General features: G+C 45.4%; 3 protein-coding genes across 4 annotated transcripts in view; all 3 read right to left on the bottom strand.

Annotated features, from left to right (window-relative positions):
* Positions 1-392, bottom strand: part of LOC309382207 (putative RNA-binding protein 23) — a 20,675-nt gene extending 20,283 nt beyond the window's left edge. The window contains exon 1 of one of the 2 annotated variants that reach the window (XM_081933790.1): positions 169-392. The gene's annotated coding sequence lies outside the window, so the exon portion shown is untranslated. The remainder of the gene's footprint in view (positions 1-168) is intronic. The other variant, XM_081933789.1, reaches the window with a different exon arrangement.
* A 6,946-nt stretch (positions 393-7,338) lies between these two features.
* On the bottom strand, positions 7,339-45,236 carry LOC309401953 (protein arginine N-methyltransferase 5). The gene is made up of 17 exons (XM_081971340.1): positions 45,034-45,236; positions 36,406-36,524; positions 31,931-32,016; positions 30,643-30,777; positions 29,105-29,220; positions 27,647-27,696; positions 27,403-27,566; positions 25,056-25,217; positions 22,942-23,019; positions 20,209-20,267; positions 15,177-15,299; positions 13,321-13,496; positions 12,650-12,759; positions 11,694-11,787; positions 10,662-10,778; positions 9,921-9,985; positions 7,339-7,716 (listed from the first exon to the last, which is right to left on the bottom strand). The coding sequence occupies exons 1-17, from the start codon at positions 45,180-45,182 to the stop codon at positions 7,564-7,566; spliced, it is 1,956 nt and encodes a 651-aa protein (XP_081827466.1). The 5' UTR covers positions 45,183-45,236; the 3' UTR covers positions 7,339-7,563.
* Positions 45,237-54,643: 9,407 nt separating this feature from the next.
* LOC309381624 (HAUS augmin-like complex subunit 4) overlaps positions 54,644-65,933 on the bottom strand; it is a 21,987-nt gene continuing 10,697 nt past the window's right edge. The window contains exons 4-8 of the mRNA XM_081932821.1: positions 64,262-64,358; positions 62,305-62,450; positions 59,015-59,145; positions 58,702-58,770; positions 54,644-54,897 (exon numbers count right to left, since the gene is read on the bottom strand). Coding sequence (XP_081788947.1) covers positions 54,720-54,897; positions 58,702-58,770; positions 59,015-59,145; positions 62,305-62,450; positions 64,262-64,358 — 621 coding nt within the window. The 3' untranslated portion in view covers positions 54,644-54,719. The remainder of the gene's footprint in view (positions 54,898-58,701; positions 58,771-59,014; positions 59,146-62,304; positions 62,451-64,261; positions 64,359-65,933) is intronic.

Raw genomic sequence — 65,933 nt, 5'->3', positions numbered from 1 at the left:
TGGGCCTCTTATCTCCTTTCGGAGCCCCCGTGGGGATTCTAAACCCCCCTCCCGTGTGACGTCACCGCCCGCAGCGTGGCGTGACGTCACCGCCGCTACCCGTTCGGCGCTTTGGCCGCCTCAGGCCTGGTTGTTTTGTTTTTCTTTCTCGTCCTCTCAGTCACTCACCCGCCTCCCCCTCCCCTTTGGCCGCTAGACCCCCGGCGGGGTGTTGTTGTTTTTCCCGGTCCGAAGCGCTTCGGCTCCCTTCCTCAGACGCGGCCGCGGCGAGCAGGAGGAGCGGCGATTCTAAGATGGCGTCGGACGCTGTTTCCCTCCAGGAGCGTACCCCTCCCTTCTCCTTCGGCTCGCGAAGGGGAGGGCGGCGGGCGGCGCAGCACGCCTGCGCGGGAGCGTCGGCGCCGCGGATTGGCTGAAAGGGGTGAGAGATGCAAAATGGAGCGTGTCAAAAATAAGGGGGTGGGTCCCGATGGGGGAAAAAGCCGCGCGGCGATTGGGTGGGCTTAGTCGGGGGGGGACTTCTGTGGTGAGGGTCCCTCTGATTCGCTAAGGGGCTCCGAAAGGCGTATTGAGGTCGATTTTTTTTCTTTCCCTTTACTTCCCTCGCACGCAAGACAACCAATGGTTGTGAAGCCTGGGGCGGGGTTTCGCAGTAGCCAATTGGGAAAAAATAATAAACCGTCGGGGCGGTTTATTGGCTGGATGAGCGGATAAACGCCAAAGTGTATTCAGTACAGCAAACATCATTGGTGTATAGCGGGGAACGGGAATGAAGCGAAGGCGTCCTCCCCATCTGAGTCTTGCCCTGATTGGATAAAACCATTCACGTTACAAACAAAGCCCTGATTGGTGCTTTAGTCACCGGGGCCGTAGGGGAAGCCACTTTCAGGGCAGGTCAGAGGCCGCGAAGCTCCTGGGCTAAAGGGAGAAAAGGGGAGGAGCCACGCAGTTACCACGGCAACAGCGGCCTAGTCTCCGTGCTGATCCCTGAGGAGTTGCTCGCCTCGCCTAGTTTCCCAGCAGAGAGCCGAAATAGGCGTCCTTTGTCCCGCCACTGGAGGGTTTTCGTGGACTTCGACTCATTAAGCCTGGGAGCTGAGCCCAATTCCTGAGGCAGCCCGTTATTTGGCGAAAGAAAGGCGGCCGCCAACAGGGAAATTGGGAGCCGGGACCCTCACGTAGCCAGCCCTCCGACTTTTAGGGGTGATGAAAGTAAAAGCACCCCTTTGTTTGTGCCCAGAATACAGTTGAAGGACATTTTTCGCTTAATTCCAGGCCGGTTAACAGCCTTGGCTGCCTCCATTTTGCACCTCCTGGAATACTCTTCAAGGGAAGCCCCTGCATGCAGCCCACTGTAGCAGTCAAGCTCTGAGGCAACTCCTGAAAGGACTCAAGATTGCAATTAGGAAAGTTTGTTAAAAGCCTATACAGATTCTCAGTCATTCCAGGTTGTCCCAAAGGTGCTTTTTCAGGAGGCAATTCAGCTTTTTTTTTTTTTTGTCTTTGAAGACATTTCGCTTCTCCTCCAAGAAGCTTCTTCAGCTCTCCCCGCCATCCGGTCAGAGCTGAAGAAGCTTCTTGGAGGAGAAGCGAAACGTCTTCAAAAGAAAAGAAAAGAAAAAAGGCCAGCTGCCTCCTGAAAAAAAGCACCTTTGGGACAACCGTGACTGTGGATGACTGAGAATCCCTACAAATGTTTAGCCCTACGATTTGGGAGGAACATCTTTTGAATGGTGTGAGAGCAGGAATGGATTCCCAGAAGGGGAGAAAATGGCAGACTACAGGAACCAGGAGCACCATTCAGTCACCATTTATCTGTGACCCTGAGGACATTGATAAACCTCCAAGCGTTTCAACGACCCTCTAAAAGGCTGCAAACGACCAGCTGTCTGCAAGGAATAGAAATCCTCCCATTTTCCATTATCCTTTCAGAGCTGAAGAAGCTCTTTGGATGAGAAGCGAAACGTCTTCCAAGGGAAAAAAAAAAGTCCAATTGCCTCCTGAAAAAGCACCTTTGGGACAACCGTGACCTGGATGACAGAGAATCTCTCCAAATGTTTAGCCATACAATTTGGGATGAACATCCTTTTGAATGGTGTGGAAGCAGGAATGGATTACCAGAAGAAAAAATTGCAGACTACAGGAATTATTAGCATCACTCAGGTGACCCTGAGGACATAGAGAAACCTCCAAGCGCTTCAGCGACCCTCTAAAAGGCTGCAAATACAATACAATACAATAGCAGAGTTGGAAGGGACCTTGGAGGTCTTCTAGTCCAACCCCCTGCCTAGGCAGGAAACCCTATACCGTTCCAGACAAATGGCTATCCAACATCTTAAAGACTTCCAGTGTTGGGGCATTCACAACTTCTGGAGGCAACTTCTGTTCCACTGATTAATTGTTCTAACCATCAGGACATTCTTTAGTTTCCACCCATTGCTTCTTGTTCTACCCCTAGGTGCCTTGGAGAATAGTTTGACTCCCTCTTCTTTGGGGCAACCCCTGAGATATTGGAAGACTGCTATCATGTCTCCCCTAGTCCTTCTTTTCATTAAACTACCCAGTTCCTGCAACCATTCTACCTATGTTTTAGACTCCAGTCCCCTCATCTTTGTTGCTCTTCTCTGCACTCTTTCTAGAGTCTCCACATCTTTTCTACATCGTGGCCACCAAAACTGAATGCCGTATTCCAAGTGTGGCCTTACCAAGGCATGAATGGCCAGCTGTCTGCAAGGAATATAAATCCTTCCATTTCCCACTATCGCGTCAGAGCTGAAGAAGCTTCATGGATGAGAAGCAAAACGTCTTCAAAAGAAAACTATAGAATTTGGGATAAACACTCTTTTCAATGATTTGGGAGCAGGAATGGATTTCCAGAAGAAAAAAATTGCAGACTCCAGTGAGTCTGGTGACCTTGAGGACACAGATAAACCTCCAAGTGCTTCAACAACCCTCTAAAAGGCTGCAAATGACCAGCTGTCTGCAAGGAATAGAAATCCTTCCATTTTCCCATGATCCTATCAGAGCTGAAGAAGCTTCTTGGATGAGAAGCGAAACGTCTTCGAAAGAAAAAAACAGGGAAGTCCAGTTGCCTTCTGAAAAAAGCACCTCTGAGAGAACAGCCATGACCTGTCTGACTCTACAGACTTTTACTGAACGGATTCAAGATTGGCATTAGGAAAGTTTGTTAAATGTTCACCGTGGGTTCGCCAGATTGTCATTGCTTTCTATACATAAATAAAAAAGCAGTCTTGGGATAACAAAACAAAGTCCTTGGGAGAGCGCCTTTTTTTATATATTTAGTCCAAACTCTTAGAATGACGTGCTTAACAACAACAAAAGATTCTCGGTGTGTGCATTCCCCTCAGCTTGATCGTACCCCAAAATATTATCAATTCACAGCCTTCCAAATTCTTATTCTTCAAGGTCATACGGACCTTCATCCAAACCAGACAAAAAGCCATCAAAATATAATTTTAAATCTGGTTTGATTTGATTGCTTTGATTGCTCATTAGTAACCTGTGACTATCACTAAGCGATGTATCTTATGATTCTTGATGAATGTATTTTTCCCTTTTATGCACACTGAAAGCATATTCTATTCCTATTTCTATTCGTATTCCTATTTTTATTCGAATTCTTATTCTTATCTGGTAGGTAGGCCAAATCCTCCTCTCTCTTTTTCATCCCATAACTTACGAAGGACTCAGGTTGGAATTCGGAATGTTTCAGGGGTGAAATGCTACTGGTTTGGGCCAGTTCGCCCGAATCAGTAGTAAAGACGCTACTGGTTTGCCCAAACCAGTAGTAAAAAAAATGCTTTAGAAAGTTTTTTTAAAAAGTTCAGACGATCAGCTGTGCCAAACAGCTGTGCTGTGATCATCGGATCCTTTTTGTGTGTGAAGTCCCGCTGCTTTTGCGGTGTGTGTGAGTCCGTTGTGTAGCTTTTGTGTCATTTTTGTGTCAAGTGTGATAGTTGGTTTTTGAGCTGTTGACTCTGTGAGGTTCCTGCTTGTTGTCCGCCAGGTGACATGACCCCCAAGCCATGCCCACAGAACTGGTAGGGAAACTTTTTGCATTTCACCACTGGAAAGCTAAAGGAATTGCTGACAACAGAAAATTGCAGTTGTGGTGAGTGTGACAAATGGTGGGGCACGACTCCCTAGCAACAGGAAAGTGACATGCCGGAAGGACACACTAGAAGGATGTAGACATATCCTACAGCCTAAGCAGTGGTAGGTTTCAAAAATTTTTAGAACCTCTTCTGTAGGTGTGGCCTGCTTTGTGGGAGTGGCTTGGCAGTCATGTGACTGGGTGGGCATGGCCAACTTGTAAAATGGGGTGAAACTCACTTAACAACGCTCTTGCTCAGCAATCAAGATGTTGGCTCAGAAACTCTGGCATTTGAAGCACAAGCAGTCTTAAAGCTGTCAATTTACAAGACCTTTGCACCCCTAACCCTTTAGGGAAAAAAAAACCCCAAGGGTGTTCAAACTTGACAGCTTTAAGTCTTGTGGACTTCAACTCCCAGAATTCCTCCTCCAGTCATGTTGGCTCAGGAACTCTGGCTTTGAAGCGTGCAAGTCTTAAAGCTGTCAAATTACAAGACCTTTGCATCCCTAACCCTTTAGGAAAAAATAAACCCAGGGGTGTTCAAAGTTGACAGCTTTAAGACTTGTGGGCTTCAACTCCCAGAATTCCTCCTCCAGTCATGTTGGCTCAGAAACTCTGGCATTTGAAGCATGCAAGTCTCAAAGCTGTCAAGTTACAAGACCCTGGCACCCCTAACCCTTTAGGAAAAAACAAACCCCAGGGGTGTTCAAAGTTGACAGCTTTAAGACTTATGGACTTCAACTCCCAGAATTCCTCCTCCAGTCATGTTGGCTCAGAAACTCTGGCATTTGAAGCACGCAAGTCTTAAAGCTGTCAAGTTACAAGACCCTCGCACCCCTAACCCTTTAGGAAAAAAAAAAACCCAGGGGTGTTCAAAGTTGACAGCTTTAAGACTTGTGGACTTCAACCTGGCCTGTTAATTTTATCTCATTTTTTAAATGTATTGTCCTATAAATTGGGTTTGTTTTTTGGATATGTATTTAATTTCTTTTTAACTTTCGGGATGTGTGTTTTTTAATGTTGTACGCCGCCCTGAGTCCTTTGGGAGAAGGGCGGCATATAAATCCAATAAAACAAACTCCCAGAATTCCTCCTCTGATGATGTGTGGACAGGCGGGGGGAGGGAGCTGGAACCGGTTCTAAACGGCACAGTAGATTTGTGGAACCTCTTCTATAGAAGAGGTGAGGACTGGCAGGAACCCACCCCTGATCCTAAGGGACATATAGATATATAAACTTTGGTAACCTCTAAACTTATGAAAATAGTAAAAGACGCACCTCTTTTGAGAAAGCTTCTTAACCTAAACCTGTGATGTATGAAGGAGAGTAAAGTAGAAGACTCCAGTCAAAAGAAACGTGTTGGGAGGAATCAATATATGACTGTTAGGATATTAATTTCCTTAATCACAACTCTTATCAAATTTGTGCTTGCGCCTTGTTTGAAGTCTTTAGCTGCCGAGAGACCCTGGGAGGCTGGAGCACTCCAATAAAAGAAGCTGGAAAACTCATTCTTCATGTCTTGCATTGGCTTTGGTGCCAGACTGGGAGCCAACATACTGGCAAGATATACAGGTAGTCCTCAACTTAACAGCAGCTCATTTAGTGACTGTTCAAAGTTACGACGTCACTGGAAAAAGTGACTTGCGATTGCTTTTCAGAGTTACGACACATTGCAGCATCTGCATGGGATGCGGCTTCAGATGCTTGGCAATTGGCTCGTATTTATAACAGTTGCAGGGTCCTGGGCTCACCTTTTGTGACCTTTCGACGAGTGGAGTAGCTAGATTCATTTAACAACCAGGTCAATGACTTATCCACTGCAGGGATTCACTTAAGAACTGTGGCAAGAAAAGTCATAAAGTGGGACAAAACTCGCTGAACAAATGTTTCCCTTCACCACAGAAATGTTGAGCTCAACCTTGGTTGTAAACCGAGGAGTACTTGTACGCATTCCGCTGAATGGGGGGGGGGGCTCTACCGAATAGGCCTATCCTGTATGGATAGTCCTTGAGTTACAACCACAGTTGGGACTGGGGCTTAGGTTGCTAAGTAATGCAGTCATTGAGTTGCATCCAGTTTTGTGACCTTTTGTGGCACGTCATTAAGCGAGTCCAGCTTCCCGCATTGACTTTGCTTGTTGGTTGGTTGGAAACAGCAATCATGGGGACCCAGGATGCTGCAATTGTCAAATACCGTATTTTTCGGTGTATAAGACGCTCCAAAATATAAGACACATCTAGCTTTTGGGGAGGAAAATAAGGGGGAAAAAATTCTGCTTCTGCCTCCCAGCAATTTGCCTCCCTGCAACGAACAGTCTAGACAATATACATTGATGGTAGTGGAACATTTCAGACTAAACTTGTACAGATGCTGTTAAAATTGATGTGGCTTTCCTGAAGTCTAGTTATTCTCTGCTATTTATTATTATTATTATTATTTGTTGTATTTATAGACCGCCCCCTCTCCCCGAAGGGACTTTAAAAGAAGAGACCATAGCACTGGGTCTCTTCGGATCAAGCATTTATTTTAAAAAGCTTCTTCATTTTGTTAAGCTGTCTAGAACAATAATAAAGCAGTCTTTAAAAAATTAAGTCTAATATTTTGAACATTCTATAGGAATTTATAGTTATTACTTTCTTGCAGCAAACAGCCTGATTAGCAGAAGAAAAAAATCTGCTTCGCCTCCCAGCCTCAGCTTAAGCGCCTCCCAATGATCAGCTGTTTCAGGCTGCAGGGATTGCTATAGCCTATTGCAGCCTCCGCAAGCCCCATTTTCCCATTTGTAAATTGCTGGTAGGCAGAGGCCAAAGGGGGGGGGCGGGCGGTGAGTAGGTGGCTGGGGCTACATTCAATGTGTAAGACGCACCCAAATTTTCACCCTCTTTTAGGGTGGGAAAAAGGTGCGTCTTATACGCCGAAAAATACGGTGCATACTGGTTTGCCAAGTGCCCAAATTTTGATCCCATGACCACCACGAGGACCCAGCGACAGTCATAAGTGCGAGGACCGTTCGTCGCTTTTTTCATCACCATCGTAACTTAGAACGGTGGGTAAACACGTGGTAGCAAGTGAAGGACTACTTATACGGAAGAGTTTAATAAAAACACCCAAATGGATATCTGGGAACCGCAGCATCTGTCAGAGAATTTGTACAATTTTCTTTTTCTTTTGAAAAGGAAACGCTTTTCCGGGTCCTTATTTGTCCGGGGGAACAGCGACCGAGACACATTTCAGCAATTTTATTGAAATTTCACTGACCGAAAAACAATTGAGGCGGGTAGAAGCAGCCAAAGCCAAAGACTTTGCCCCAAACTGCACCCAGCAAATGTTGAAGACCTTATGACTGCGTAGAAAAACCAAGTCTCTTCTCTTGTCCGAGGGCAACGCGGAAGAAGCTTCCTCGCGTCTCGGGGACGGAGCGATGGGGGAGGAACCGCGGGAACTCCTGCTCACAGTCCAATGGTGTAGGAACGTCCCGTGGGGTTGTGGATGACCGAACACGTCGGGGAAACCACAGCCCACTCGTACCACACTTTCTTAGGGTTGCTGCAACGCCAGAAGGCCACTCGGATTTTCTCGCCCGCCTGCACGCTCATGGGTTGCTGGGGGGAGGGCGAAACAGGACACCATTAATAGGAACAGAATCATTCTGGGCCGAAGAAATATTAACTCCCCCCACAAAGTCAGTCCTGCCAGCGTGTTTCCGTACAGGAGTAAAGATATCGTTGGAACACAGATATGTTTAAATTATCTGCTGAACACCTAATTTTCAGTGCCGTCTAATGTCTATGTATATTTATCCGCATAGTATTATTATTTATTGCTCTTATTATCTTCTTTACTAGACCATTATTGGTGATATTATATTATTATTACGTGCTGGATACCTGTGCTCTACTACGGAACTATGTGATTGGGCTTGATAAATCGACATAGCTTGAAAATTAATGAGTAGTTCCAATCGCTCTCCTCTCCCTTTCTCTCCCTCAGGCGTGCCCCACAGAGGCCTCTCCTATCCTATCCCCTTCTCTCCCTCAATCTAACTCCTTAGCATCAGATCGTTTTTCAGGTGGGGAAGGGAGTAGAATGTCTAAACTCCCAGCCCGCAGGCTGGATGAGTCACGCGCTGGCCACGCCCAAGTGGCAGTTGGAACAGAATTCTTTTCAGGTGGGGAGGGGAAGTAGAACATCTAACTCGGTGATGGTGAATCTTTTTTTGGCTCGTGTGCCAAAAGCGGGGGGCAGCGCAGGGGGGGCGTGCGTGGGCATGCCACACCCGTAATGCTATGCACACAACCCCAGCAGGCATGCGTGCACAACCAGCCCTCCCCCATTTTTGGCATGCTTTTTTTGCCCTCCCCAGCCTCCAGAGGCTTTATAGGAGCCTCGGGAGGGCGTAAACAGCCCCCGCCCCGCCCCCCGGGAGGCCCTCTAGAGGCTTCAGGAGCTTCCCTGACGCCCCCCGAGTGAAAAGAAATGGCCCTACGGGCAAACTGGAAGTTTGGGAACAGATTTCTGATTTGCTTGTAGGGCCGATTTTAGCCCTATGGAGCCTTCAGGGGTCTTTAGGAGGCTTCCCTGAAGGCTCCGGAAGGCAAAAAATGACCTCAAAAGGCCAGCTGACCGGGCAACGCCTCGCGTGCCCTGACAAATGGCTCTGCATGCCAGCTGTGGCACGGGTGCCATAGGTTCGCATCACGGGTCTAACTCCTTAGCATCAGAGCATGTCAATATGAAATACTAATGATCTGATGGTCATTTTGAACAATCTGTTCTTACTGAGTCCCTGGAAGCCAAGAGGAACATAAGGGCCAAATTTCAAGTTTGTAATCTTGACGGTTCTGGAGATTTCATGATGATGCGCGAGTGGTATTTCGCTTTTATATAGAGAGAGATTAACACCTCTTATTCATTAAACATGAAACTCAAAGTCAACTGAACGTTTAAAAATGTATCACAAATAATGACTGGCGCTGATGTTTGATACGGATTGCTGCCAGCATTATCTCTTTTATTCATTAAACATGAAACTCAAGTCAACTGGACATTCAACAATGCATCACAAGTATCATTGGCTGGCGTTGATGGTTGATACGGGTTGCTGCCAGCGTCCTAGGTATCAACCAAGTACCTTCTTAAAATATAAGATGTTCTGAGTAGCGCGGTTTTTAGCAGTTCCGCTGGAGTTATTGCAGGACGCTGCAATTTCTTGATGTGTTTTGTAAAATTCTTGGACATGGTGCCTAGTGCCTAGTGCCCCCGATTATTATTGTTATTATCTCTTTTATTCATTAACTCAGTCAACTGAACAATCCTCAAATACTTCCATGTTCTCACGGAGGGAAGTTTTGGTTTTTAAACCAAGATTTACTGTTAGGGATGTAACCCTAGGCTTGGCTTGACAATGTATATAAGCTATTATTACTTTACTGTTACTTTAAATGCTTAAGAGATGTAATTGGTTTGTTATCTCAAGCAGCCATAAGAGGGAGCCAGAATGGCTGTTAGATCTCTCTGTTTTGTTAGACATTGATCGGTGTATTTTGAGGTATTGTGGTTTGCTACTGTTTAACTATACTTTGTGTGTTAGACTGACTATTTTGATAACTGAATTACTGAACCGTGTATGACTTGGACTGTTAACCGGACTCTGAATACTTCTATATTTCTACATAGTAAACTACTATATTTTTATACTATTCAGTGTCTCTGTATGCTGGTTTGTGCGTGTTATTCCATATCACTCTCATTACGCTTCTCTGCATACTCGCTCTTCTAACGGGGAGCTTAATTACTTAACACTTACCTTAATGGGGAAAAAAATAGGAAACCACGAAAACATGCCAGGTGAATGAGTCTCAGGCCGAATACCTATAAAGATGAACGAGGAAGGGGGTTGGGGGGGGGAGAAAGAGAATTATTATTATCATTATTGTATTCAGCAGCATCATGGCAAACTATAATGAGGGGTTTAAAAGAAGAGCTTTTTCTCCCATGGGCCCCTTTGGTATATTTTCCAGCTGCTCCCAAGTTCTTGGCCTTCCGGATAAGCTTTGACAATTGCGACCCTAACAGAAACGAATAAGGCAGGTAGTGGTTGGTGCAGTGTCAGAGAAGGCACATAAACACACACACACCCCACATTTTTTTTTGTTTAATAACCCCCATCATCCCTTGCGGGGTGGAGTCGGGGCAACTGAATGGAGCTAAGTGTTTACTGGCTGGATGCCGTACTTGTCGCCAAAGCGGAGTTTTGTTCAGCAGATCCATATTCTCAACGTGCCCAGAGAGAGAGAAATATCTCCCTCTACCTAGGATCCAATTCACAGCCTCCTGATTTTCAGGCGAGAGCTCTACCTCTAGGCCACCGTAACCCGAACCCGAACCGTACCACGTGGTTTTTAGCCTGCATTGAATCCCTCTTAATTTTAATCGTTTTATGTTTCTGCTTTTATTACACCGTAAACCACCAAGAGTCACTTTTAGGCGTCTAAATTTAATAAATCACGAAGGGGAAGGGCACACTCCGAGGCTTCCCTCCACGTACTGAGTGTGATGTCCCCGTAGAGGGTGGTCTCAAAGTAACCGGCGAAGCCGTGAAGCACCGTATTCACGTCCACCTGGAATTCCAGCGTTTGGTAACGGTTGTTGTCCTTGAGAGGATCTGAGGGAGAGGAAAGACAAAAACCAAAGATAAGAGCCCCGAAGCATGAAAGAAAACAAGGATAAAAATATTCACGTTGGACAGCCGTCGGTCTGAAGCGGCGTTGGGGTTTCCTGCCTATGCAGGGGGTTGGACTAGAAGACCTCCAAGGTCCCTTCCAACTCTGTGATTCTAGATCCAAGCCCCAAATCCGGCTGTTTTGAACAGAGTGGGAGACGGCTTGCTGTGGGTTTTGCAGAAGTGTTCTGACTGACCCAGGCTTCCTTAGAAAGCGTGAAGCAGAGTCTTGGTCCCGACAAAATCTCTCTTATTTACAGGTCAATTCCTTTCATTCACAGTCAGCAAGTAAACAGCCTTTCAAAGGAATGTTTATCCACATGCACCTTATCTCGCTCGGAGAGCTGCCAAATCACGAGTTTCCCCAAAACGTGGCAAAGTCACACACAGAACTTTCCACACTCGAACCGACCGAAGGAACGAATTGTTTCCTGCAAAAGCCCACTCCCCGTTTGCTCCTCTTTTGTTTCCTCGGGGAGGGGCCAATCACCTCCAAGGTCTGGCTTTCCCCTTAAGTCGACCCTGCTTTCTTAGTTGTTCTTGCCTTCTCGCAGCTGTACGCATGCGCACACGGGGAACAGGCTCCAGCTGTTCCTCTGCCTCACTGCTGTCTAATTCCCTCCTTGCCTCCAACAGAGAGCCCTCGCCGGAGCTTTCCTCAGCCCCCAGGACTGGCCCATGTTCCTCCCCAACCTTTTCATTGTTCCGAGGCTGCCGGCAGGCCACAGTAAGTACAAATTTTTATGAAAAAAAAAAGAGAGGCAGATAAGATGTCTCATCTGGACAACTAACAATGTAGTTTCGCTTCCTTTCCGTATCATCAAGCGGGGTCTTTTGCTCTCCGAAATGTGTTCCTACCTGGATTGGGGTGTTTGAAGGAGAAGCAGGCTTTCGGAGGCGCTAGCTGGTGGAAGTTGTGAAGACGGACAACGTAGGGCATTTCGAATTGAGCCTGGGAGGGGAGAAAAAAAACACCACCACCAAAATAAAACAGAATAAAATTAGATTTAAAAAGGCCACGTTTGATCCCTGGTGCTCTCTGAGCGTGGCTGTTTTTTTGTTTTTTTGCAGATGTTTCACGACCCGTCTAGGGAACATCGTCAGTGCTATTCCCAATTATTTTTTTTTAAAGAAAAATCCCCATGTCTCTTTCTCTCCGAGAATCAAAAGTTCGATTACAGGTCCGTAATTTAAAAAAAACACGAGATCCTTCATTGTTTTAAGCCCGTGATAGCAAACCTATGGCCCATGTGCCGCGGGTGGCAAGCAGAGACCTCTCAGCGGGCATGCAAGCTGTCGCCCCCAGCTTAGCTCCACCTCCTATGCGCCCGCCTCCCACCGGCCAGCTGGTTTTCAGGTCTCTATACTGTGCATGCGTGGGGGTGGGGGGAGGCAGGGCGCATGTGGGAGATGTGCAGACATGCATGGGGGCAGATCACACATGCAAGGGCGCACTTGCATGCACGGGGGGCAGGAAGCATGGGGGAGTCATGCAGTTTTGGCATGCGACGAGAAAAAGGTTAGCCATCCCTGTTTGAAGCAAACATTGTTTTAACTCAAATAACTTGATTCTTTCTATATATATACATAGTATTTGACATTAAATAATTGTTGTCATTTGAACCTGATCCACATTTCCGTACTTGTCTTTTTGTTGTTGCCGGGAAAAGCTCTTTTTTCTTTTTTCTTTTTTTCCCCCCAAGAGATCCAAGAGTTCTACTTTTTTCCTCTGCTCATTTCTTTTCTTTTCTTTTTCTTTTTGTTTTGCAAAGAAAACTTTTTTAGGAGGGCGGAGAGAACACAGGAGACCTCACCTCCGGATCACGATCCTTCTCACGACAGGCCCGGACTTCGTTGTAGAGCTTGGAGGACGAGATGGGACCCAAGAAGGAGGTGTAGTGGTGGGGGATGCTCACCCCTCCCTCTGTGCAAGAGGACAAATCAAAGGAACATCCGTCACTCCCAATTATTAGCGGGACTTTGAACCTGTCTATTCGGCTCCCCAACAGGTCAGGCCCTCCGTCAGCCTGAATCTGAGGACGACGAGGACGAGCTGGGACCAACGGAGGTCGAGCGGGGGGGGGGGGGGGGGGGGGGGGCTCGTTGGCTTCGGAGGAACATGGAGAGAAGCAGGCCGAGACAGCCCCAGGTCTCTCTGGCTTCAGACCGCTTGGCAGCAGGGAGGAACAGGGTAGGATGACCGAGAGAGGGCAAGCAGCGGACGTGAGGAGCAACGGAAAGGTGATGAGCAAGGACTGCCCGCTCCTGATCCCCGAGCACGGAGAGTGGAGAGAAGTCGGGAACTGAAGATAACAAATCCAATCAAAATAAAGTAACATTGGGCATGATTCCCTTAACAACTGCCTTGCTCAGCAGTGGAAATTCGGCCCCCAACTGTGGGCGGAGGATTACCCTGTATACAAATATTCTAAAAAATTTTGAATACAACCGTCATTTTTCAGAGGTTTTGTCCCTTATTACTCGCCTTTCAGGCAATGTTCCGCCCCATCCAGACATTCTGGGGACAGCTCATTGTCGGCGAAGGAGCCCAGCAGTTCCGACACCATCAGATCCGCTTTCTCGGGGGCCTCCCACTCGCGCATGTCACTGGAGACGACCGTCACCTGGGATCCCCATTCCTCGTACTGCCAGCTCTCCAGCCTGAAAAGAAGAGGAGGGAGAGTTAGACCTGGAAGCCATCTTTCACATTGGGGCCTTCAGGCCTGCCACAATTTCGACTGTGGGAAAATGGGAGGAGGGATTATACGGAGTATGGGTGAGAGGTACTCAAAATAACATTCCTTTCCCAGAGAGTCAAGGACATCTTGCCCTGCAGCTGCGATGGTGTGACTGGGAGGCATCTCCAGTTTTGGATGGTGCCTGATTGGACCGTGTGAGGGACCTGTGGTTGCTGGGCAGGGACTTGAACTTTCATTTGGGTGGGGAAAACCTGGAAACTTTCAGATTCGGGTTTTCCCCAGATGTGCCAATATGACTCTCCGGTGGAAAACTGCCCCGCATAGCGGACTAATATTAAATATGATCAAATATTAAAAATATCTTCCATCTTGGGGACCTTCAGATATGTGGACTTCAACTCCCAGAATCCCCCAGCCAGCTTTGCTCCTGTTTTGCCCATAACAACAACCCAGTGAGGTGGGTGGGTTACATTGAGAAAGAGTGATTGGTCAAAAGTCACCAGCTAGCTTTCCTACCTAAGGTGGGACTAGAACTCCCAATCTCTCGGCGTTTGGCCCCAAAGTCACCCAGTGTCTTTCCTGCCTACGGTGAGACTAGAACTCCCAGTTTCCTGGTGATTGGCCCCAAATAACCCAGCAGCTTTACTGCCTAAGGTGGAACTAGAACTCCCGGTCTCCTGGTGATTGACTCAAAATCACCCAGCAGATTTCCTGCCTAAGGTGGGACTAGAACGCCCAGTTTTCTGGTGATTGCCCCCAAATAACCCAGCAGCTTTCCTGCCTAAGGTGGGACTAGAACTCCCAGTCTCCTGGTGATTGCCCCCAAATCACCCAGCAGCTTTCCTGCCTAAGGCAGGACTAGAACTCCTAGTCTCCTGGTAATTGGCCCCAAATCATCCAGTGACTTTCCTGCCAAAGGCGGGACTAGAACTCCCAGTCTCCTGGAAATTGGCCCCAAATAACCCAGCAGCTTTACTGCCTAAGGTGGGACTACAACTCCTAGTCTCCTGGTAATTGGCCCGAAATCACCCAGTGGCCTTCTTGCCTAAGGCAAGATTAGAACTGCCAGTCTCCTGGAAATTGGTCCCAAATAGCCCAGCAGCTTTCCTGCCTAAGGTGGGACTAGAACTCCCAGTTTCCTGGTAATTGGCCCAAAATCACCCAGTGGCTTTCCTGCCTAAGGCAAGATTAGAACTCCCAGTCTCCTGGAAATTGGTCCCAAATAACCCAGCAGCTTTCCTACCTAAGGTGGGACTAGAACTCCCAGTTTCCTGGTAATTGGCCCCAAATCACCCAGCAGCTTTCCTACCTAAGGTGGGACTAGAACTCCCAGTTTCCTGGTAATTGGCCCCAAATCACCCAGTGGCTTTCCTGCCTAAAGCGGGACTAGAACTCCCAGTCTCCTGGTAATTGGCCCAAAGTCACCTAGCTAGCATTTGTGACTAAGGTGGGACCAGAACTCCCAGTCTCCTGGCTCCTAGCATGGTGCTTTCACCACTAAACCGATCTGGCTCTCCCCAAAACAATTCTTCAACGCACAATGACATCCGTAGGGTGATTCCTCCTCCCCGAACCCCAGCCGTCCATGGGGGGCGGAGCTCCATACCAAGGACGAGTCCCCAGCACGTGAGAACCAACTTACGTCACTACGGCGTTGGGGTTCTTCTCCACCGCGTAAATCTTGATGCGCCGCTTGGCCTGGCAGGCCGCTCGGAGGGAGGCGTTGACAAGAGGACCCCGGCCAGCCCCCAACACCATCACCACTCTGCAGGTTGTGTTTTTTTGGGGGGGGGGAAACAAAAGAGGAGAAGTGAAGAACGCAACCCAGAGACAACAAAAGCATTCAGAGCCATTGTTTATCATTCTCGGTGGCGCAGTGGTTAGAGCGCCGTGCTACATGGCCGCTTCTGCTGGCGATCGACTGCCTACAATTTGCCAGTTCAAATACCAGCAGGCTGATGGTTGACTCAGCCTTCCCTCCGTCCGAGGTGGGTAAAATGAGGCCCCAGATTGTTGGGGGCAATAGGCTGACCCTGTAAGACCGCTTAGAGAGGGGCTGTGAAATAAAGCGGTATATACCATATTGTCCGGAGTATAAGACGCACCTTTTTTCCTCAAAAAAGAGGCTGAAAATCTGGGGGCGTCTTATACACCGAATACAGCATTTTTTTGCCTCCCGAAGCCCCCCCCCTTCACCAAAATGGCCGTGTATACCCTTATGGAGGCTTTCAGAGCGCTCCTGGGGACTGGGGAGGGCAGAAATGAACAAAAAAACAGGCCGTTTTTTGCCCCCCCAAGCAGCACTCTATAAGCCTCCATAAGGCTATGCATGCAATTTTTTTGACAAAAAAGTTTTTGCAAAAAGCGGGCCGTTTTTTGCTAGTTTTTGCCCCCCCCCCAGGAGCACTCTGCAACCCCCCACCCCCCACCCCCAGGCTAGTCATGCCTTTTTTTGAAGAAAAAAAAACGGGCCCATTTTCGTGAAAAACAGGGCATTTTGGGGAGGTTTGCAGAGTGTCAAAACCTTTTTTTTCCTTTTGGAAAGCTCTTTAACTGGTTGACGAGAATTACATTGATCAAGTGCTTTGCCAGCAGAAACACCTCCCTCCCTCCCGTATTTCTCTCTCTCTCTATTTCTCTCTCTCTATCCCTCTATCTATTTACCTACCTATTTATACACTCCCTCTTCCCCCCTACCTACTGTATTTCTCTCTCTCTATTTCTCTCTCTATATATCCCTCTATCTATCTATCTATCTATCTATCTATCTATCTATCTATCTATCTATCTATCTATCTATCTATCATCTATCTACCTACCTACCTACCTACCTACCTCTATCCATATCTGTCTGTCTGTCTGTCTGTCTGTCTACCTACCTCTATCCGTATCTATCTATCTATCTATCTATCTATCTATCTATCTATCTATCTATCTATCTATCTATCTATCTATCATCTATCTATCTATCTACCTACCTACCTACCTACCTACCTACCTACCTACCTACCTACCTACCTCTATCCATATCTGTCTGTCTATCTGTCTGTCTACCTACCTCTATCCGTATCTATCTATCTATCTATCTATCTATCTATCTATCTATCTATCTATCTATCTATCATCTATCTATCTACCTACCTACCTACCTACCTACCTACCTACCTATATACTCCCTCTTCCCCTACCTACTGTATTTCTCTCTCTCTATTTCTCTCTCTATTTCTCTCTCTATATATCCCTCTATCTATCTATCTATCTATCTATCTATCTATCTATCTATCTATCTATCTATCTATCTATCTATCTATCTACCTACCTACCTACCTACCTACCTACCTACCTATACACTCCCTCTTCCCCTACCTACTGTATTTCTCTCTCTCTATTTCTCTCTCTCTCTATCCCTTTATCTATCTATCTATCTATCTATCTATCTATCTATCTATCTATCTCTCTACCTACCTACCTACCTACCTACCTACCTATACACTCCCTCTTCCCCCTACCTACTGTATTTCTCTCTCTCTATTTCTCTCTCTCTCTATCCCTTTATCTATCTATCTATCTATCTATCTATCTATCTATCTATCTATCATCTATCTATCTATCTATCTATCTATCTATCTATCTATCTATCTATCTATCTACCTACCTACCTACCTATACACTCCCTCTCCCCCTACCTACTGTATTTCTCTCTCTCTATTTCTCTCTCTATCCCTCTATCTATCTACCTACCTACCTAACTACTCTCTCCCTCTCCCTATCTACCTACTGTATTTCCCTCTTTCTCTCCCTCTATCTACCTACCCTTTAAAAAAAAATGTGCCTCTTCAAAACCTCGGAGCATCTTATACTCCGATGCATCTTATACTCCGAAAAATACGGTAAGTCTAAGTGCTATTACCTTAATTAAGGTAAAGGTTCCCCTCGCACATATGTGCCAGTCGTTCCTGACTCTAGGGGGCGGTGCTCATCTCCGTTTCAAAGCCAAAGAGCCAGCGCTGTCCGAAGACGTCTCCGTGGTCATGTGGCTGGCGTGACTCAATGCCGAAGGGGCACGGAACGCTGTTTCCCCTCCCACCAAAGGTGGTTCCTATTTTTCAACTTGCATTTCTTACGTGCTTTCGAACTGCTAGGTTGGCAGAAGCTGGGACAAGTCACGGGAGCTCACTCCGTTACACGGCACTAGGGATTCGAACGGCCAACCTTCTGATCGACAAGCTCAGTGTCTTAGCCGCTGAGCCTTTTATTGCTATAATTAGCGCCTGGCTAAGCTGGGGCCTGCTGGGAGGAATCCAGATTTTTAAAAAAACACCCGTAGAACCCAGCTGGAGAGCGCTCTATTGTCGCGCCTCCAGAAAGTGTGTCTCCGCTCACAATCAAAGAAAGCCCGCCCACCAGCCGTGCGACAAGCACCGACAGCCGAACGAGGGGCTGGTTTCACATCATGCAAAGGACCCTTTTGTTCTGACTTCCTAAGAGCATGAAGCAAACTCCTGGTCCCGATAAAAAACCCCTTTTATTCATTGACTGTGAATTCTGCTCATTTATATCCAGCAAAGTCTTTCGAGGGAGGATTTACGGTCACAGACCTTAGCTGGCTTGGAGAGCTGCCAGGCCGATCTCTGCAAAACTTGACCAGGAGTCTCGGAGAGTCACGAACCAATGAAGGGAACTAATGGACTCCTGCAAACTCCACTCCCCTGGCGCTCCTCTTTTATTTCCTCTGGGAGGGGCCATTCATCGTCCACCTGCGGCCTTACTCCCAAGTCGACCCCTGTTCTTTATCTATTCCCTTCGTCTGGCAACTCTGCGCATGATCACACTGGGAACAGTCTCCAGCTGTTCTTCTGCCTTACTGATGTCCGATTCCGAAGGCAGCTGATAACTGTCAGACGGCCTTGACCCACTGTCTGCCTCCGACACAGAGCCCTCATCAGAGCCTTCCCCAGCCTCCAGGACTGGCCCAGGTTCCTCCCCAACCCTCCTCACTCTCCGAATCTGCTGCCAGCTCCACTGGCGGGCCAGAACACTAGGGGAAAGCCAGGTTCACTTAACGAGGGCAGGATTCACTTAACAACCATAGCTCCCTCTTTTATTTCCTCTGGGAGGGGCCATTCATTGTCCACCTGCGGCCTTACTCCCAAGTCAATCCCTGTTCCTTAGCTGCTCCCTTCGTCTGGCCACTCTGCGCATGCGCACACTGGGAACAGGCTCCAGCTGTTCTTCTGCCTCACTGATGTCCGATTCCGAAGGCAGCTGATAACTGTCGGACGGCCTTGACCCACTGTCTGCCTCCGACACAGAGCCCTCATCAGAGCCTTCCCCAGCCTCCAGGACTGGCCCAGGTTCCTCCCCAACCCTCCTCACTCTCCGAATCTGCTGCCAGCTCCACTGGCGGGCCAGAACACTAGGGGAAAGCCAGGTTCACTTAACGAGGGCAGGATTCACTTAACAACCATAGCTCCCTCTTTTATTTCCTCTGGGAGGGGCCATTCATTGTCCACCTGCGGCCTTACTCCCAAGTCAATCCCTGTTCCTTAGCTGCTCCCTTCGTCTGGCCACTCTGCGCATGCGCACACTGGGAACAGGCTCCAGCTGTTCTTCTGCCTCACTGATGTCCGATTCCGAAGGCAGCTGATAACTGTTGGACGGCCTTGACCCCCTCTCTGCCTCCAACACAGAGCCCTCATCAGAGCCTTCCCCAGACTCCAGGCCTGGCCCATGTTCCTCCCCAACCTCCTCACTGTCCGAATCTGCTGCCAGCTCCACTGGCGGGCCAGAACACTGGGGGAAAGCCAGATTCACTTAACGAGGGCAGGATTCACTTAACAACCATAGCCATTCACTTAACAACAGTGGCCAAAACAGGTTGTAAAATGGAGCAGGGCCCACTGAGCTACTGCCTGGCTTGGCAGCCGAGATTTTTGGACTTTCCAATGTGGTGGGTAAGTCAAGAACTTCCTGTATTCCTTGATATTGTTGAATGAAAAGGAACCTAGGATGATTGACAGGTACCCTTACATCCCTGATACGGGTTGCCCCTCCCCAGTGGGTCCATCGTAACTTCCAACCGCTTCTAAGCAACCAGTCGCAAGTCGAAGACGGTGAGTCTGCTGTAACTTCGAGCAGTTTCTAAGCAACCACCTGCCAGTCAACTCCTTGACTTTACGACTGGTTGTTTAGCAAGCGGTCAAAGTTACGACGGGCCTACCAGAGGGGGGGGGGTGCTTGCATTTGCAGATCTGAAGGTTGTCTCCCGCAGTCAGGTGACTACAACGCGGTTGCTTGGCAACCGGCCCCGACTTTACCGCCATTTGCTGGGGGTCACATGGCCACACATGAACACGGTTTGATAAAATCACGGTTTTCAGCAAAAGCGGCCCACAGCAAACCACTGGTTCAAAGGACCACAGTGGCATTGGCTTAAATGACCGCGGGCTTGCTTAATGACCGCTGCAACAACCGTCGCAATGTACGACCGTGATGAGCAGGCTGTACGACAGTTGGAAGCCGAGGACTACCTGGTACAATGTTCCAGGGGGATTCCAAGAAGAAGGCGGATGGATCTTGCAACTTTTCTCAAACTGCGTCCAAGGATTGTGACACACCCAACCCAACCCAACCCAACCCACACACACACCGTCCACGTTGGGGTTCCTACTCACTGGACATTACTGTCTTTCTCCTCGTCGGGGACTCGGTCCAAGAGGCACTTGTAGATCGCCTGAACGGAGAGAAGCAACACGACAACTTAAGTTTTCTCCGTCTAAAGCAAGCGAAGGAAACCCAAGGATGCTTTTCTCCAGGAGGCCACAGGACTTCCCGTTTTTTTTCTTTGAATGGGTTTCGCTTCCCATCCAAGAAGCTTCTTCAGCTTCTGGGGAATGGAAGGATGTATCTTCCTTGCAGACAGCTGGTTATTTCCATCCTTTTTAGAGTTTTTGGATGAAACCAGGCCTAACAGCGGTCACTGTGAGACGGACCTTGGAGTCTTTAGTAGACAACCAGCTAAATATGAGCCAACAGTGTGAAGCGGCAGCCGAAAAAGCCAACGCAATCCTAAATTGCATTAACAGAGGTATACAATCAAGATCAAGTGAGGTACTAATACCAGTCTATAAAGCCTTAGGAAGGCCACACCTAGAGTACTGCATCCAGGTTTCGTCACCACACTATCAAAAAGAGGCTGAGACTCTAGAAAAAGTGCAGAGAAGAGCAACCAAGATGATGAGGGGACTGGAGACTAAAACATACGATGAACGGTTGCAGGAACTGGGTCTGTCTAGTTTAATAGAAAGAAGGACTAGGGGAGACATGATAGCATTGTTCCAATATCTCAGGGGTTGCCCCGGAGAGGAAGGGGTCAAGCTATTCTCCAAAGCACCTGACGGCCAGACAAGGAATAATGGATGGAAACTGATCAAGGAGAGAGATTCAACCTAGAAATAAGGAGATGTTTTCTGACAGTGAGACCAATCAACCGATGGAACAGAAGTTGCTTTCGGAAGTTGTGGGAGCTTCATCGCTTCAAGAAGAGATTGGACTGCCATTTGTCGGAAATGATGTAGGGTGTAGGGTCTCCTGCTCCTCCTCCTCCTACAAGGTCCCTTCCAACTCTGTTAATCTAATCTAATTTGCATCCTTTTGGAGAGTCGTTAAGGCCACCTGTTGTTATTCTGAGCCATGTGCCAGATCTGTACAATTGGGGAAACAAAACAACCACTTCATAACCGCATGGCACAACACAGAAGAAACAAGAGGGTCGTTGAGGCCACTTGGAGGGTCTTCTGCGTCCTCACGGAAACCTGAGTGGTGCAAATGGGTGTGGAGCCTTCTTGGAGCCACTGAAAAGGACCGTGTTGTAGACCAGAGTTAGATGAGGTTGTATCCCCCCACCCTCTGTTGAGAGAAGGCTGTTCAATTTGGACACAGATTGCCCTCTGTGACCTCTCTTTCAACCCAGCGGTCCCTCTCTGTCCAAAATGGGGACTTTGCTGTCTTCAAGAGAGCATCCTTTGTCTTTTAAATGCAGCTGGACTGCTGGATCTAGTCCTGATGGGTTTCTTCTGTGTTGGGCCATGCGGTGGTGAAGTGGATGTTTTGTTTCCCCAATGTGTAGATCAGAATAACAGGATAATAACAGGCGGCCTCAACGGCTCTCCAAAAAGGATGCAAATGACCAGCTGTCTGCAAGGAGGATAAATCCTTCCCTTCCCTACCATCCAATCAGAGCTGAAGAGGCTTCTTGGATGAGAAGCGAAATGTCTTCAAAAGAAAAAAGTCCAGTTGCCTCTTGAAAAAAGCATCTTTGGGGACTGGAGGACCGAGAATCTCTTTAGATATCAATGAAGAAAACTACCATCTCAAATGTTTCTTATACAGGTAATCCTCGACGTACGATCACAAAATTTATTTCCTGCAGCAAAACATTTGTAAAGACACCTGTTGCTTGTCCCTACAACAACCCTGTGAGGTGGGTTGGGTTGAGAGAATGGAAGAAGCCCAAAGTCACCCAGACGGCTTTTGTGTCTGACACAGGACTAGAACTCCCAGTCTCCTGGTGACCGGCCCAAAGTCACCCAGCTGGCGTTCATGCTTAAGGCGGGGACTGATACTCTTGTTTCCGAGTGATTGGCTCAAAGTCACCCAGCCGTGTTTCATGCCTAAGGCAGGACTAGAATTCAGTCGCCTGGTGATTGTGCCAAAGTCACCCAGCCGTGTTTCATGCCTAAGGCAGGACTAGAATTCAGTCGCCTGGTGATTGTGCCAAAGTCACCCAGCCGTGTTTCATGTCTAAGGCAGGACGAGAACTTTCTGTCTCCTGGTTACTGGCCCAAAATTACCCAGCCAGCTTTCATGTCTAAGGCAGGACTAGAATTCACAGTCACCTGGTGATTGGCCCAAAGTCACCCAGCCAGCTTTCATGCCTAAGGGGGGACTAGAACTCACCATCTCCTGGTGATTGGCCCAGTCACCCAGTAGTCACCCAGTAGTGTTCCATGCCTAAGGGGGGACTAGAATTCACCATCACCTGGTGATTGGCTCAAAGTCACCCAGCCAGCTTTCATGCCTAAGGCGGGACTAGAACTCACCGTCATCTGGTGATTGGCTCAAAGTCACCCAGCTGTGCTTCGTGTCTAAGGCGGGACTAGAATTCACTGCCTCCTGGTGATTGGCTCAAAGTCACGCAATGGGCTTTCATCTCCGTCAAAAGTCTCTGCTTTCTAGCTTGACGCCTTGACCACTAGATCAAACTGCCCTCGCTCTTTATCCCCAGATCCCGATCCTGTCTTCTGTCAACCATCACCCGCAGCTCCATTTCATGTTTCGTGCCCGTCTTATAGCCCTTTCGTTATTTCCGCAAATGCCCCTCCACCTCGGCCCCTGGGCCAACTGACCTGTTGGTACTGGGAGTATTTGATGGGATCCTTTTCGAAGACTTCGTAGGTCTGGGATTCCAGGTTGTCCATCAGGGGCTGTCGGAACGAAGAACCAAGGAGAAGAATTTGAATCTATACATGTTAAAAATGGCTCTGTGTGTGTTTGTGTGTGTGTGTGTTCCAGCATAACTCTGGAACGCCTCGAGCAATTTCAACCAAACTTGGTGCACAGATGACTTACACTCTGGAAACAAATACTGTGGAGCGATAAGGCACCCCTAACGCCCCTCGGGGTGTGATTTCTGTTAAGATACAGCCTGTTGTGCCTTCAAATGGCTTCTACTGTACTGCCTTCAAATGGCTTCAACTGTACTGCCTTCAAATGGCTTCTACTGTACAGCACAGGGGAGTTGCCGTGGCAACGGCCTCACATTAGTCCACAAGGAGAGCATCCTCTGGTAAGGTGGGGGGGGGAAATTCAATATTAGGAATCACGCTTCTGGGGGCACAGGGAAAACAATTTTAACTAATTTCATTGTCACCAAAATCCGGGCTCAGGGAGAAGTTGCTCTTGGCGTCGCCTCTTCAGGAATTGAGGCAACGTTCACGGAAGGAGGGAGGACAGCACATTCCGCACTTACGTTGCCGCCTGACTTCGCCATTCCTGTCTAACACAGGATTGGGACAAATAAATCAGGTCAGGTTTCTGAAAGATGCCCTAATTGATTCATGAGCCTCGAGCCAAGTTTCAAAAGAAATCTAGTCATTTGTTAGGAGCGCTATTTTGGCAAGACCTTATTGCAGTCAGATCTGAGCCTCATTTGAATTATAGCTGAACTTTACCCCTGTTCCTTCCCTCCCCTCAGTCTGTGTCATAAATCACATTTCCCAATGAGGTGCACCCCTCCCAAGCCTGCTGTAGTAATCTGAGATCCGACTCTAGCCGAAAGTATGCGTGGAATGCGCTCTCCCCCCCCCCTTTCCTCACCACAGCAACTTTATGAGTTGACAGCTGGGTTATCAGCTGGTCCACGATAAACCAGAGCAGTCAAGAGGCAAATGGCCAGAGCACAATAGGGGAAATTCAACTTCTCCAAGAGAAGAAGCAGGCAATCCCCATCAACATTTGAGATAATTGAGAATGCAGGCAGTTCTCCACTTACCACCATTCGGTTAGCAACCGTTCGAAGTTACGACGGCATTGAAAGAAGTAACTTATGACTGTTTTTACTCTTAGAACCATCGCAGCGTCCCCAGACACCTGGCAACCAACTCACATATATGACGGTTGCAATTTCCCGGAGTCGTGTGGTCCCTTTTTTCGGCAAGCAAAATCAACGGGGAAGCCCAATTCACTGAACAACCGTATGGCTAATTTAACAACTTTAGCCGTGAGTCATTTAGTAACCAGATGTCACAGAGTTGGAAGGGACCTTGGAGGTCTTCTAGTCCAACCCCCTGCCTAGGCAGGAAACCCTATACCGTTTCAGACAAATGGCTATCCAACATCTTCTTAAAGACTTCCAGTGTTGGGGCATTCACAACTTCTGGAGGCAAGCTGTTCCACTGATTAATTGTTCTCACTGTCAGGAAGTTTCTCCTGCATTCTAGGTTGCTTCTCTCCTTCATTAGTCTCCACCCATTGCTTCTTGTCCTGCCCTCGGGTGCCTTGGAGAATAGTTTGACTCCCTCTACTTTGGGGCAACCCCTGAGATATTGAAAGACTGCTCTCATGTTACCCCTGGTCCTTCTTTTTCATTAAACTAGACGTACTGCGGTAGTGAAGATGGTAAAATGTGGCAAAATTCGCTGAATTGTTTTGCATAGCAACAGAACTTTTGGACTCAGTTAGGGCCATTCGGCGAGGACCACCTGTAGTTGAGGGCAATAGAAGAAGGGGACAACAGAGGAGGAGGTGGCTGGATGGAGTCACCAAAGCAGTCGGCGTGAGCTTACATGGTCTCCAGAGGATGGTAGAGGACAGGAAGGCCTGGAGGAACGTTGTCCGTAGGGTCACACTAGGTCGGACAGGATTTCGCAACTAACAACAACAACAGCCTGTAGTTAAGACATTCCGGAGCCCAAATCTTTTTGAGGTTCGGTCCAACACTCCCAAGAAAGAGAAGACTCACCTGCAATGGAGACTGTAGGTAATCTTCATAACCTTTGGCGAAAAGCTCATAGGCAGAAGGAGGCGGACGGTTCTGGCTAAGATATTCCAAATATTGCAGGTAGGAGCAAAATTCCTTTTCTGAGTGGTGATGGGCTCCAGCAATGATGAACTGCACCTCAAGCTGAAGGAGAGGGGAAAAAAAGAGGGGTCAACCAGAGACGTCTGAAAAGTGATACAGATAGATAGATAGATAGATAGATAGATAGATAGATAGATGGATGGATGGATGGATGGATGGATGGATGGATGGATATAAAGATATATTATAATGCAATAGCAGAGTTGGAAGGGACCTTGGAGGTCTTCTAGTCCAACCCCCTGCCTAGGCAGGAAACCCTATACCGTTCCAGACAAATGGCTATCCAACATCTTCTTAAAGACTTCCAGTGTTGGGGCATTCACAACTTCTGGAGGCAACTTCTGTTCCACTGATTAATTGTTCTCACTGTCGGGAAGTTTCTCCTCAGTTCTAAGCTGCTTCTCTCCTTGATTAGTTTCCACCCATTGCTTCTTGTTCTACCCTCAGGTGCCTTGGAGAATAGTTTGACTGCCTCTTCTTTGTGGCAACCCCTGAGATATTGGAAGACTGCTATCATGTCTCCCCTAGTCCTTCTTTCTCTTAAGCTAAACATACCCAGTTCCTGCAACCGTTCTTCCTATGTTTGAGCCTCCAGTCCCCTAATCCTCTTTGTTGCTCTTCTCTGCACTCTTTCTAGAGTCTCCACATCTTTTCTACATCGTGGTGACCAAAACTGAACGCAGTATTCCAAGTGTGGCCAGTCTTTTATATCTCCAACTTTTGACATTTCGCTTCAAACTACAGGCAAATCCTCGACCTACAACCACAGTCGAGCCCGGAATGGACATCGCTAAGTGAGGAACTTGTTCCCTGGGGGTGGGGGGTGGAGGTTCTGCCCCATTTTACGACTTTGCTTGTCCCAGTTGCTAAGAGAATCCCTGCTGTTGTTTAGTTAGGAACACGGTCGTTAAGCGAATCTCCCTCCCTTTGAATTTGCAGACGGTCGCAAAAGGTGACCAGGTGAGCCGGAGACCGTCAGAAATACGAATCAGTTGCCAAGCTTCCGAATGTTAAATCATGTGGCGGTAGGGATGGCCGTTAAGGGTCAAGAGTCACCTTTTTCCTGTGCCACTGTAACTTTGAACAGTCACTGAATGAACTGTTGCAAGTTGAGGACTACCTGAACCGGAATTGGGGTGTCAATCAAATCGCATGGAGGGGAAAGAGGATGAACCCAAACAGGAGAGAGAGAGAGAGAGAGAGAGACAGACAGACAGACAGACAGACAGACAGAAGGAGGGAGGGAGAGAGAGAGACAGAAGGAGGGAGGGGGAGAGAGAGAGGAGGGAGGGAAAGAGAGAGAGAGAGAGGAGGGAGGGAGAGAGAGAGGATGGGGAGATGGAGGAGGAAGGGGGAGAGAGAGAGCAGGAGGGAGGGAGGGAGGGAGAGAAAGAAAAGGAGGGAGGGAGAGAGAGAGAGAAGGAGGGAGAGAAGGAGGGAAAGAGGGAGAGAGAAGGAGGGAGGGAGAGAGAGGAGGGAGAGAGAAGGAGGGAGGGAAAGAAAGAGAGAGAGAAGGAGGGAGGGAAAGAAAGAGAGAGAGAAGGAGGGAGGCAGGGAGAGAGAAAAGGAGGGAGGGAGAGAGAGAGAGGAGGGAGAGGGAGAGAGAGAGAGAGGAGGGAGAGGGAGAGAGAGAGAGGAGGGAGGGAGAGAGAGAGAAGGAGGGAGGGAGAAGGAGAGAGAGGAGGGAGAGGGAGAGAGGGAGAGGAGGGAGAGGGAGAGAGAGAGAGGAGGGAGGGAGAGAGAGAGGAGGGGGAGATGGAGGGGGAAGGGGGAGAGAGAGAGCAGGAGGGAGGGAGGGAGAGAAAGAAAAGGAGGGAGGGAGGGAGAGAGAGAAGGAGGGAGGGAGAGAGAGAAGGAGGGAGAGAAGGAGGGAAAGAGGGAGAGAGAAGGAGGGAGGGAGAAGGAGAGGAGGGAGAGAGAAGGAGGGAGGGAGAGAGAAGGAGGGAGGGAAAGAAAGAGAGAGAGAAGAAGGGAGGGAAAGAAAGAGAGAGAGAAGGAGGGAGGCAGGGAGAGAGAAAAGGAGGGAGGGAGAGAGAGAGAGAGAGGAGGGAGAGGGAGAGAGAGAGGAGGGAGGGAGAGAGAGAGAGAGAAGGAGGGAGGGAGAAGGAGAGAGAGGAGGGAGAGGGAGAGGAAGGAGGGAGAGAGAGAGAGGAGGGAGGGAGAGAGAGAGAGAGAAGGAGGGAGGGAGAAGGAGAGAGAGGGAGCGAAAGAGAGAGAAAAGACTTACTTTAAGCAAGCGAAAGATGAGACGCTGATGCATTTTGGAAAGCACCGGGAAGCCTTTCTTATTGGTTAAGAAGATGCTGGTGGGAAGAATGGCTGCTTTGATTGGCTCGCCCAGCCAGCGGTCAATGACGTGATTGGACGGCAGGTCGGGACCCACCTCCAGCGCTGCCAAGAAAAGACGGGAAAGATTTATCAGCGGCAGGAATCGGCAGGGAGGCCGGGGAACATCGGATTTCGGCACTTACCCACAGCCACACGCTTGTTGTAGTCGCACAAGGTTCGGAAGTTGTGCCACCTGCGGAAACAAAGAAAGGAGCTCATTTGGGGCCAGGCTGGGAAACCGGCGTCTGCCCACCTCTCCGCCTCTCTAAGTCAGGGGTGTCAAACTCCAAGGCCCGCGGGCCGGATCCTGCTCGCGGGGTGCTTAGATCTGACCTGGAAACAGCCAGGTCTGGCCCGCGATGCCTCTGCCGGCGATAACGGAGCTCGGGAGGACTCCGTGTGGCTCTCCCAAACTGCGTTTCCGCTGGCTGGGAGTTGTAGGAGGTTGTCGCAGCCGCGCGCGACCCTCCCGAGCTCCGTTTTCGCTGGCAGAGGGTTGCAAGAGCCTGTCGCAGCCCCGAATGGCCCTCCCGAGAGCCATTTTCACTGGCGGTGGTGGTGGTGTTGTAGTTCATTGCAGCCGTACGCGGCCCTCCCGAACTCCGTTTTCGCTGGCAGGAGGGCATTGCAGGAGATCACCCCAGCTGCGCGCGCCTCTCCCGAAGTCTGTGCTCGCTGGCAGAGAGTTGCAGGAGGTTGGCGCAGCTGAAAACGGAGACTGGGAGCCTGTTTTGGCTGGCTGAGCCCTCCGGGCAGCACAGGCACCCCCGACATGAGTGATGTCGAGCGAGCCACGCCCACCCTGGCCCTCAGCGCTCAAACCCTGAGGCGGCCCTCAATGAAATCAAGTTTGACACCCCTGGCCTACCTCACTTCTGACAGACGGCAGTCGAGTCTCTTCTCGAGGTGGGCAGCAGAGAAGTGGTGATTATCTCCGAGTCATGCAGGCCAACTAAGGGTCTCTCTTTTATTTCCCCCAAGTTTGACCTTTCGCTTCCAAACGCAGGTAAGTCCTCGATTTACGAACCACAACAGAGCCCAGAGTTGACGTTGCTAACGTGAGAAAGTTGTTCAGGGGGTTCTGCCCCATTTTGCGAATTTTCTCACCCCAGTTGCTAAGGGAATCCCCGCCTGGTGTTAAGGTGAGACACCAGTTGTTAAGCGAATTTATTCACAGCTGCTCTAAAGTTATTCTCCCTTCCTCTCCCTTTGCTAATTGTGGGTCGCACTTAATCCCTGCCGTGATTCATTCAACAACGGTGACAAGCAAAGCTGTAAAATGGGACAAACCCGCTTAAGGACGATCTTGCTTCCTCTTTCGCGACCTTCTGACTGAGCAAAGTGAATGGGGGAAGCCAGATTCGTTGAAGAACGGTGTTGCTCATTTAACAACCGCAGTGGATTGACTGAGCAACGGAGGGAAGAAAGGTCGCCAAATGGGCAAAGCCCACTTAGCAAATGTCTCACTTAACGACAGAAATGCGAGGACTGTCTCTGCAACTCAGGAGCTACAAAACTAGCTTGAGAATCTTGCCTTTTACCGCTCAATCCATCCAGATGTGTTCCCAACATCTGCCAACACTCGCTGGCTTGTCACTCACCACTGCCAGGTCTTCTCGTCGCCTGCGGACTCATCTTCCCCGCCGGGCACGGCCTCGTTTTCAATCACATCATCCCTCAAGTCTTCGGGAGCCAATAGTGGGACTCGCATCCAGAACTGTCACAAAAGAAGGGGAGCGGGGGAAAGGAAGGGATGTCCTAAAATTAACCCAGGCACTAAGTCTACAAGGAATATGTTTCCACATGCGAATAATGCAGAGAATAACGGAATCACAGAGTTGGAAGGGACCTTGGAGGTCTTCTAGTCCAACCCCCTGCCTAGGCAGAAAACCCTATACCGTTTCAAACAAATGGCTAACATCTTAAAGACTTCCAGTGTTGGGGCATTCACAACTTCTGGAGGCAAGCTGTTCCATTGATTAATTGTTCTCACTGTCAGGAAATGTCTCCTCAGTTCTAAGTTGCTTCTCTCCTTGATTAGTTTCCACCCATTGCTTCTTGTTCTACCCTCAGGTGCCTTGGAGAATAGTTTGACTCCCTCTTCTTTGTGGCAACCCCTGAGATATTGGAACAATGCTATCATGTCTCCCCTAGTCCTTCTTTCTCTTAAGCTAAACATACCCAGTTCCTGCAACCGTTCTTCATATGTTTTAGCCTCGTCCCCTAATCCTCTTTCTTGCTCTTCTCTGCACTCTTTCTAGAGTCTCCACATCTTCTTTTTTTATATCATGAGGTTTCTGCTTGTTTCAGGGTATATTTTGTGTAAAGTCCAGCTGCTTTTACATTGTGCGCGAGTCAGTTGTGTAGCTTTTGCGTTATTTTTGTGCAAAGTGGGATCGTGGGTTTTTGAGCTCTCTGCTGTGACTCGGTGAGGTTCCCACTTGTTGCAGGGGTTATTTCGTGTGTACTCCAGCTCAGTGGTGGGATACGACCGGTACGTCCTGGTACGGGCGTACCGATGCCTGCTGGAAACACCAGGTACCGTTCCGGTACTCCAGAGGGCCCACACATGCTCTTTACCTGTATTTAAGCCGATGGGGTCTTATGCATACCCGCACGGAGCGTATGGCGCCGAACAGCTGGAGCGTCGTGGGTGGTAAGTACCAGTTGCACCGGGATCCGGAAACCCACCACTGGTCCAGCTGCTTTTACATTGTGTGTGTCAGTTGTACAGCCACGCCCACCCGGTCACATGGCCGTCAAGCCACGCCCACCCGGTCACATGACCACCGAGACACAGCCGCAGAACTGGTAGCGGAAAATTCTGAATTTCACCACTGGCCTTCTGTATATGTCCTTTGCTCGCACGCACGCCTTCCATCCATACACCCAGCCTCAAAAATATGCCTAAATGGGAGGGCGTAAAGCCGGGAGGGGAGGGCGGGATTTCCACCCGTGATTTCCGCTACCGGTTTGGGAAAACCGGTCCGAACCGGCTGAATAACCACCTCAGATGACAAGAGAAAAGAATGTAAACACCAGTAAGGGAGGCGTCGTGGAAATGATGTTATCCCCGTCGTGTGGATCTCTCGTGTGCTGAAATATATTTGAGAAGTTGAGCTGCATCTGCTGGACGTACCATGGAAGTGTGGTGGCCGGTGTGGATGTGGTTACAGAGAACACGTGCCAGGTTGGGGTTGTCCTCCTGGGTCAAGGGAATCAGAAATGCCGGGAGCCCTAAATAGGCCCCAAAATTTAGCTCCTCCAACATGGCCTGCAACAAAGGGAAAAAAAATAACATAGATATTAAGATTACAGCTCGCAGTCCTGTAAAGACATAGTATACCCCGTTTTCCCCGAAAATAAGACCTCCCCGGATAATAAGCCCAATCTGGCTTTTGAGCGCCCATGCGCTAAAATGAGCCTTCCCTCCAAAATACTGCAACGCAGCAGCAGCCATGAGGTGACCACGCTCACCGCCTCCTGCACCTCAAAAATAATAAGACCTCCCCATTTGTAGAAATGGAAAATACAATTCAATGAGGTAAAGGCCCAAAGAGACTATAGAAGAAAAAAAGGGTCTCCGGAAAAGAAACTAGCCAAAAATAAAGAGGGAAATAAGGGGAGATGGGAAAGAAAAATTTGGGGGAGAGATACTCAAAAAGTCTATCTAAACGAGAGAGGGAAAAGATTTAAGACACATAAAAAGAAGAGAAAGAGAAAAGAAAATGTAGAAATAGGAGAATAAGTCGAATGCTATAACTCAGCAGAAGGAAGTATTGAAAACAAGGTAAAAAGATGTTTTAAATTAGGATGGGTGGGAATTATATTAGGAAACGGAAAGCGGTTCGATAATTATGTTATGCTGATTATACAAATCTTGAAATCTGAAATTTGAAGATTCGTATCGTGAAGGGAAAATAGATGGAAAAGAAATGATCGATTGTTTATGTCTAAAGAGAAAGAAAAATTATACTGCTTGTGCATGTTAAAAAAACTAGACATTGGAAAACAGGAGAAGAAAAGTAATACGGCTGAAATTGGAAAGAATGGAGATAGAACGTAAAATGAGTTATGTTTTTGGGTGGGAATGTTAAAGGGGGAATTCGGACGACACTCTGTTCACAAAATAAGTTTTATTATGTAATGAGAATAAATAAAAAACTATAATATAATAAAAACAACAACAACAACAATAATAATAACAATAATTATTAAAAACCATAATAAATAATAATAATTTGGGGGGGAGGTGCGTCCTTTCCCGTGCATTCATGGAATGGTTTCTGAACCCATACACGAAGAGGTAAAGTCCAGTAAAGCACATTCTCAAAGGTTATTCTTTGCTTCTCGTTGCCCTCATAACCAAAATATCTCTACATTACAAAAGTGCCATTGATCATTCTTCCCTTGCCAAGGTCACTCACCGCCTCCGAATTCCGGCGTACTTTCTCCAGTTCGGAATCTGCCCGGATCCACGGAGACAATTTCCCCACAATCAGCGTGTTCCAGTCTAAGGAGAAGGAAGAGATTGGGAGGGTTGACAGAAACATGGGAATTTAGATGATTATACTGGGATTTATAGTTATGTACCCAAAGGAGACAAGGGAGAAGTTGCCCCCAAAAAGGAAAATTTTAATTTAATTTTAATTTTAACTTATTTTAAATGTATTGTTTTTTAAAAAATTCGGTTTGTTTTTTTGGATATGAATTTAATCTTTTTTAACTTTTGGGATGTGTGTTTTTTAATGTTGTACGCCGCCCTGAGTCCTTTTGGAGAAGATGTTGGCATATAAATCCAAATAAACCTAAACCTAAACCTAAACCAGCGACGGTGGGATCAACGGGGAAAATTGGGGAGAGATACTGAAACAATAAAATTAAAAAGGAGAAAAAACATTGGAAAGGGAAAATACAGGAGTGTGAAAAACAAGAAACAGAAAAAGCTCGGCAAATGAGTGGAGAGAATATGGGAGAAATGAAGTTCCTGAGAGTAAGAGAAAATCGCTGAATGAGGAAAGAAAGAAAAGGATTTACTAGTAGAATAGAATGAAACTTAGTCAACATAGCCAACGGTATCTATTCAATCAAATGTGCGAGATATAGATGAAACTTACTACTGTGGATAGCTCATTAAATGAAATGTTTACCATATAAAATTAAACTGGAGGATATGTATGATTAATAGTAAAACAGAAGAACAGTTGGAAATGATATGTTAAATTTGATTAACTTGGAGAGGCAAAAAGGATATTGTTTGTACATTAAGAAAAAAAAAACAAATGAAGAGGGAGAATATTGGAATAAAAATAAGACGAGTCAAATGTAAAATGGAAATGTGAAATGTAATATGCATAATAGAAGATGTAAAGGGAGGGAAAGCCGGGATAACGCTTCGTTCACAAAAGAAGTTAAAATGTGTAACAAACAATAAATAAAAAACTTTGTTTGGAAAAACAAATCACGGGAGTTGGTTTAGCAGTCATACTGAGAACGGGACGTGAGGGTTAAAAAAAAAAAAAACCCAAATCGCTTTCAAGAAAATTGTAACAACGAGTAATCCTTTCCGGGCCAAACAATGATGGAATTAAGAATTCACCCGGGATTTCGGTTACAATGTGGAACTGGCTAAGTGGGAAAAACTTTGGATACTTAATCAGAAACTAACATTGGCTACGGCGTATAAAGAAAACCTTTACAAGATGTTCTACAAGATGGCATCTCCCGCCACCACGGCTTTCTAAAATGTTCAAAAATCTGGCCCCAAATTGTTGGAAGTGTAAAAAAAACACCAGGCACTTTCTACCATATGTGGTGGACGTGCAATGAGGCAAAAAAATATTGGAAAAATGATCCAATCGTGGTTAGAACAAATGGTGGGAGAACAAATTATGTTTAAACCAGAAGCTTTTCTCCTAGGCATAATACCGGAGGGGTTTAAGAAAGATACACTCTTATCTAATTATACATATACTGACTGCAGCGCGCATAACCTACGCACAGCATTGGAAAAAAGAAAATACACCATCAGAGCTAGATATAATCAGAAAAGTGTTGGCCTGTGCAGAAGCAGATAGGCTCACTCTTGAACTTAAAAATAAAGGGGAATCAGAATATTTTGAGGTATGGAATAGATTCTATGATTGGTATAAGTTAAGATGATAAGACTGGAAAAAATGTATATATTGTGATCGAACAGAAGGACAGACAATGTATTAAGTAGAATAACTGTTAATGGTTGAAACTAGCTGTACATAATGTGAATATAGGATCACCCCGACTCCGCGGCATTGCGTTGTTTTAAATGTAAAAACAATAAATATATATATATTAAAAAAAAAAAAAGAATTCACCCGGGATTAAGCGATTCCATCGTTTTCTGCTTTTTAGTTTTCTTTTGTTGGAGGTAGGCGCAAAGAAGCCAGGATTATGCGTGAGGGAAGTTAGAAATAAATAAATAAATGTTTAATTATTAAAATTAAAATATCTAGATACAACAAAAACAGCTTTTGTTAAGGATAGGAGGTGCTCGACTTACGATTCCAAGTAAGCAAAACATTTCTCTCGCTCAGGGAGACGTTTCTTAAGTGAATTTGACCCCGTTTTAAGACCTTTCTTGCCACAGTTGTTAAGTGAATCACCCCAGTTGTTAGTCCCATGGTTGTTAAGTGAGTCAGACTTCCCCCTTTGGCTTTACTTGCCAGAAGGTTGCAAAAGGGGATCGCATGACTCCAGGACGCTGCAATCGTCATATATGTTGAGAAACATCTGAATTTTGACCATGGGGATAAAATACACTAACAGAGTTGAAAAGGGACCTTGGAGGTCTTCTAGTCCAACCCCTCTGCTCAGGCAGGAGACCTTATACCATTTCAGACAATCTTTTCTTTAAAACTTCCAGTGTTCCACCCACAACCTCTGGAGGCAACTTCTGTTCCACTGATTAATTGTTCTTACTGTCAGGAAATTTCTCCTTAGTTCTAAGTTGCTTCTCCCCTTGATTAGTTTCCCCCCATTGCTTCTTGTCCTACCCTCAGGGTACTTTGGAGAATAGCCTGACTCCCTCTTCTTTGTGGCAGCCCCCGAGATATTGGAAGACTGCTGTCATGTCAGTCCCAGATGCTGCAACGGTCATAAGTTGGCAATTTTTTCAAATTTTAAGCCACTTTTTCCAGTGCTGTTGTAACGTCAAACGGTCATTAAACGAAGAGTTGTATGTCGAGGACTAGCTGAATTAAGTATCAAGATTGAACCGCTTGGCTTCTTTCAAACTTAACAATGAACTAGGGGGGGAGGAAGGGGGGAAAACAGAATGCTGAAAATGTCTGTTTGTGTGTGGACTGTTGAAAGCCTGGAAACCATCAAGGTCACCGCTGTAGGTGCTTAAGAAAGGGATGGACTGTTCCCATAACAAAACGACGTTTTATCATTGGACAATGTGATTTCCCTGAGGTGGGGAGGAAGGGAAGCTATTGTTTAACTAAGCAAGCTTTTACGCAGGAAAACCAGAGCTGGTTTTGATTCTTCAGTACCAAAATGGTGTATCCAATAAAGTTTTACTTTGGGGAATTCAAAGCTCCCGAGAGGAATTCCTTATTTTGGGTTCACTGGTTGGACAGTTGACATTAAACCATCAGGCTAGAAAGGAGGAGACCGTGAGTTCAGGTCCCACCTTAGCCATGAGAGCCAGCTGGGTGACTTTGGCCAATCACAAGGAGGCTGTGAGTTCTAGTCCCGCCTTAGGCCCAAAAGCCAGTTGGGTGACTTTGGGCCAGTCCCTCTCTCTCAGCCCAACCCACCTCGCAGGGTTGTTATGGGTAAAATAGGAAGAGGAAGGTTTGTTGGCGATGTTTGTAGCCTTGAATTGTTTGTAAAAATAATAAAGGGGACATACTATATATATGAATGAATGAATGAATGAATGAATGAATGAACAAACAAATAAATGAATGAGGGTAAGCTTGCTTGTTTTCTTGCAAACATTTCACTACCCTAACTAGGTAACTTCATCAATACTAGTACTGATGATCTTACCTACTTAGGCTCATCAAACGTCTGCAAGAAAACAATTAAGCTCAGAGAGCACCAAGGAGCCCTGAACTACAAATAAACGGAAGGAAGGAAGGAAGGAAGGAAGGAAGGAAGGAAGGAAGGAAGGAAGGAAGGAAGGGATAGGAATGAGGAGAAGGAAGGAAGGAGATGGGAATGAGGAGAAGGAAAGAAGGAAGGGGATGGGAATGAAGAGAAGGAAGGGAAAAGGAAGGAAGGAAGGAAGGAAGGAAGGAAGGAAGGAAGGAAGGAAGGGATAGGAATGAGGAGAAGGAAGGAAGGAGATGGGAATGAGGAGAAGGAAGGAAGGAAGGAAGGGGATGGGAATGAAGAGAAGGAAGGAAAAAGGAAGGAAGGAAGGAAGGAAGGAAGGAAGGAAGGAAGGAAGGAAGGAAGGAAGGAAGGAAGGAAGGGATAGGAATGAGGAGAAGGAAGGAAGGAGATGGGAATGAAGAGAAGGAAGGAAAAAGGAAGGAAGGAAGGAAGGAAGGAAGGAAGGAAGGAAGGAAGGAAGGAAGGGATAGGAATGAGGAGAAGGAAGGAAGGAGATGGGCATCAGCAGAAGGAAGGAAGGAAGGGGATGGGAATGAAGAGAAGGAAGGAAAAAGGAAGGAAGGAAGGAAGGAAGGAAGGAAGGAAGGAAGGAAGGAAGGAAGGGATAGGAATGAGGAGAAGGAAGGAAGGAGATGGGAATGAGGAGAAGGAAGGAAGGAAGGGGATGGGAATGAGGAGAAGGAAGGAAAAAGGAAGGAAGGAAGGAAGGAAAGGAAAGAAGGAAGGAAGGAAAGGAAAGAAGGGAAGGAAGGAAGGAAGGAAGGAAGGAAGGAAGGAAGTTAGTTTCTGAAATTCTCACCTCTCCCTGAGAGTAATAGGTCAGAGCGAGTCTGCGGTCCTGGTCGGTGTTTAGCCGGATCCTGGAAAAATTCTCTCTTGTATCGAGGATGGAAAATCGGCATACAGAGAAAATCAAATCTACGGAACAGGTGGGAGGGAGGGGGAGAAAAAACAGCCCTATGAAGACCCTGATGTTGGAACACCACAACATGGCTGGCTACGTTTCCACCCCAGACTCAACTTCAAACAAGTCAGCTAGATTTTAGCTTAATGAGACTTGCAATATATGATATATGATATATGTACCATCACGGACCAATAGTTGCCCAACCGTTTCTTTAAAACCTACACCGATGGGAGCACTCACGACTTCTGGTGGCAAGCTGTTCCACTGCTTAATTGTTCTAACGGTCTCCTTAGTTCTAGGTTGCTTCTCTCCTTGGTTAGTTTCCCTCCATTGCTTCTTTTCCTGCCTTCAGGTGCTTTGGAGAATACCGTATTTTTCGGAGTATAAGACGCACCTTTCCCCCCCTCCCCCCAAAAAGACGGTGAAAATCAGGGTACGTCTTATACACTGAATTCAGCATTTTTGGCCCCCCGGGAAAAAAAAACCCTTCGCAAAAATGGACATGCAGAGGGTTTGAGAGGCCTGCAAATTACTCCTGGGGAGGGCGAAACCGAGTGAAATACGGGCCGTTTTTTGCTCGTTTTTGCCCCCGCAGCCCCCCAGGAACAATCTACAAGCCGCCCAAAGCCTATGCATGTCCTGTTTGTTTGTTTTTTGCAAAAAATGGGACGGTTTTTCCCCAAAAGGGGCTGTTTTTTGCTTGTTTTTTGGGGGGGGCGTCCCCAGGAGCATTTTGAAGGCCTCTCAAACTCTCTGCGTGCCCCGTTTTTTGCAAAAAACGAGGCCTGCAGAGGGCAAAACATTTTTTTTAAATAATTAATAATAATTTATTAAATTTCTAGACCGCCCCCTCTCCCCGGAGGGACTCAGGGCAGTGTACAGGAATAAATTTAAAAACATGCAAACAATCATATATATAGCTAAAAGTCAAATTAAACAACCCCTGTACGAATTTATAAAAATTAAAAACATTAAAAACAGACCCTAAAACCAATCCTAAAAATTTAGAAATAAAAGTGAGGTGGGAAAGATGGAATTAGGCCAAGCCGGCTAGCTGGAATAGGTGGGTTTTAAGTTTCTGACGGAAGGAGCGGAGATCCGTAGTCATTCTAATGTGTGTAAATGTTTTAAATTTACCTCTTCAAAATCTTGGTGAGTCTTATACTCCAGTGCATCTTATAGCCTGCAACATACGGTAGTTTGACTCCCTCTTCTTTGGGGCAACCCCTGAGATATTGGAAGACTGCTATCATGTCTCCCCTAGTCCTTCTTTTCATCAAACTAGACATACCCAGTTCCTGCAACTGCTCATGGTATGTTTTAGCCTCCAGTCCCGTCCCGTCCCCCCCAAAAACATCTCGGTTGCTCTTCACTGCCACCTTTTCTAGGGTCTCTGCATCGTTTTAACATCGCGGCGACCAAAACTGGATGCCGTATTCCAAGTGTGGCATTACCCACTATTTTTTTTTCTCCCCCCTGATGGTTTTCTTCTGCTACGTAAGGTCATTTCTTCTACTGCAGGCTATTTGATCTGCTGAGCTATTGAAATGTTAATTTCCCCACCACGGCTTCTGGGGGAAGAATTTCGCCGCCACCCTTTCTCCTTTCTAATGGCTAATTGTTTGCCGGTTTTTCATTCTGCTGATCGGAACTGTTAAAGGTTTTTCATTCTGCTGATCGGAACTGTTAAAAGAGAAAACTCAGAGATGACATAACATGAATCCCAATCAAAGCGACAGACAATGTGCCTTTACCAATAAATCCTTTTTTGAAGGTTTCTCCGAGTGAAATATAGGTAACTCCCAACAGCTCACCAAGTGCCTCCTTCGTTGTTGTTGGGTTTTTAAAATTATCTGTACAGGGGCAACGAGGCTTATCTTCAAAGCATTTTTGGAGATGATTTCGGTATTTCTTTTTCCTCTCTCTCTTTTTTTTTTTAAAGGGTAGCTCTTGAGACATTCAAAACTGCCTCCAGACCAAGTTTTATCTCCCAGGAATGATTTACTTTTCTACGAAGCCGCCAAAATGCCTCGGATAAAGATTTACGGACTGTAATCCTCAAATGTTTATTTGTCGTTGGTCTGTAAGAGCCCCCCCCCTCACCCCCAAGATGTGGCTTTTGCTGAATCAGCAGTGAGACAGCTACCATGCTTCTTGTACGCGTTTGGGAGGTTGTACTCCAAAAAGAATTTGGGGGAGGCCAGACGGATGAAAGAGATGCGCAGCCCGGGAAAGATTGCGGAAGTACGAAGATTGGAAGGAGAAAAGGATCCCAAACGGAATGTAAAATGCTAAACCGACGGGCTGCATCTCTGGAGCGAATCTGCAACCACTGAAGTGCGAGCGGAAAGATTTCCTGCTGGCAGATTATTTTGAGAAGTTGTTGGAGACTGGCACTACTGGCCTCCCCACACAACGGGAACCCCCCCAAAAAATGGAATTTGGTCCAGGGCTAGAACAAGCAAACCAACCTGCTAGGGAGGGAGGAAAGGAGGAATGAAGGAAGCAAGGAAAGGAAAGAAGATGGGAGGAGGGAAGGAAGATCAAAGAAGAAAGAAGATGGGAAAGAAGGAAAGAAGGGAGGAGATGAGAAGGTAGAAAAGAGGGAAGAAAGAAGGGAAGAAGGGAGAGAGGAGAAAGAGATAGTGGTTCTCAACCTGTGGGTCCGGACCCCTTAGTGGGTCGAACGACCCTTTCACAGGGGTCGCCTAAGACCATCGGAAAACAAATATTTTCGATGGTCTTAGGAACCGAGACACCAATTTTATGGTTGGGGGGGTCACCACAACATGAGGAGCTGTATTAAAGGGTCACGGCATTGGGAAGGTTGAGAACCACTGAGATAGAGGAAAGAAGATAGAAAAGGGCAAGGTATTCTCTGCAAATATTCTCAAGGAAGGAAGGAAAGAAGATGGAGAAAGGAACAGAGGAAGGATGGAAGGAAGGAGAGAAGGAAAGATAGAGAAAAAAACATAGGGAGCCTGGAAGGAAGATCAAAGAAGAAAGAAGACAAAAAAAAGGAAAGAAGGGAGGAGATGAGAAAAGAGGAAGGAGGGAGGGAGGGAGGAAGGAGAGAGAGGAAAGAAAAGGGGAAGGAAGGAAGGAAAAAAGAAAAGAGGAAGAAACATAGAAAGGAAGGAGAGAAGGGAGGGAGATGAGCAAGAAAAAAAGATAGAAAGAAGAAGGAAAGAATGGAGGGAGGGAAGGAAGAAGAGAAGGAAAGAAGATAGAGAAAGGAATTGAGGGAGGATGGAAGGAAGACCAAAGAAGAAAGAAGACAGAAACAAGGGAGAGAGGGAGGGAGGGAGGGAGAAGAGAGAGATGAAAGAAGATAGAAAAGAGCAAGCCAGCAAGGCGAGGGAGGAAAGAAAGTAGAAAAGGGGAAGGAAAAAAGAAGGGAAGGAAAACAGAAAGAAAAAAGGAAGAAAGACAGAAAGGAAGGAGAGAAGGCAGGCAGGCAGGCAGGCAGGGAGGGAAGGAAGGTTTCATTTTCAAAAATCCTTCTTGGCAATGAACTACATGAAATACAGATCTCAAATCACTCTACGAGGGCAACGCACTCACATCCGTCAGTGAATGCACCCCTAACATTCGCCTTTGACCCCTACAGCATAAATAAATTTTTTTAATTTATTAATACAACTCATAAGATCCTGACCCACCTTATATCTGGCTCTGACCTGGATGGCTAAAAGGCCATTTTATCCCAACAAGGTTTTGAATAGAAGGTGGCACTTAATTAAGGTCTTCTCGTGAGAAAGGGAGTGGGGGGGGGGGGCAGGGGAATCAGAAATTAGAATTAAGATTGCCGGGAGAAATATCAACAACCTCAGATATGCAGGTGATATCACTCTAAGGGCATAAAGTGAAGAGGAACTAAAGAGCCTCTTGATGCGGGCAAAGGAGGAGAGCGCAAAAGTTGGCTTGACACTCAACATTAAATGGAGTCCACTGAAGCTCACGCCGACTGCTTCGGTGACTCCATCCTGCCAAATCCTTCTCTGTCGTCCTCTTCTTCTTTTGCCCTCCATTGTTCCCAGCATGAGGCTCTTCTCCAGGGAGTCCTTCTTCCTTCTCCTTAGGTGGCCAAAGTCTTTGAGTCTCTTCTTCAGGATCTGGCCTTCTCAAGAGCAGCCAGGGTTGACCTCCTTTAGGACTGACCAGTTGGATGGCCTTGCAGTCCAAGGGACTCAATGCAGGAGTCTTCTCCAGCACCGGAGTTCAAAGGCCTCCATTCTTTGCTATCAACCGTTTTTCTCTTTTGGCCAGTCACCCCAACACTCTTCCCCCCCCCCCGGGGAAAAGATAGCCAACGGCCCGGGAGAACCCAGAGTGGGATGAAAAGCCCATTAAACGGCTCACGTGAGGTGCTGCTGCCAGGACAGGGGGTGGTTTTAGCATATTCATTTATTATATGACTCTTCTATTATTAGTTTTATTGTTTTTGTAGTCTGTAAGCTGTGGGAATGAGAGGTAAAGCTATGTAAAGGCATGCGTAGAAATTACCATGATCTCAGTAGCTGTTTATCTTGGAAACCTAGAAACTCACCTAATTAGCAGAACCAGATGCGGGAATAAAGGAAAGGTGATGCACAGCCGTTATCTATTAGCTCATTAATTCACCAGAGCAAAGGCATGAGTTAACCTTGGCCTGAAGAGCATTCTTGATTCTCTAGGGAAGATTTGGGGGAGTGAACCTGTTATTGTAATGTGTTGTTGCTCTGTGCTTTGCTTGTAAAAACTTTATAAAAGCCAAATAAACTCTGCGAGAGGCAGACAGATATTTTGGACACAAACTGCGTGATTGATTTCTGAAACCTACATCAAGCCGCCTTGAGTCGCCATGCGGGCCTAGGCGGCAATATCAATTCTCTAAATAAATGAATTCCCTAAATAAAAGATAACCAGCCTAAATAGACGCCATTAATGGACGTGTGGAAGTCGCTTTTCTCGAACACAGAATCACTCTCTGAGAACAAACAGAATGGCTAGCCTAAGGAACAGAAGAGTGAAGGGAGGCGTAACAGCAGTCTTCCAATATTTGAGGGGCTGCCCCAAAGAAGAGGAAGTCAAGCTATGCTCCAACGCACCTGAAGGGCAGGACAAGAAGCAATGGGTGGAAACTAATCAAGGAGAGAAGCAACCTGGAACTAAGGAGACATTTCCCAACAGTGAGAACAATTAATCAGTGAAATGGCTTGCCACCAGAAACTATGGCTGCTCCATCATTTTGAAGAGGTTTTTAAGACAGCCATTTGTTTGGAGTGGTATACAGACTGCCCTGCTGGAGCAGTGGGTTGGACTAGAAGATCTCCAAGGTCCCTCTCAGCTCTGTTATTCTGTTAATTATAGCAGAAAATGACTCCCTGGCAAATCTATTTAAAATACATGTGATTGGATGGATGAATGGATGGATGGATGGATGGATGGACGTAGGCAATGAGCAAACTGGAACTTGATGCCTTGTGGCTCACTACGCCATTTTTCATGGGGGGGAAAAATGATACTCATCCTTTTTTGTACTCATTGCGCTTCCCGGAACCAATTAATGATGAGTACCAAGGTACCACTGTAAATAGATAATGGATGGATGAAGATCAATGATAAAGGATAGAGATAGAGATTACCGTATACCTGCCTATTTAACTTATATGCCGAGCACATTGAGAGCAATGTGGGGGTAGATGAATCAAAAGTTGGAATTAAGATTGCCAGGAGAAATACCAACACCCTCAGATAGGCAGATGGTACCCCTCTAAGGGCAGAAAGTGAAGAGGAGCTAGGGAGCCTCTTGATGCAGGTGAAGGGAGAGAGTGCAAAAGTTGGCTTGAAACTCAACATTAAGACAACTAAAGATCATGGCATCTGGCCCTCTCAATTCCTGGCAAATAGATGGGGAAGAAATGAAGAGAGTGACAGATTTTATTGTCCTGGGCTCCAAGAACACCACAGATGGGGACTGCAGCCAAGAAATGAAAAGAGGCTTGCTCGTGGGGAGGAAAACTATGGCAAATCTAGACAGCATCCTAAAAAGCAGAGACATCACCCTGCCAACAAAAGTATAAATAGTCAAGGTTGCAATGGATGGTTGTGACCATAATACAATACAATAGCAGAGTTGGAAGGGACCTTGGAGGTCTTCTAGTCCAACCCCCTGCCTAGGCAGGAAACCCTATACCGTTTCAGACAAATGGCTATCCAACATCTTCTTAAAGACTTCCAGTGTTGGGGCATTCACTACTTCCGGAGGCAACTTCTGTTCCACTGATTAATTGTTCTAACTGTCAGGAAGTTTCTCCTCAGTTCTAAGTTGCTTCTTTCCTTGATTAGTTTCCACCCATTGCTGCTTGTCCTGCCCTCAGATGCTTTGGAGAATAGCTTGACTCCCTCTTCTTTGGGGCAACCCCTGAGATATTGGAACATTGCTATCACGTCTTCTCCTGGTCCTTCTTTTCATTAAACTAGACATACCCAGTTCCTGCAACCGTTCTTCCTATGTTTGAGCCTCCAGTCCCCTAATCCTCTTGGTTGCTCTTCTCTGCACTCTTTCTAGAGTCTCCACATCTTTTCTACATCGTGGTGACCAAAACTGAATGCAGTATTCCAAGTGTGACCTTACCAAGGCATTATAAAGTGGTATTAACACTTCACGTGATCATAAGGAAGGCTGAGCGCCAAAGAATGGAGGCCTTTGAACTCTGGTGCTGGAGAAGACTCCTGCGAGTCCCTTGAACTGCAAGGTGAACCCACCATTCAATCCTAGAGGAGATCAACCCTGACTGCCCTTTAGAAAGCCAGATCCTGAAGATGAAACTCAAATACTTTGGCACCTAAGGAGAAGGAAGGGCTCCCTGGAGAAGAGCCCAATGCTGGGAAAGATTGAGGGCAAAAGAAGGGACATGAGGTGGCTGGCTGGAGTCACTGAAGCTGTCGGCGTGAGCTTAAATAGTCTCCAGAGGATGGCAGAGGACAGGAAGACCTGGAGGAACACTGTCCATAGGGTCGCAATGGGTCAGACATGACTTTGCAACTAACGACAACCAAGGTACCACTGTAAATAGATAATGGATGGATAGATGAAGATAAATGACAATGGATATAGATATAGATATAAATAGATGGAGGTAGGTAGGTAGGTAGGTAGGTAGACAGATAGACACAGACAGACACACAGATGATAAATGATAGAGGATGATGGAAGATAGAAAAAGAAAATGATAGATATAGATAGATGATGATGGATATAGGTAGATATAAAGAGGTGGATGGAGATAGATAGGTAGGTAGGTAGGTAGGTAGGTAGGTAGGTAGGATGATGGAAGATAGATAGAAAAAAATGATAGACATAGATGATAGATAGATAGATGATAAATGATAGAGGATGATAGAAGATAGAAAAAGAAAATGATATAGATGATAGATAGATGATGATGGATATAAATAGATATAAAGAGGTGGAGATAGATGATAGATAGATAGATAGATAGATAGATAGATAGATAGATAGATAGATAGATAGATAGATAGATAGATGATAGATAGAGAGAGAGAGACAGACAGACGATAAATGATAGAGGATGATGGAAGAAAAAGAAAATGATAGAGATAGATGATAGATAGATGATGATGGATATAGGTAGATATAAAGAGGTGGATGGAGACAGATAGAAGCTGATGGAAGATAGATAGAAAAAAATGATAGACATAGATGATAGAAAGAAAGAAAGAAAGAAAGAAAGAAAGAAAGAAAGAAAGAAAGAAAGAAAGAAAGAAAGAAAGATGATAAATGATAGAGGATGATGGAAGTCAGATAGAAAAAGAAAATGATAGAGATGGATGGATGGATGGACAGATAGAAGACAGACGGATATGGCAGGGAGAAAGAGGGGGGAATGGATAGAGGGATAGATAAACAGATGAATTTAGCAAACTTCTTCTGAATCTCATTTTGGCCTTCCCAGGCAACTGTCACAGGTCAGATGAGCAGCGTAGAAATTTGATACGTAAGTAAATAAATAGAAAATTTTTCAAAAACTAATTACATTTCAGCCGACATCCACAAATCTCAGTTCCTTCCAGGTTCTAATAATGAGACTGAAAAATGCCATTAATCTCCATCCCACTCAACGCTTCCCGCCAGTTTCAGAGGGAGCCTCTGAGAGGAACATTTGTGAGACACACAAACACACACACACACACACACACTTGACTGTATTAGAATACCTCAGCTAAACATTTTGCCACCTTTTTTTTTAAAAAAAAAAGACATTAGTCTCACTTCCACGTGGACTACAACTCCCATCACGCCATGCTGTCTAGCAATGATGGGAGCCGCATTCCCAATAGGGGAGGTCAATCTGGGGTCAGAGGTCATCCCAGGGGCAGGGATGACGGTCCTTCACGCCGGACCGTGACCTCCCCCGCGCCTCCCCCCCCGTAAGTACAGGTAAAGTTCAGAGGTCATCCTGGCCCGAGAGGCGCAGGTCAAAGGTCGCTGGCGGAGCACGTGGTTATCCTCACCCTTGTCTAGCAACCGCCCCCAGGGTGCCGGCCACTTCTGGGACGCAGCTCAGGTCCCTCCCGCAGGAAACCCGAGCCACACCGGCTGTTCCGGGCCCCACCGCGGACGAGACCGCCGCCGCCATCACCGCCGCTGTAGAAGCCGCCATGGCACGCCGCGCACAGGGATCCCGAGAGCCGGCTAGCCACGCCCCGTTCCCCCCCTTCCGCCAATCACGAGACGCCTTTCCCGGGACTTTGAAGGGGTGGAGCCAGCGCGCGCCAAGAGGAGCCAGTCAGAAACCACGCTGCGGCGGTCGAGGGGCGGGGCTCCCTTACTTGAGGAGGGAACCTGAGACGGGGGGGGGGGGAATGGACATTTCCCGTCATGCCTCTGGAAAGAGAACAGACCCGGCTTTTCCCTAAGGGAATTAGGGCTTTTGAGTTTCTACAAGGACTACGTAGACCACAGTGCATTACTCCCCTAACCCCGCCCCTCCATAGAACTAGAATTCCCAAGATGCATCAGGATACCGCCAAAAAAACCCAAACGCCGTGGGATTGCTAAGAAGTGAGGGCTCCCCCTATATAAAAGAGATACGACAAAGCTGCTGGTATGTCTGAGGGCCAGTGGCGCAATGGATAACGCGTCTGACTACGGATCAGAAGATTCTAGGTTCGACTCCTGGCTGGCTCGGTTCAGACGAGAGTTTTTTTTTCTTTTTCTTTATTTAAAAATTATTATTAAACTAAATTTATATTAAAAATATTAAAAAATAAAATGTATTTTTAAGGCTTTGGCTGGTTTGTGTTTTTTTTTTCTTCTTGGATTTTTATTTTGTATTTTAACTTTGTTCTGAATAATGGATATATGTTGTTATTGTTCTGAATACGATTTTATACAGACACACACACACTTGAAAAAATTGTGTGTGTGTGTATATATATATATATATATATATAAAATACTTCAAAAATATTTAAAAATATTATATATGTATATGTATGTATGTATATATGTGTGTGTGTATATATGTATGTATATATGAATGTATGTATGTATGTATGTATACATACATACATACATACATACATACATACATACATACATACATACATACCAGGGGTTGTAACACACATATATAGATATATGTTGCATTTATGCCGATAAATAAATAAAGGGAGACTAGTATAGATCTATTTCAAGCTATTTAGTTCGCATCAGCTAGCCATACCCTTACTGGAAATTGAACCAGTAAGGGTATGGCTAGCTGATGAGAGCTAAATAGCTTGAAATAGATCTATACTAGTCTCCCTTTATTTATTTATCAGCACAAGTGCAACACAAATGTAACAAAGGAAACATTAAAAAAAATTGGCTTTCTGCCTGGATGGCTCTTAGGGTGAGCCGAAAAACAGAAAAGGGAAGCAGTATGCTCCCTCCCATATTTGGGCATACCAGGGGTTGTGACACAATACATACATACATACATACATACATACATACATACATACATACACAAACATATATACACCCCCCACACCCACATACACACACACCACCCATATAAATACACACAAATTATTTTTCACGCACACATATACACACAAACATATATATATATATACACACACACACATTCATACATACAGACATACATACGTGTGTATGTGTGAAAATCATTTTATTGGTATCTATAGATTGTATAGTTCAAAAATATTTTTACAATACATACATACAGTATATAAATACTCTTGTGTGTGTGTGTGTGTATTATTTTTAAAAATATTTTTGAACTATACAATCTATAGCTACTAATAAAATGATTTTAGACCATTCTGTACAAAAAGTAGCAAATATTTCATTTCTGTTTTATTCGGAGGTAGCTTTTTGTTGTTCTGTATACATCTTACTATCTCTCTGATTGAACGTACGATTTTTTTTGGACATGCAATTTCATAGGGACAAATATTTAACATCGAAGAAATTGGAAGATTTGTCTCCTCTCCTTGAGGGAAGTTGATGGTTGGTGAACTTGAGAGATTTTGCTAAAATGGATGAATTAAGTTCTTTTATTAAAGAGATTGTCCGCTTTTTTTTTTAAAGCTGCATCTGAAGAAATCAAATTAGGACATAAGAATATTATAAAGGCCATTAAACTTTCACCTACCTAATTCTTAAAGAAAGAGACATCGGCCTTTTGCGAGAAAATAACGTTAACAGATGCAGAATTTATATTAAGAGTTTCTCTTTAACAATTTAACTTGGTGTATGGATATATTGAAAGCAAACTATAATAAACATCGTATACGCATAGATCTCAATTGGGCTCAAAATTTCCGTTCCTAAGCGAGACAGTTATTGGGAGCTTTGTTCCATTTTACAACCTTTCTTGCCACTGTTGTTAAGTGAATCACAGCTCTTGTTCATTTAGTCACACGGCTGTTATGTGAATCTCTCTTCCCCGTTGATTGTGCTTATCAGAAGGTTGCAAAAGGAGAACACGTTACCCCGGGACACTGTGATTGTCGTAAGTATGAGTCAGTTACCAAGCATCCGAATTTTGAACACGTGATCATGGGGATGCTGCGGCGGTCATTAAGTGTGAACAGTAGTCATAACTCTTTTTTCAGCGCCCTTGTAACTTCAAATGTTCATTAAAGGAATGGTTGTAAGTCAAGGATTTACAACCTTATTTGTTCGATTGGTATGGAGTGATGCAGTGGCCTAGAGGTGGAGCTCTGGCCTTACACTCAGGAGAACTGTGAGTTTGATCCTAGGTAGAGGCAGATATTTATCTCTCTCTGAGCATGAGAGAATATATAACTCCGCATCGGCAACAGGAAAGGCATCTGGCCAGTAAATATTCAGCTCCATTCAGTTGCACAGACAGACTCCACCCTGCAAGGGATTAGGGGGTCCTTAAAAGAAGATGAGATTGTTTGATTACTATAACTCCATAAATTTGCACTTTTTACAAATTAACCAGCAATTAGTTTTGCAAACATTGTGAACACAGTTTTTCCCAAATTTGAATTAAACGTGGAAGGATTTCCCCCAAATACAATAGAATCACAGAGTTGGAAGGGACCGTGGAGGTCTTCTAGTCCAACCCCCTGCTTAGGCAGGAAACCCTACACCACTTCAGACAAATGGCACTGCCCATAGAACCAGTTGGGGCGTGTATCCGGCCGAGTTCCTACCTACTCGGCTGAACCAGGCCGAACCGGTTGGAACCCACCTCTGCCCTCAATGAGATTGAGTTTGACACCCCTGTTCTATAAGGTTTCCTGCGTGAGCAGGGGGTTGGACTAGAAGACCTCCAAGGTCCCTTCCAACTCTTATTCGATCTTTAAAAAAAAACATTTGCAAATTTCAGGGCTGAAAAAGCTGATTTTGCTTTCTTCCTCTAATAATGAACGTTTTTGCTGGCCAAGAAAAAGCCCATTTACACTGCGAAACTTTAGTCTCGCCATTAAGAAGTGATATAACTTTTCATTAGCACTTTTGTTAAAAAAAAAAGAGAGGGGGGGGGGGAAAACAGCAACCACTTTTAGCCAAGTTCGTGAAATTAATTCCAGCGATTATGGAAAAGGCGCTTAAGTGACATTCTGCAAAATGTAACAAGCCGGATTTATTGACCGATCGATCAATAAAGTGCCCAGAGCAGACTTCCAAGGTTATTTTTCTACTGGATCGCCAGACTGCTGTCATTCAACAGAAGAAAGATTTGTTTCAAACTGAGGATTTTACAGGGGTTTGTTTTAAGAAATAAAATTCACTCAAATGCTTCCAGTTTTCTATTGTTTATCAGTCTTTCACCCCTTGCAAATCTCCCCAAACCTTCTCAAGTTTGCAAAATCAAAATTATTTGGCCACCTACATTGAAAAATAATACAATATTAACATGTGTTTATGTATTTTGCATTTCTTAACCCCCTATCCCCATCCCGTTGAACAATTCAAAATGGTAGTAAGAGCAAATGCGCCCCATTGCAAGGAAATACTGGTGCAAAATTCAGAAATGGCTGGAGGTAATTGCAGAGCAAAAGATAGAATTGAAACCGGAAGCGTTCTTATTAGGAATATTAGACCCGAAAACGTAGAAAAAAATTTCAATACATACTACTACACGTACTCACTGCAGCTAGGATTGCCTACGCACGAAACTGGAAACAAATCAATACACCCGCAGATGAAACAATAGGGGGTTGGACTAGAAGACCTCCAAGGTCCCTTCCAACTCTACTATTATATTATTATTGTATAATAATTAGAAAGCTACTCAAATGTGCTGGGATGGACAAAATGACCATGGAACTAAAAGAAAGAGAAGAATTGGATTTTTATAAAATATGGAATAGAATTTAGAAGTGGCTAGAAAACCGAAGCCAAAACAGGAAATAGAAGTCTTTATTTGTGTTTTTCCCCCCAAACTAGTATTGAATAAAAATTAACTAAAGTTATTAATTACTATCAAACTTACAGTACTGACCACAATGTAAATATAATGGCGATGTGAACAATAAACAGTATTAATACAATACAATACAATAGTAGAGTTGGAAGGGACCTTGGAGGTCTTCTAGTCCAACCCCCTGCCTAGGCAGGAAACCCTATACCGTTTCAGACAAATAGCTATCCAACATCTTCTTAAAGACTTCCAGTGTTGGGGCATTCACAACTCCTGGAGGCAACTTCTGTTCCACTGATTAATTGTTCTCACTGTCAGGAAATTTCTCCTCAGTTCTAAGTTGCTTCTCTCCTTGATTAGTTTCCACCCATTGCTTCTTGTTCTACCCTCAGGTGCCTTGGAGAATAGTTTGACTCCCTCTTCTTTGTGGCAACCCCTGAGATATTGGAAGACTGCTATCATGTCTCCCCTAGTCCTTCTTTCTCTTAAGCTAAACATACCCAGTTCCTGCAACCGTTCTTCATATATTTTAGTCTCCAGTCCCCTAATCATCTTTGTTGCTCTTCTCTGCACTCTTTCTAGAGTCTCCACATCTTTTTTACATCGTGGCGACCAGAACTGAATGCCGTATTCCAAGTGTGGCCTTACCAAGGGATTGTAAAGTGGTATTAACACTTCACGTGATCTTGATTCTATCCCTCTGTTGATGCAGCCTAGGACTGTGTTGGCTTTTTTGGCAGCTGCTGCACACTGCTGGCTCATATTTAAATGGTTGTCCACTAGGACTCCAAGATCCCTTTCACAGCAGGGACGTGCAGTCAGGGGAGGCAGGGGAGGCGGAGCCTCACCACTCTCATCATGAAAATAAAAAAGAATTACTCCAGGAAGCCGTGAAAGTGGCTGGGAGAGGCGCGCGGCTTGGTTTAGCCTCCCTGGACATCTCAGCAGCAGCCCCAAGTGTGCCGATCTCGCCATTTTTTACATCGGGCGATCCTTGCAAGGGGAATGGGACCACGTGTACAGGAGGCTCCTCAGCTCCAGCCTCAATCAGCGCAGCCGCGGTCCCCTTCATCTTGCCTCAGGAAGGAGGGGAATGGGACCACGTGTGCAGGGGAAGGGGATCGCGGCTCTGCTAATCTGAGGCTGTGCGCTGAGGAGCCTCCTGCACACGTGGTCCCATTCCCCTTGCAAGGATCCCGGGCTCGCCCGATGCAAAAAATGACTAGGTACCATGTTTCCCCGAAAATACAACCTGTCCCGCACTCACTGACCTAGCGTTATCCTGAAAGCGCCAAGTTACAGGAGCCGGGGGTGGGGGGAGCGCTCACGTTGCTTGCCGCCTTCGGAATACCGCTAGGTTGGGGAGTGCCTGCTGCCGCCGCCCGCTGCCACCCCGCGCCGCCGCCGCCCGCTGCCGCTCCGCGCATAACTTCCAAACTCCAAAACTTTCAGCATCGGCCGCTCTAGGAGTGCTCTCTATGGTGGGCCGGCTGCTGGAAGACTCTGTCCGGAAAACTCTCTGTCCGGCAGCAGCCGGCCCACCATAGAGAGCACTCCTAGAGCGGCCGATGCTGGAAGTTTTGGAGTTTGGATGTTATGCACGGAGCGGAGCGGGGCAGCGGCGGCGGGGCGGCACGGGGCGGCGGTGGCGCGGCAGGCAGCGCGGGGCGGCGGCGGCAGCAGGCGGCGGCGGCGCGGGGCGGCATAGGGCGGCGGCGGCGCGGGGCGGCATAGGGCGGCGGCGGCGCGGGGCGGCATAGGGCGGCGGCGGCGCGGGGCGGCATAGGGCGGCGCGGGGTGGCAGCGGGCGGCGGCAGCAGGCACTCCCCAACCTAGCGGTATACTGAAGGCGGCAAGCAACGTGGGCGCTCCCCCCACCCCCGGCTCCTGTAACTTGGCGCTTTCAGGATACCGCTAGGTCAGTGAGCGCGGGACAGGTTGTATTTTCGGGGAAACACGGTACCTAGTCATTTTTTACATCGGGCGAGCCCGGGATCCTTGCAAGGGGAATGGGACTACGTGTGCAGGCGGCTCCTCAGCGCACAGCCTCAGATTAGCAGAGCCGCGATCCCCTTCCCCTGCACACATGGTCCCATTCCCCTCCTTCCTGAGGCAAGATGAAGGGGACCGCGGCTGCGCTGATTGAGGCTGGAGCTGAAGAAACTTCTCCGTTTGGGCTGCGCCCCTGCGATCGGAGCAACCACGTGGTTTGATGACGTCACCAGCCTCACCAGTCATAAACGTCACCGCACGTCACTGTTTCACAGTTACTACTACTGAGCAAGGTACCACCTATACTGTATCTGTGCATTTCGTTTTTGTTGCCTAAATGTAGAACCTTACTCTTTTCACCATTGAATTTCATTTTATTAGATAGTGTCCAATGTTCAAGTTTGTCAAGATCCTTCTGTATCTTAAGCCTATCTTCTATCTATTACAAGTGTTAGTAAAACTGTTATTACCTGGTTAATTATAGAAGTTAAAACTGATAGAAAGGCAATGTGGAATGGTATAATAATTATTTTATATGGCTAAATTTGCCCTTTTTTCTTTTTTTGTTGCATCTTTTTTTGTTTTTAAAGGTAAAAATGTTCAATAAAAACTATATTTATAAAAAAAAAGAGCAAATGCGTCCATTTTGATGTTTCATATAGTCAATCAACATCGATAAATTTAATCCGTATAATGAAAAGTACTTTTGGGACACTCGGTGATTTAACGTTGGAAGAAAAAAAAAATTAAACACTGCAGTAGAGTTTTGTCTCATTAATTGTTCATTTAAAAAAAAATAACATTAAATACAGTAACACAGCTTGAAAACTCCTGTTGTAGTACTGTAGAATCTGTCCCAACTCAGGTTTTCTTTATATAAATACGGACTTCACTTCCCAGAATCCTATGAGCATCCATGCTGGCCAGGGAATTCTGGGAGTTGTTGTGTTCTCTATGGAGGAGAATGTAAACTGGGGAGAAAGTGCTTTGGATACATCCAAATCATAAAGAATCTATATTGGAATCAGGTAGCAAATGTGAGACTAGGCCGAAAATACTCAGATGACGTAGAAATACGAAGAGGGGTCAGACAGGACTGTATTCTGTCTCCGTTGTTGCTTAATATCTACTCTGAGTCCATTTTCAACGAAGCACTGGAAAACGTCGATGCTAGCCTTAAAGTAAATGGTGTTCGGATCAACAATTTAAGATATGCTGATGATATAGTTGTGCTGGCCAGCAAGCATGAAGACCTTCGGCTCCTCGTCAACACAGAAATATCTGAAAAATACGGCTTGAAGCTTAACACCAAGATCGTGGTCGTCAGCAAACAACCCCTTCATTTACCACTGATAAATTTGGAAGGAATACCACTAGAAAAAAATGAGAGGACCACGTACCTCGGTTTTAATTTACGTGAAAGCTGGGACATGACCACTGAAGTTAAAAGCAAGGATAGAGAAAGCAATTTGAAGGGACTAGAAGCATTTGAAATGTGGATTGACAGGCGGCTGTTACGTATAAGCTGGGTTGACAAAATCAGAAATGAGGTGATAAGCCACCTCAGAAAGCGCGTTCAAAACCATTAAAAAGTGATTTCAGACATGTGATGCGACACCCAGAAAAATACAGCATCCTCCCCTTAATCCTCCAGGGAAAGATTGAAGGCAAACGAGATCCAGGCAGAAGAACATCATGGCTTCAAAAATCTAAGGGACTGGTTTGGACAAAACTCAGCAGCTTTTTTTCGTGCGGCTGTTGATAAAATTAGGATTGCCAACATAATCGCCAATGTCCGATGACAGATATGGCGCAAGAATAATACCAGGATATGTTCTAGAATTTCCTTCCTAGCAGACAAGCCATCACCGAATGCTGGGATGTCATCATTTTAGCTGTAATTTAATTAAGGCAATTTTGTGTGTCTCCGGGACAACAGTTGGCAACCAAGAATTGGTGCGGCCCCAAAAGTTGTGCATCTTTATCAAGCGAAGAACTGAGAATGAGTTTGAAGAATTGGCAGGTACCCTATGCTACTTTCCCTCAACTTTGGGAACATTAAGAGAGGTGGACTTCAACTCCCCGACTCCCCCAGCCACATCGAATTCCTGGAGTTGAAGCCCACACCTCTCGCACGTTCCCAAGGTTTGAGAAACACCATTCTGTGCTGCCTTAATAAAGCAGAATTTCCCCCGTCTTTTGAATGAAGGAAAGACAGACGTGTAAATAATTCTAGGTAAAATCGGTTTCTCAAAACTTTTACAACTTTAGGGACAGGTGGACTTCAACTCCCAGGATTCCTCAGCCAAATGTCCACACGTCTTAACAGTTTCCTCGTTTGAAAAACTCCAGCTTAGATCCTGACTATCAGAAGGTTTTAGCAGGGCGAAACAAGGTGTTGTGTGGCCAGTCGACTGCCGCCCCCCCGCCAGCAGTCGAATCAGAGGACGAGGAGGCGTGAGAATCAAGGTCAGCATCAAGGCAACCTGGGAGCTCCGAGGGGGAAGAGGGAATGGAGCAGTCAGAGAGACAGAAGCGGAGTCTGGGCCGTCCGTCAGACCTCAGATAGTCAACAGCCGCCAGGTCTGGAGGTGGCTGATGAGGAAGAGGAGGAACACCTGGGTCCTGACGACTATTCATCTCCCGGAGGGATTTTTGCCGGGGCTGCCAGTGCTACCATATTTTTTGGAGTATAAGACGCACTAGAGTATAAGACGCACCAAGGTTTTGAAGAGGCAAATTTTTAAACAAAGTTTTTGCACTCTGCAAACCTCCCCAAAACGGCCCGTTTTTCATGAAAACGAGCCAGATTTTTGTCAAAAAAAGGCCCTGGATAGACTTTAGGAAGCTTATAGAGTGCTCCTGAGGGCTGGGAGAGCAAAAAAATGGTCCGTTTTTGTTCGTTTCTGCCCTCCCCATCCCCCAGGAGCTCTCTGAAAGCCTCCATAAGGCTACGCACAGCCGTTTTGGTGAAGGGGGCGAGGTTTTGGGAGGCAAAAAAAAGCTGCATTCAGTGTATAAGACGCACCCAGATTTTCAGCCTCTTTTTTGAGGAAAAAAAAGGTGCGTCTTATACTCTGAAAAATACGGTACTGAAAGGAACCCTTTGAGTTCATTTCAGAGGGTTTTTCATGTTTGGGGAGCTTGTTCAGAACACAAGGATTTCAAAATCATGTCCCCGTATTGTTGCGAGGTGGGCAGGGAGGCAAGAAGGAAGCAATCCAGATGTTTCGATTTTTTAATTGTGTGACACATTTACTGCGCATCCTTTCACGGTCCTCAAACGAGATGTGGCCTCTTTCAGTCTTTGTTTAATTCGGTCAGCACCCACCGACGATTGTGAATAATTTCTTGCAACCGGGTGTATTCTTTTACTAACTCCTCAAATTCCGGCCCCAGGATCTCGTAATTCGAAAGGATCTTGCGGGAAGTGGCTAGTGCTTGTTCCTCCTGGCTCAAGTCGCCCTTCAGTTTGTCCCTGGAGAAGAGTTAAAGAATGGAGAAAGTCCTTGACTTACAACAAGTTCATTTAGTGACCGTTTCGAAGGGACCCCGGCCCTGAAAAAAAGTGACTTAGGACAGATTTTGGCAGAGTAATGACCGTTCAAGGTAGGGGTGAAATGGTCCCGGTTCGCCGAAACCATTAGTAAAAAAATGTTTTAAAAAGGTTTTTAAAAGTTCTGAACTTTTTTGTAAACTTTTAAAGCATTTTTTTTACTACCGGTTCGGGCTAATAGGTAGTAAAAAAATGCTTTTAAAAAGTTTTTTTAAAAGGTTCCCACAATTGTTTGGCACAGTTGATTGTCACAGCTAATCATCAGAACGTTTTTAAAAAAAAAAACTTTTTAAAGCATTTTTTACTATTGGTTCGGGCGAATAGGTAGTAAAAAAATGCTTCAAAAGTTTTTTAAAAGGTTCCCGAATCGTGTAACATGGCTGATTGTCACAGCTGATCGTCGGAACTTTTTTTAAAAAACTTTTAAAAGCATTTTTTAAAACTACCTGTTCAGGGAAATAGGTAGTAAAAAAATGCTAAAAATAGCTTTTAAAAAGGTTCCCACGATCAATACAATACAATACAATACAATAGTAGAGTTGGAAGGGACCTTGGAGGTCTTCTAGTCCAACCCCCTGCCTAGGCAGGAAACCCTATACCGTTTCAGACAAATAGCTATCCAACATCTTCTTAAAGACTTCCAGTGTTGGGGCATTCACATCTTCTGGAGGCAAGCTGTTCCACTGATTAATTGTTCTCACTGTCAGGAAATTTCTCCTCAGTTCTAAGTTGCTTCTCTCCTTGATTAGTTTCCACCCATTGCTTCTTGTTCTACCCTCAGGTGCTTTGGAGAATAGTTTGACTCCCTCTTCTTTGTGGCAACCCCTGAGATATTGGAAGACTGCTATCATGTCTCCCCTAGTCCTTCTTTCTCTTAAGCTAGACATACCCAGTTCCTGCAACCGTTCTTCATATGTTTTAGTCTCCAGTCCCCTAATCATCTTTGTTGCTCTTCTCTGCACTCTTTCCAGAGTCTCCACATCTTTTCTACATCGTGGCGACCAGAACTGAATGCAGTATTCCAAGTGTGGCCTTACCAAGGCATTATAAAGTGGTATTAACCCTTCACGTGATCTTGATTCTATCCCTCTGTTGATGCAGCCTAGAACTGTGTTGGCTGTTTTGGCAGCTGCTGCACACGGCTGGCTCATATTTAAATGGTTGTCCACTAGGACTCCAAGATCCCTTTCACAGTTACTACTACTGAGTAAGGTATCACCTATACTGTACCTGTGCATTCCGTTTTTGTTGCCTAAATGTAGAACCTTACTCTTTTCGATCATTTGGCATGGTTGATTGTCACAGCTGCTCGTCGGAACTTTTTAAAAACTTTTTTTAGCATTTTTTTAAACTACCGTTTTGGGCAAATAGGTACTAAAAAAATGCTTTAAAAAAGTTTTGAAAAAGTTCCGACGAGCAGCTGTGACAATCAGCCGTGCCAAATGATCGTGGGAACCTTTCATTCCATTCTATATTTTCTTTTCTTTTCTTTTCCATTCCATTCTATTTTATATTTTCTATTCTGTTCTGTTCTGTTCCATTCATTTCCATTCCATTCCATATTTTCTACTCTGCTCTGTTCTATTCTAGTTCTGTTCTGTTGTTCTGTTCTGTGCTATGATATTCTAATTCTATTTACTGTCGTACCCTCCATATTTTCTATTCTATTCTATTCTATCTTTCCATACCATTCCATATATTATACTATGCTATGCTATTCTACCATTCCATTCTATTCTACCTTTCCATTCCATTCCACATATTATTCTATTCTATTCTATTCTAACTTTCCATTCCATTCCATATTCTATTCTATTCTATTCTACCTTTCCTTTTCATTCCATTCCATATATTATTCTATTCTATTCTATTCTATTCTAACTTTCCATTCCATTCCATATTCTATTCTATCATTCCATTCCATTCCATATATTATACTATGCTATGCTATTCTACCATTCCATTCCATATATTATTCTATTCTATTCTATCTTTCCATTCCATTCCATATATTATGCTATGCTATGCTATTGTACCATTCCATTCCACATATTATTTTATTCTATTCTATTCTACCTTTCCATTCCATTCCATTCCATTCCATTCCATATTCTATTCTATTCTATCTTTCCATTCCATTCCATTCCATATATTATGTTATTCTATGCTATTCTACCATTCCATTCCACATATTATTTTATTCTATTCTATTCTACCTTTCCATTCCATTCCATATTCTATTCTATTCTATCTTTCCATTCCATTCCATATATTATACTATGCTATGCTATTCTACCATTCCATTCCATATATTATTCTATTCTATTCTATCTTTCCATTCCATTCCATATATTATGCTATGCTATGCTATTCTACCATTCCATTCCATATATTATTCTATTCTATTCTATCTTTCCATTCCATTCCATATATTATGCTATGCTATGCTATTCTACCATTCCATTCCATATATTATTCTATTCTATTCTATCTTTCCATTCCATTCCATATATTATGCTATGCTATGCTATTCTACCATTCCATTCCATATATTATTCTATTCTATTCTATCTTTCCATTCCATTCCATATATTATGCTATGCTATGCTATTCTACCATTCCATTCCATATATTATTCTATTCTATTCTATCTTTCCATTCCATTCCATATATTATGCTATGCTATGCTATTCTACCATTCCATTCCACATTATTCTATTCTATTCTACCTTTCCATTCCATTCCATTCCATATATTATGCTATGTTATGCTATTCTACCATTCCATTCCATATATTATTCTATTCTATTCTATCTTTCCATTCCATTCCATATATTATGCTATGCTATGCTATGCTATTCTACCATTCCATTCCACATATTATTTTATTCTATTCTATTCTACCTTTCCATTCCATTCCATTCCATATTCTATTCTATTCTATTCTATCTTTCCATTCCATTCCATATATTATGCTATGCTATGCTATTCTACCATTCCATTCCACATTATTCTATTCTATTCTACCTTTCCATTCCATTCCATTCCATATATTATGCTATGTTATGCTATTCTACCATTCCATTCTATTTTATTCTACCTTTCCATTCCATTCCATTCCATATTCTATTCTATTCTACCTTTCCATTCCATATTCTATTCTATTCTATTCTACCTTTCCATTCCATTCCATTCCATATTCTATTCTATTCTACCTTTCCATTCAATATTCTATTCTATTCTATTCTATTCTATTCTACCTTTCCATTCCATTCCATTCCATATTCTATTCTATTCTACCTTTCCATTCAATATTCTATTCTATTCTATTCTACCTTTCCATTCCATTCCATATTCTATTCTACCTTTCCATTCCATATTCTATTCTATTCTACCTTTCCATTCCATTCCATATATTATTCTATTCTATTCTAATTTTCCATTCCATTCCATATTCTATTCTACCATTCCATTCCATATATTATTCTATTCTATTCTATTCTATTCTATTCTAACTTCCCATTCCATTCCATTCCATATTCTATTCTATTCTACCTTTCCTTTCCATTCCATTCCATAGTCTATTCTATTCTATCTTTCCATTCCATATATTATGTTATGCCATGCTATGCTATTCTACCATTCCATTCCATTCCATTCCATATATTATTCTATTCTATTCTATTCTATTCTATTCTATTCTATTTCATCCCATTATCAACTCACCTGATCATTCGATGCACGGTCACTATCTCAGGAGTATAAGTTTCCGACAGGATCTTCAGCTCCTCGAACCTAGAAGAAGCAAAATACCGTAGTGGGGATTGGTAGATTTCTATTCCTACCAGAAAGGAAGGGCCTTTGGGCCAGCGATCGGCCTATTTGGAGAAGGCTTTCTAGAAACCAACCCTTCTTGAGCTTCTCTTGATCAACACACGGAAAGTTGCCCTTCAGAGGAAAAGTCCATTAGGAGTGTTTTAAACTGGGAAAACGGATGTTAAGGAATCGACCGTTTTTGGCCTTCCAATTCAAAGCTCACCGTATCTTTAGCAACAAAGCGCTGCATTTAATCTCCATATACTGGGCGTTGACCTGGTCCACTTCGGATTGGGCCCCAAGGCGAAACTCACGGGCCAATCGTTTCAGGAGGCTCAAACAACGCAACAGGACCTGAAACGAAAGAGGAACAAAAATGCAAAGTTGTTGTTATTGTTAGTTGCGAAGTTGTGTTTGACCCATCGCGATCCCATGGACCATGTTCCTCCAGGCCTTCCTGTCCTCTACCATCCTCTGGAGTCCATTGAAGCTCACGCCGACTGCTTTGGTGACTCCATCCAGCCACCTCCTTCTCTGCCGTCCCCTTCTTCTTCTTTTGCCCTCAGTCTTTCCCAGCATGAGGCTCTTCTCCAGGGAGTCCTTCCTTCTCATTAGGTGGCCAAAGTATTTGAGTTTCCTCTCCAGGATCTGGCCTTCTAAAGAGCAGCCAAGGTTGATCTCCTCTAGGACTGACCGGTCGGATCGCCTTGCAGTCCAAGGGACTCAACATTTAACAACCATACGCTAACATAAGCTAACTAATTTTAACATGTTACTATTCTTGGGCTTTGACTCCCCCTTTATTAAACCAACTTTGAATAAAATGTAACATTCCTTATGCCTTCATTCATAAGCTCACTGAAATTTTTTAGTCCGGTATTTGTTTTGAATATAGTCAATCCATCTTCTCCAGTCCAGCTTGTACATCTCATCCGAATGGTCCTTCAGATACGCTGAGATTTTGGCCATCTCTGCTAAGTTTACGACTTTTAACGTCCATTCTTGGATGGTGGGCAACTCTTCCTTCTTCCAGTATTGCGTCACCAACAATCTTGCTGCCGTCGTTAGGTTCAAGATCAGATTAGTCTCTATAACAGTACAGTCTGAAACTACGCCTAACAAAAACAACTGGGGTGTGAACTTTATCCTCTTTTTCAAAATATTTTGAATAACCCACCATATTTTTATCCAAAATGCTTTAACTTTTTTACAAGTCCACCAAATATGGTGGTACGTGGCACCAGCACAGTCACATCTCCAACATTTACACCACCACAGCAGAGTTGGAAGGGACCTTGGAGGTCTTCTAGTCCAACCCCCTGCCTAGGCAGGAAACCCTATACCGTTTCAGGCAAATGGCTATCCAACATCTTCTTAAAGACTTCCAGTGTTGGGGCATTCACAACTTCTGGAGGCAGCTTCTGTTCCACTGATTAATTGTTCTAAATATGTGTTATGTCTATGTGTTGTTGTAGAGGATGACTGAAATGAATCTCAGGAAACCTGCCACAACTTAACAACTATTCATTTTGTGACTGCCCAAAGTTGCAACAGCACTGAAAAAAGGGACTTCCAACCGTTCCTCGCACTTACGACTGTCGCGACATCTCCACGGTCACATGGTACTAAACCTCAGGCACTTGGCAACCGCCATGTATTTAGGATGGTTGCAATGTGACAGGGTTGTGTAATTGCCATTTGTAACCTTCCCAGCTGGCTACCGACAGGCAAAGTCAAGTGGGGAAGCTGGTCTTACTTAACAACCATGCGATTCACTCAACGACTTCAGTGATTCGCTTAATAATGGTGGTAGAAAAGGTGATAAAATCGGGCATGACTCACTTAACAACTGACTTGCTTAACAACGGAAATTCTTATCCCAACTGTGATTATAAGTCAAGCATTACCTGTATTTGTAATCCTGAGCAAACATTTAGATTGTAGATTCGGATACATACAGGCTAGCCTTTTTGGATCTAAGTGCCATCTGTACAGCATCTTGTAGAAGTTCTCTCTCATGTTCTGAGCTTGTGTAAATTAATTTACACGGCGCTCAGCCTTCCTTAGGGTCCAACCTTTCACAGCCATCCATTGCAACTGGGAAAACCACAGCCTTGACTATACAGGTTGTGAAAGTTGGTCATTAAAAAAGCAGGAAATGCAAAGAGACAAATCAGAAAGGGAAGTGCAAGACCCTCTTTAAGTTATTGTACACACTCATCCCTTGCACAGGTCAATCTGGTGCGACAACTGCATCCTTTCCTGGAAGGTTCAAGTGAACCAATTCGCTTCAGTGGCGAAGTGCTGGGCTAATCCCTAGGAGGCGGGGAGTTCTAGTCCCACCTTTGCCATGAAAGCCAGCTGGGTGATTTTGGGCCAATCACCACGATAGATAGATAGATGATAGATAGATAGATAGATGATAGATAGATGATAGATAGATGATAGATAGATGATAGATAGATAGATAGATGATAGATAGAGTGACAGACAGACGGCACATAGACAGACAAATGATAGACATACATACATACAGAGACGGCAGATAGATAGATGATAGAGAGACAGACAGACAGACCCAGCAGATAGACAGATAGATAGACAGATGAGATAGATAGATAGATAGATAGATAGATAGATGATAGAGAGACAGACAGACAGATCCGGCAGATAGACAGATAGACAGACAGACAGAGAGACGGCATAGATAGACAGATGAGATAGATGATAGACAGACAGGCAGAGATGATAGATAGGTAAGACAGATGAGATAGATAGATAGATGATAGACAGACAGAGACGGCAGATAAACAGATGAGATAGATAGATAGATGATTAGATAGATAGATAGATAGATAGATAGATAGATAGATAGATAGATAGATGATAGACAAATAGGCAGATGGATGGATGGATGACAGACAGACAGACAGTGGTTGTTAAAGTGCTGGCCTAGAAACCAGGTGTTTGTGAATTCTAGTCCGACGTTAAGCCACCCAGCGTACCTCACCGAGTCCTTGTGGGTAAAATCCCATAAGATTTTGTGGGAGGAAAAAGCCGTATCTGGTATGTTTGCCTTGACTTACGATAAGCAATCATAAAAGAGGGATCAAAACCCAATCGAATTAAAAAACAAACAAACCAAAAACCTCAATCTAGGCGCCGTCCTGACGAAATAGGGAGAGCTGCAGCCCTTTGAACAGAGTTTGTTTCGTTGGTGACAGATGCCCCCAGACTCCTGACGGAGGTGAGGGGGGACGGATTTCATAGCGAGGATTCCAGAAGCCCAGGATATTTGATCGGAGATCAAACCATCACCGGCTTTTTCGAAAATGCAAACAGGATTTATTTTAGAAAACCCGAGCGCAGACTGCAGACTTTAAAAGGCCGCTGTTTATAAAAAGCTTACCCTAATCTCGGAAATTCCCGAAAGAAATTGGAAGTTCTTTATCCTGAGCAGAATTCTTAGGACAGGCCAGAATTATTATTATCATTATTTTTGGCGCCCATTACCTGGGGATAAGCCGCTTTCTGCTGCTCCAGATATCCGACCAGCTCTTCCTGCTGAGCTCTGGCCTCCTTCAGATGCTGCTTCTCGGTGGCTAGACTCTCCGCCAAGGCGCCGAGCATTATCATCTGGGCCGCGGCTCCAACGTTATCTGCCGGGAGCAAATTCGGAGGGGACGAGAGCGACAGATTCAACAGAGCGGGAGATAGGAGGTATTTTTTTTTAAAAAAAAAAACAGATTGAAAAAACAGATGAACAGAGTTGGGAATGGACCTTTGCTTTGGACTCTGATTTAATTGTGGATGCTATTTGGAACCCCGATATTAATCCGAATCTGAAAAAGCTTCCCAGTTTCCCCCACCCAGTTGAAAGTTCAAGATCTTGCCCCCCACGCCCACAAGCCCATCCCATGATCCAATCTTCCACTGCCATGCTGGCAGTTCCACCCATCCAGTTCCGGTCAGGTGCAGAGGTGCCAAAGACAAAGGATGACCTTGGTTTTCTAGAAAGGAATTTTGTTTCGACTACATAGCATCTAATTCCGTACAATCCCCCCTCCCGTTTTCCCACAATGGAAAAGACATAATAGAATAATAGAAAGGGTGGCAGGTCAAAGATCCAAGAGGAATATAGCTGCAGGCAGCTGGTAGGGGTGTCGAAGTCAAGGCCCGTGGGCTGGATCCAGCCCGCGATGTGGTCGGATCTGGTCCCCGCAAGGCCGTCCTGGGAAATGGAAGGGGCCAGCCCGCGTCGCCTCAGCCTGGTCTACCCAATGTAAAGAGGACCATCGGCACAGCAGTTTGGGGAGGGGTGTCAAGCTGGCCATGCCCACCCATTGGCCACGCCCACCCAGTCTGCCCTGGCCACCCAAGGTACACCAACAGCCCTGGTGCAGCTCTCAATGAATTGGAGTTGGACACCCCTGTTGTAGGTCATCTAACCCAGCTCCCTCTGCCCAAGCAGGAGACCACACACCATTTCTGACAGATGGCAGTCCTCTCTCTTCTTGAAAGCCTCCAGGGATGAAGCTCCCACAACTTCCGAAGGCAACTTCTGTTCCATGGGTTGATTCTTCTCACTGTCAGAAAATGTCTCCTTATTTCCAGGTTGAATCTCTCCTTGGTCAGTTTCCATCCATTATTCCTTGTCTGGACGTCAGGTGCTTTGGAGAATAGCTTGACCCCCTCCTCTCTGGGGCAGCCCCTCAAATATTGGAAGACTGTCCTCATGTCCCCCCTGGTCCTTCTCTTCACTAGACTAGCCAGGCCCAGTTCCTGCAACCGTTCATCGTGTGTTTTAGCCTACCGTCCCCTCTTCTCTGCACTTTTTCTAGAGTCTCAACATCTTTTTTTATAGTGTGGTGGCCAAAACTGTACTCTAGGTGTGATCTTACTAAAGCTTTATAGAGTGGTATTAGTACCTCTCTTGATCTTGATTGTATCAGTCGAGTTTTATAACAAAGATGTTGAGACTCAAGAAAGAGGGCAGAGTTGAACAGCCAAGGTGATTAGGGGACTAAAACATACGAAGAACGGTTGCAGGAACTGGGGATGTCTCGTTTAAGGAAAAGAAGGACCAGGGGAGACATGAGAGCAAAGGGGCTGCCCCAGAGAGGATGGGGTCAAGCTATTTTCCAAGGCACCTGAAGTCCAAACAAGGAAATAATGGATGGAAACTGACCAAGGAGAGATTCAACCTTGAAATAAGGAGAAATTTTCTGTCCGTGAGAAGAATCAACCCATGGAACAGAAGTCTCCTGCTGGGTGGGTGGGGTGGGGGAGGTTGGACTAGATGACCTACAAGGACCCTTCCAACTCTGTTAATCTGTACCTGTACATTTAGTTTTACTTGTCAGGTTTTTTTTTAAAAATGGCCTCCCTCTCACACCTGGGACTCTAGCCTGCGCCCACCATGGCCGTCTTCCTCCAGGTCACCCCGTATGTACAATAATTCCAAATTTACCACTCTCGGGGCGATAGTAACTGAGCACATCCAAACATTTGGCCTTTAGAAACTTCTCCACCTCGGCTGGGAGCTGTTTCTGCATTTGTTCCAGGTCCTAGAGAAATACAGAAAGAGAAATATATTCCTTTCTCTGACATCTATCTATCCATCGAGAGAGAGAGAGAGAGACAGACAGACACACACACCGTATGTCTGTCTATCCATCTATCTGTCTATCTATATCCTATCTACCTACCTACCTGTCTGTCTGTCTGTCTATCTACCTACCTATATCCTACCTAACTACCTACCTGTCTATCCATCCATCCATCCATCCGCCTACCTATCTATCTACCTACCTACCTACCTATATCCTATCTGTCTGTCTGTCTATCTATATCCTATCTACCTATCTATATCCTACCTACCTACCTACCTACCCATATCCTATCTATCTATCTATCTATCTATCTATCTATCATCTATCTATCTACCTATATCCTATCTACCTACCTACCTACCTACCTGCCTGTCTGTCCGTCCATCCATCCATCCTTCTACCAACCTACCTACCTGTTTGTCTATCTGTCTGTCTATCTATCTACCTATCTGTCTGTCTATCTATATCCTACCTACCTATCTATCTCATATCTACCTACCTACCTACCTACCCATATCCTATCTATCTATCTATCTATCTATCTATCTATCTATCTATCTATCTACCTACCTACCTATATCCTATCTACCTACCTACCTACCTGCCTGTCTGTCTATCCATCCATCTACCAACCTACCTACCTGTTTGTCTATCTGTCTGTCTATCTACCTATCTGTCTATCTATATCCTACTTACCTACCTACCTACCTACCTACCTACCTACCTACCTACCTACTTATATATCTACCTACCTACATGCCTGCCTGCCTGCCTATCTATATCCTATCTATCTATCTATCTATCTATCTATCTATCTATCTATCTATCTATCTATCTATCTATCATCTATCTATCATCTATCTATCTATCTATCTATCTATCTATCTATCTATCTATCTATCTATCTATCATCTATCTATCATCTATCTAGAGAGAGAGAGAGGATATAGATAGATAACTTCAAATTTATCCCTTCTCTCCAGGATTAGATAGTCCTTGACGTACGACCACAATCCGGCCCAAAATTTCCGTGGCTACACAAGACAGTTGCGAGAGTGAGTTTCGCCCCATTTTTCAGGACCTTCGGGATCCGGCGAAATCGTTGCGGTTCTTCAGTCAGGAACAACAGTTATTAAATTAATCTGGCTACCTCGTTGACTGTGCTGGTCAGGTGGCGGCAAAATAGGAATCACGCGTGCTCCGGGACGCTGCGACCGTCATAAATACGAGTCGGTTGCCAAGCACCTGGATTTTGATCAGTTGATCAAGAGTTGTGTGAGAGTGGTGCAGTGGCCTAGAGGTGGAGCTCTCGCCTCAACAATGAGGAGGCTGAGAGTTCGATCCTAGGTAGAGGCAGATATTTCTCTCTCTGGGCACAATGAGAATATATCAGCTGAACAAAACTCCGCATTGGCAACAGGGAAGGGCATCCGGCCAGTAAACACTCTGCTACCTTCATTCAGCTGCCCAGACTCCACTCCGCAAGGGATTATGAGGTCGTTAAACAATGATGATCATGAAGAGTTATGC

Source organism: Natrix helvetica (assembly GCF_964273705.1).
Source record: "Natrix helvetica genome assembly, chromosome: Z".
Lineage (NCBI taxonomy): Eukaryota > Metazoa > Chordata > Lepidosauria > Squamata > Natricidae > Natrix > Natrix helvetica.
The sequence above is the reverse complement of the archived record's forward strand: the minus strand, read 5'-3'. Positions and strand labels throughout refer to the sequence as shown.

Excerpts from the sequence above, each read along its gene's own strand:
- LOC309401953 (XM_081971340.1), bottom strand. The coding sequence starts at position 45,182 with ATGGCGGCTTCTACAGCGGCGGTGATGGCGGCGGCGGTCTCGTCCGCG. Across the intron at positions 36,525-45,033 it reads GGGGCGGTTGCTAGACAAGG|ATTTGATTTTCTCTGTATGC; the intron begins GTGAGGATAACC and ends CCTGTTCCGTAG. Across the intron at positions 32,017-36,405 it reads CCTATTACTCTCAGGGAGAG|ACTGGAACACGCTGATTGTG; the intron begins GTGAGAATTTCA and ends CCTTCTCCTTAG.